A 57,767-nucleotide genomic window follows, 5' to 3' on the forward strand; every position below is an offset into this window, starting at 1 on the left:
CCCCCCCAAAATGGAGGAGCTTGTGAAAGCCCCAATTGACCCTTCCCAATTTACAAGTGGCGCCTCCAAGCAGACTCAAGTCCCGCCATAGTCCAGTAATAATGTGACTTGACCTCACACTAATTGCAACAGAAGCAAACTCAACTGATTTGTGTATCCTCAATATGTCCTGAATGAGGGAAAAAAAGTGTTAAGGAATTGCATGGGTGGAAAGTTTTGAAAAATGCATAAATATGATCCTACCAAAAAACCGATTTTTAGCCCTTTCTGCTAGATTTGACTATGCTGTATTTTTTTCCTTGAAGCAAAAAAAACACATACAGAGTATCAGTGATGAGAATTTATTGTGATCACATCATCACATAACTGATCAACTGTTGATCAAACGATTGAACCAATGAAATATGTGTACAGAATACATATAACACTACACAATGTCATCATCGTCGTCACAGGGCATCTGCATTGAGTTAGTGCAGCTGGATCCCCTGCAGTTTCCACATGCCGGAGTGCACTCGATATTGTTCTTTTTGCATGTGCATCTCAGGGTGCTGCAGTCAGCCTGGCAGTTGCACTTGATGATCCGCAGAAGCTTTTCAGGAGCAGGGGGTAGGGTTGTCTGAACTGGCACAAACCCCTCGACACACTTCTGCCATCCCCACTCTGTAGGACGAGGTCCATCTGTAAGATAAGACAGGGAATTTGGTTTTGTCACAGCAGCAATGATACAGAAGGTAGTGAAAATAATACACAAGATACACAGAACATCACAGTAATTGAACTTAATATATTAACTGAAATTAATATACTAAAATACAAGAATAAACATAGCAGCAATCAGGGCACACAGTAAAATGTAAATGTACCAGATGTAGATCCCTTCCATTCTTGTACTTGCAAGTAGACACGCAGGCTGTGAAACTTTGCTGCTCCTGATGTTGGTGGTAAGACCTGTGGCCGAACGTAAGTAGAGCTAGATGCCACCTTCTCACAGAACCGATGATATCGGAGGGAGTCCAGGGTGTCAGTTGATGTTCCATTGTAGAGAATCACCATCGCTTTCTCTCCTGCTTCTGCCACATCATCTGTAGAGGCTGAATGTGCATAGAACACCTCGGCCTGCTCTCGGAATATGTCGCTTTCTTTGAATTTCTTGAGGGAAGCTCCCTTCCCGATCCCGTGGAGGCGAGATGTAGTGTCACATCCAAGAACTGCATGTAAGAACAAGATGTGCTTACATATGTCTGGGCCAAGTAGTTGTTTTGTAGCCTTGATGTTCCAAATGCGAGGCTTCTTTGTTGTCTTCCTTGACTCAGAACAAAAGAACAGGTCATGGGAGTCCAGGCTTGCATGGTAGCAGAGAAGGACTAAGAGGTCTGTATCATCCCCCATTCGCACAGTATTGTTGGTGGTAGCACACTGCACAGCTTTCTGCACAATCAGCAGGTCAGCATCGCCTGAGGCATGGTATGTCTCACAGTTTGCCTTCTGCAGTTCTTCACTTAACATGGAAAGAAATTGCTGCTTGTTCTGCCTGTTGGCCAGGAACTGTTCCTTCTGCATTGTGACAATCATGTCGGCTGTAAATGTCACAGTGGCACCAATCTTCCCTTTTGACCGTCTGTGGTGTGTCATGTCCTTTGTGTTGTTACTTTCATACCCATCAAACACCACTACAGCCTTGCCATACTTCTTCGTTACATACTCCGTATACTGGTGGCATATGTCTTTATAAGTAGATCCATGGGACCATGGGATGCGTTGAAGAAGTGCTCCACCATCCAAGACATACTGGCAGCCATCAACTACATTATCTGCTGGAACATGAGGCCCGATAAGACCCCAGATGGCGTCGGCGAGGGCTGGCTTCTTTGCTTCTCGAAGCAGTAGAGTGGAATCAAATAGGGCTGGGGGATAGCTACATAGCTCATATTTGAGGGCTGACTCGAGTTCATCACTGTTCTGTGCCACTATGACCAGTCTCTGGAAGAGAAGCTGTGGATCAACTTGAATTTGATCTCCATCGATCCTTACAGAAGACTTCATGCCGAGAGTGACAGCTTGATCCTTCCTCTTGAAGGTGAACTCAGCAGGTGTTAGTCCATCCATGGACTTCAGTATCGCAGTGCCAACGGACTGTGCTATATCAACGTTGACGGTGGAAAGGGCATTCTCCCCAGTGGCAATATTCCGGAAACTAGGGTCATTGCTGAATGGATTGTGCTCCTGTAGATAACTGAGAACTGTCAGTGTGTCCTTCCAGTCACGGGATTGCCTTGCTTTGGTCATGTCTTTGTTCTGCTCTCCAGTGTTGTAGTTGACCCCCGTGAGTCCCTCCATTGCCTGGTTTACTTCTGCACAGGCGGGCATCGATAGCAGCCACAACAGACGCTGTTGCTCCGTCATCCCTCGCCCTCGTGTGAGCCCACCACTGGTTTTTAAACTTCTCATCAGAACCTGCTCAATGACCAGGTCAGGTGAGAGACCTGCCCATAGGCGATCGCTTCGCCGAATCACGTGGAACCCTTCCTCGAAACGTTGTTGGACTTCTGGGTGTTCAGTCTTGAGGTTGTGCATCTGCTGAAGGTACACCCTGGCAGATTTGGTGTAAAGATTGTGTCCTGATGCTGCCAGATAGGGTAGCATGTCCTGGATAGCCTGCAGATGTAAGGCCCAGTTTCCAGTGCGTTCTGCACTGATGTATTTTCGTAGGATGTCCAGCATGTCCATGTACTGAACCCAGAGAGCTGAAGTTCTAGAGGACTTCTTGGTGGACTCGATGTGCTTTTGAAGGCGGTCTTTGATTCTCACTAGAACTTCAGACTGACAAACTTCTTCAGCAGATATAGCCCCATTTATCAGCTTCTCATAGATCTTATAAGCTCCCTCCAGGTCCGCATCTCTGCTTCCATCTGTTATCTGATGATCCGGTGGCCTTGCAGCTGCAGCTGCTTCGGCTGACTCTGACTCTCCATCCTTACTGTTGTCTGGAGTTCCAAATTGCTGTGGTAGATGGAAATCGAACACGTTTGATAGCATCAGTGCATTGAGGGCTGCATCAACAATTGAGTGTGCACGAACTGCTCACGCAACAGCTTTGCCACACATCATGTGGATTACTGCATTTGGGGCATAGATCAACTCCAGCAGTTCTTGTAGCCCAGATGAGGCCATCAAGTGTCCGATGCAACCGAGGAAGCTCATTTCTGCATGGAAGCCACCCAAACGCAAGACTATTCGTCTCAGATCACTTTCCATTGGCTCAGAGTTGATAATCATGAGAGCCTTCCACCAGAGTGGCTGATCAAACGTGATTATTGGGGTGACATTGTGGCATCGTGCATGCTCACTAACAAATGTCAGGGTCGAGAATATGCATGTGCTATCACTGGGATTCAGATCGATCATCGGCAGAAGCATAACAGTTGCTTTGCCAGGGTGGTCACCATAATGCACGAACTGCATCATTCCTGACCATGCAGGTCTGGGAGACCCAAATAGGACGGATGCTTTCCACAGGACATCAAGATTTTCACAGCTGTTCTGGACCTGAAGGTTGACAAGCTTCTGGTAGGTCAGTGCCATCAAATTGTGCCTTTCGTCTTTGTGGTACCGTACTTGTACCCTTCCAACCATTGCCACATCCAAGGAAGTAGCCTTGATCCTGGGGATTGGCTGCCTTGATCTAATTCCAGGGGTTATGGCTGCAATCATTCCTATACCATGGAATGTACCAAGGCCATCAAGCGTGCGGATGTTATGGTCGACATTGTCAGCTACATATTGGACAAACTCTGTCGATAGGTCAGGAATGTTTGTTCCATGGAATTTGGCTGCATTTCGTTCAAACTGGTGCACCTCCTGGTATGCGCAACAAAACCCAAGGTGATGAAGAGTATCAATGAGGAACCGCGATGCAAAGTGGTGATATAGTTGCACGCCCACCCCCAAACTGAAGTGGTGCTAACATGACTGACTCTTGGTCTAGTTGCCTGCATCATTGCTTGTCCAATTGCCGCCACTTTGGCTTGAGTTTTGGTCCCGGCAAATAGTTCTTCCAGGAGCACGCGAAGAGTATCTGGAAGAAATCTGACGCCAGCCTCTTGCGATTCTATGTCATCAAGAGCTGGGTAAGACTCATAGGATAACCCGATGTCTTTGATATCTTGTTTGATGAGCTTTGCAGCTGCCTGCACAAGCTTGATCTTCTCTGGATCTTCTGTGTTTGTTTGTTTCTGCTGTGTCTCATAGTAGTCTTGCAGCACCACCCTGGCTGTTGTCCTGATGGTAACCACGTTTGGTTTCCCATTGATCTCGGTGTATATTATCTTCTCACCGAAGTGTTTTTGCAGACTCCTCTTCATATGGGTGTAACCGTATGGTTCATGTTCACTGTGTGCAAGCTTCTGCTGCATGAGGTCAATTAGATCATTTATGGTGATCTGCTCGTCATCATTTTCTTCTATATACTTCACAACCTCCAAGAATGCTGCTGTCCTCTCATCAACGACAGGCCGACCAGCCTTCCTCCTCTTGGAGTCTTCTGTGTTTGTCTGATACGCTACTGGTATCTGCTTGTATGTGCGAAAATTCACACTGCAAGTCTGGTGGTAGACTGCATCTGCTGCATGTAGGTCATGCACATGCAGAATCCGTGCCTTCACAGTCTCTGACGACATGTTGCCAAAAGCGTGTCCTTGAATTCAATTGTCCTGACTTGGAAAACACTGACTTCACTTGGCTTCTTTCTCTTTTTTCCAAACTGAGCTGGTGTGCCACAAAACAGGCAATCAGTACTGTAAGAGAACCTCCCTGTAGTCGATCTTAGTGTAGGACTCTCACTGCTTGTACTTGTTTCTGACTCTTGTTGCCTGGTGTCCTTGGCTATCTGTTGTGGATTAATGTATGTCCAGCGACAGTCTTTGTGTATCTTATCACCAGGTACAGCATGAATATTGTCTCCCCTTTTTTTACTGGCCTGGTTGATAGATGAACTTCCCTTCTCTCCAAGTGTTGATACTGACGACCCTCCTCCGTCCACAGACTGCTTGCAAATGACACACTGTTCATATGCCTCCATTTCCTGAAAGTGGAAAAAAAATATGCACGTTGAAAAATATGCACGCACGGTTTAAAACGTGCATGTTTGGAACTGGATCCTAGTCAGGGATGTGCAGAGGATGTTAGAAGGTTCATAACTCAGAAAAGAGCACTGTAGTTGTGGCGTGCGCGGCGTGTTTAAACTAGTTAGCAGAATATGTACAATGTAACATAATGTAATAAATAGCTAGCTAACTATTATAGCTGGAGGAAATTATGGAAAACCCACCTGATGAGGTTAGTATAGCGTACACCGCGATCGATGACACCGGCACAAATGCATGCTCAGGATTGTCCACTCAGTGGACGGCTTGCTGTCGCCTTCGAATGTCCAATCAGCGGACGGCTTGCTGTCGCCTTCGACTGTCCAATCAGCGGACGGCTTGCTGTCGCCTTCGACTGTCCAATCAGCGGACGCTATTATTATATAGATGTTTTTTTGCTTCAAGGAAAAAAATACAGCATAGTCAAATCTAGCAGAAAGGGCTAAAAATCGGTTTTTGGGTAGGATCATATTTATGCATTTTTCAAAACTTTCCACCCATGCAATTCCTTAACACTTTTTTTTCCTCATTCAGGACATATTGAGGATACACAAATCAGTTGAGTTTGCTTCTGTTGCAATTAGTGTGAGGTTGACCCTTTTTTTTGCGTAAAATGCCTGCACTACCATCCCGACAAGTACAACAAGGCGGCACAAGAGATGCTCAGTTCTACCCCTGAGGACCTGTCTAGAAGCGCATGGCTGGCGGCATCTTGGAAGCAGGTGTGGGAACGGCCGGGCCCACCCGCATCCACCGCTACATCTGGGACCCAGTAGGTGGTGTCGTAGGAGAAGACCTACCACGCCTGCTATGGACCTTGCTGAACCGTGTATGTACGGGGGTCGGCCGCTTCAAATCATCGCTGAAGATGTGGGGCCTGGCAGACAGCGCCGCCTACGAGTGCGGCGAGCCTGAGCAGACTGCCGAACACATAATTACCATCTGCCCCCTATACAGACCACCTTCAGAAGCCGGCCTCTTCGACGTAGGGCCATAGACGAGGGCATGGCTGCACGACACTGAGCTGGCCATCTGATGATACACGAAAGAAGAAGAAGACCCTTCCCTCCCCCACAAGATATCAATGCAGTACATCCCTCCCTCAGTCGTCCCCATTCCCCTTCTGGCTTCTACTTCTCGCAACAAGAGATGTGACGACAAACTGTTCCATCAGCAAAGCGGCGGATAGGTTCTTCTCGTCCTTTATTTATAGGCAGTCTCGGGCATTGTGCTCCAAACTCCTATTTACATAAGATCGGGTGTCACCCGTTGGGGTTTTGCGAGCGGTGTAAGGTTTCCGAAAATTTGAAACACATCGCACAATGTCTTCGGAACGTGGAAGCCAGATCGCGCCTTTTCCACACTGCCCGAGAAATGGAGATCACATGTTCAGGTGTACCGGATATACTTTGCCGACTGAGCCGAAACTACCCTCGACCACAGAACTCAAATAGACGTAGAAGAACTATGCAGGCCGCTGTGTGGCCCCTCCGCCGCAACGCGGCAGCCATTTTAGTTAGCGCAAGACACCTCCGCTTTCTGCGTACAGATAGGCCTATTGTTAACATGAGCAGTGTGAATGTTCAACAAATATCAGCAATATGCCTTCTTGTGCTGCAATAAACTGTACAAATCGACTTGTGAAAGGTTCTGGGAAAACATTCCACAGGTAAGTAATTTATTTTTCTTAATTATGAAGAGTTTACTCGCCAAACTCTAGTTAAACTTTCACGTTATGCACAGATGTAGTTTTTCGTTTATGTAGTCCCATCTGTTAGTTTGTGTGTGTTTGTGTGTGTGTGTGTGTGTGTTTGCGGATTTGTCAGTGCATTTTGACTTGAACCAAAGGCTGTGCCTTTGCTTGAACTTAAGGACTCTAGCTCTTAATCTCTTCTCTCCCAATTTTGTTGAGCCACACACAATTTTGGGCTGTTAGGAGATGCATAAACATGTTCAGTTATCAAGGATCTAGGTTAACATTTGTCGTCTAATTAGACTAATAGGGTTGTATTTTGTAATCGCTTTCTTTATCGTTAGTAATTGTTACTTTGTGGAAAATATTGGTGTGACGCGTGAGTGAGTGCAATCTGTGCCCATTTGCCCTAGTTAATCATAATGTAGGGTGAGAGCCAAGATAACATTACGAGTTTAACTGATAAAATAAATAAAGCTTGATAAAGTATTTCCCTTGCTGTGTGTACAATGTCGCCAAGCAAAAAATATTGGGGGCTAGAGTATGGTCTAGTGATTGAATTTTCGGACACTGTACCGTATATAGAGTGTAGAAAACATGTGGGGGGCAGGCGCGTAGGAAGCAGTTTTGGTTGGGGGGGGGGGCAAAGACCCAAGGGGGCTCACAAATTTTGTCTTTTCTTTTGAATATAGATTTCCCAAGGATGGTTCAACCCTTCAGAAAGAATGGCTCGTAAAGATGAGGAGGGACAAGTGGACACCCAGCAAGTATGCCAGCCTATGCTCGGATCATTTTGATGCTGAGTGCTTTGACCGTACTGGCCTGATAACCAGACTTCGCCAAGGTTCAATTCCAATCATTTTCAACTTCCCAAATCATCTCCAAAAGGTAAGTAAAATTCAGAATTCTTGCATTAGGCCGGTTTACTAACTAAAGAATAGAGGCCAAAATAAAATAAAATAAAATTTTCCTTCCAAACTTTCTGACAACCAAAAATATATATCATAATAAATGAATGAATGAAAAATACAAAATAAACATTTTTATCAATCTAAAGTTCCGATGAAGTTTAAGCTACCATTGAAATGCAGACAAATTGTCTGATCCATTCCAAAGGCAGTAACACATACATGTACTATACATATATAATTTGTGAATTTTGGGAAACTGAACTAGTCTAGTTATACATTTTCTTTTGTTTATTTTTATCTTTGTCACTTTTAGACTGTGAAACAGCGCAAACCACCTCGTCCAAGAACCAGCCAGAACGACTCTCCAACTTCGTCTTCAGAAACACCACAGTGCTTGGCGGGTTCATCCAGCAAGGCACTGCCTACATCTCCAATCAAGCAACATCATCATGACCACACTTACTTTGTTTCGGATAGTCCAAGGGGTGTGAAACGTAAGCTGGAAAAATGCAAGATATTGTCATCTCTCATCAAAAGCGACTCAAAAACACTCAACGTAAATCTCGTAGACTTCGGAAAAAAGTCGACACTCTAGAGACCGTGGTAAACACCCTGAAACAGAAAAATCTTATGTCAGAGCAAGGACTAGACATGCTTCAAGCATCCTGCAATGTCTCCGCAGAACTGATGAAGCGTCCCACCTCCCCCACCCATCTCCAACCTCTCATCTCATCTCTCCCACCTTCCCAATCCACCTCCAACGCTCCACATCACCTCTCGCACCTCCCTCACCCACCTCCAATCCTCTACCTCACCTAATCCACCTCCCTCCAACCCCTCAGCTGACCTCCCCCACCTCCCCTCCCCACCTCCAACCCACCTCACCTCTCCCACCTCCCTCACCCACCTCCAATCCTCTACCTCACCTCAGCCTCCTAAACTATGTCAAGATGCCAGGAAAATGCTTCGACAGAGATTTAAATTATGAATAGAATTCATAAAATAGTGTTTAAAAGCAACACAACACCGTCCAATATAAAAATTCACGTCCACTCATCCACTTCCACTAGGCCTAGCTAGCGCACACGTTCGCCTATTCAGTTCTTGCGCTAACTAAAATGGCGGCGTGAGCGCGCGAGCGGGGCCACCGCTGTGTGTGTGTCGTGAACGGGCATAGTTCTTCTACGTCTATTTGAGTTCTGTGCCCTCGACTCTATAAATCGGTTTACATTTTTAAAAAATAAATGGGGCCAACAATATAAAGTTCCCAGAATTTTTTTGGCCTCAGCCGAGGTGTTTAGATGCGTGGCGTATATAGAGCCTCGCGCCTGTGCAAACGCCATTAAACTCTTAAAGAAGAAGAAGACGCGTTTAGTGCGGTATGTATTGGCCATGGTGGTATAATACTGTTTGTCATGGTAATTTTGTCAAAGCGTATCATTTTAACCATAATAATTGCGTGAAGTGCGTTTTAAATAATCGTTTTGCTGATTATAGATAGTTTAGAACCCAATTAATCTGTTCTGTAAGGAGAAATTAGAATAATGCGTGAAGTCGCCGATATGGCTCCTGCATTGCCATTAGTAAATATGGCGCTATGTGTGATCGTCTCTGCGCTCGCTGTGGCTGCTGTGGCGGAAACAAAGGTGAGAAGAAAAACAAACGGAAATTCTTTTCGAACCGTCTGGATTATCAATTTATTAGTAAAGAGAAAAGTCATTCCTGTCTGTCAGTTTCACTTGGGATTCGGGAATCGTTACCTCAGGAAGTGATCTTGTTTATGTTTCCTACCTATTAATACGACTTCCTTCGTAACTGTTAAAATTCCTAACCGCCCTACTTGCTAGACTAGGCCGACTAGATTGATTCCGGGCCTAGCTAGACTAGTACTAGCTAGACTACCCCACCCCAGCCCTCTGCCTTCCACAGATCTCCCGATGTCCCTGCTCCTTACTGTTGTGCCTCCCTCTCTCTTCCCTCTTGTCTCCTGCTCTCTCTTTATTATATAGCCTATGTGTTAGCTCTTGTATGAGCCTCGATACGTCCTATGTGTTAGCTCTTGTATGAGCCTCGACACGTCCTATGTGTTAGCTCTTGTATGAGCCTCGATACGTCCTATGTGTTAGCTCTTGTATGAGCCTCGACACGTCCTATGTGTTAGCTCTTGTATGAGCCTCGATACGTCCTATGTGTTAGCTCTTGCATGAGCCTCGATACGTCCGATGTGTTAGCTCATATGAGCCTCGATACGTCCTATGTGTTAGCTCTTATATAGGTACGTGACAAAAATTTTTTAAAACAAGGAACTCCTTTGCAACTGGTACCATTGGAAAGAGCATGAAAATACCATTAAAATGATACCCAGATCATTGTCTTAGGTCTAATATTAAAGAGAGTTAAAGCAATTTGATATTTACCAATTACGAGCGATTTTGGTCCTTTGTAATCAATGGAAACAAAGGAAAAATCTGTGACCTTTTGTCCGCTTTGTCTTGAAAAATGCACATTAAAATGCTGTAACTTTTGTTTTTAGACATATTTCAATAAAATAAAAAGCATTTGAAAGCATACAAGGGCAACAAAAGTGATGTGAAATTAATTAAAATGTAATTAATTAATTCATAATTTAATTAATTATTAACTAATTAATAATTAATTACCATGTCAATATATACAGAACAATATGATATCTGTAGCTTCCTTTATTTGAACATTTGCATGTAAAAATGCACCCCACTTAAAGTAATTTTGGAATGATCCCTTAGAAAAGAATATTTTAAACCAAACACATCAATATTCACTTTATACATAATTATGACGAGGTTAGATCTCCACAGATGAGATCAGCTGCAAGAGCATATTTTGAAACATCGTAATCCTCAGCGTTGTCTTCATAGTTCTCTCCTTCAAGCCAATATCCCACACGGTATGTACTGACTGATGACAAACAATTAATTAACAACACAAACGTGTGATTGCATGCATGTCATGACATGCATGAGATGCAGGAGCTGTGAGCGCACGATGCACCGCTACGACATTTTTTGGAATTTCCATCCACGACACGTTTTATTATTATGGACAAACACAAGGTTTCGGTGCTCAAATTAACTAAACTAGGGCATGCCCGTACTATATATATATCTAAAAGTATATCCCCCCCCTCTATTTACATGAAATGGTTTGGTCCATTCGCAAAGCCAAAGCGAACGGCTTGCGAGTACGGTGACAATCCCCCCCCACCCCCCCCCCTACATTTACATGAAATGGTTTGGTCCAAAGCGAACGGCTTGCGAGTACGGTGACAATCCCCCCCCTCTATTTACATGAAATGGTTTGGTCCAAAGCGAACGGCTTGCGAGTACGGTGACAATCCCCCCCCTCTATTTACATGAAATGGTTTGGTCCAAAGCTAACGGCTTGCGGAGTTTGGTAAAGAAATCGCCATAGCGTGCACAAATGCGCAGGAAAGCGAAAGAATCGCAAATTAGTTTTAATTAGTTTTAAAACATAGTTTAACGCCCGAGCGAGTTTAACGCAATCGCAAATCGCATCGCAAAGCGAAAGAATCGCAAATTAGTTTTAATTAGTTTTAAAACATAGTTTAACGCCAACATAGCGCCAACATAGTTTGCCGACGGGAAATAAATGAATACGCTCTCAAATGTGCCATCCGAGGCAGAGTCTGTTCGCCACGTTCGGCACACGTGATAGCTCGCTGCTCTCTGATTGGTTGAATCGTTTTTTGGACATAGCTCGGTAACTACTTCTGCGATTAATTTAAAACCTTGAAAAGGCACATCCTCGGGTCCCCAGCAATATACCTGGCAAGTTTAAAGTATATCGGACCCGTGGTTGTCGAGAAACAGCGGTCACAGACAAACAAACAAACACACACACACACACAGACACACACACACACACACACACACACACACACACACACACACACACACACACACACACACACACACACACACACACACACACACACACACACACACACACACACACACACACACACACACACACACAGATTGCTGGAATTATAGATAGATATTACAACTGGATGTGGATACATATATAAACTAACACAATAAATTGGTTTCAGAACGATATAAACTTACCTTCGTCAAAATCGGTGAATAGTTTTGACAACTCAAACTTGCGGCAATAAATTCACCTACTTTTCGAAGTCGGAAAATAAAGGTTGGAAGACGAGGTCAAAGGGGAAATCTGAACTACGTCATAAGTATTTCCGGTTCATCCAAGAAAAACAAATATGATCTCTGCAGCGATAGTAATAGAGGGCTGTGCAGACAGCCGATATCACTGGCAGAACAGGTATTGGTGCCACGGCGACGCACTACTCAGCAGCCGATAGTCACGTACCTATCTTATATGAGCCTGACTTCCGGTTCCGGTCCGGTCTGCGAGAGGACGCTGGCGTTATTTGTTCGCCGCTTCTCCGACTGGATCATTGTATATAGTCTGCTTTTCTGGTGGTCGTGGCGGCTTTTTGGCCGTTGGGTCTGCTCTCTGCTCGGTCCCGGCTCTGCTCCCGACTTTGCCTGCCCGGCTCTTCCACCGTTGCCTCGGGCCCGCTCCCGGGGCGTCTTACGCCTCTTCTACCCTTTGCTGTCTTGTTTGCGGCTGCGGTTGCGCGTGGACGAGGGCGGTTTGCCGCTGGAACACCACGAGGCCGGGGTGAGCAAGACGCCCGGTTTGCTGCTGCGGCCTTTGCTGTCTTGGTTTGCGGCTGCGGTCGTTTGCCGCTGCGGCCTTTCCTGTCTTGGTTTGCCGCTGCGGCCTTTCCTGTCTTGGTTTGCCGCTGCGGCCTTTCCTGTCTTGGTTTGCCGCTGCGGCCTTTCCTGTCTTGGTTTGCCGCTGCGGTCGTTGAGCCCGGTCTGCACGTCCTTGGCCTTCACGTCCTGCACGTCCCGCACTGGCAAGGCCTGCTCGTCCTCCTCGGCCTCTGATAGGTTGTCCACCTCGTCCCCTTCGCTCCTGCCTGGCATGGCTCTAAGGTACTCCGCCGCAAGGCTTCTTCTGCTCAACACTCACTCCACCCCATCATGCATCTCTGCAATCAAATACCACGGACTCCTGCGACGACCCAGATACATTCATAGGGGCTCCGGTCGCAAGTTTGTTTACTTACAAACAGGTCACTCCATTCCCGTACTCTGGTCAGCTCAGCGCACTCCCACTCATCGACTACGTCACCACAGCAACGCACACGATCGCGCCTCCTGTTTGCAAACCCTGGCAAAATCACCTGAGTTCATCCCCACCGTACAAAGCAACATCAAGCTCACCCTGTTCAATACCCGGTCCCTCAACAACAAAAGCCACATCCTGAACGACTACATTCTGGACAATAAACTGGACTTTCTCTGTCTCACTGAAACCTGGCAACAACCTCTGGACTACTTCTCACTCAACCTCACTTCACCCAATGGATATTCATACATCAATAAACCACGCTCGGAGGGCCGAGGTGGTGGAATTGCCGTAATTCACTGACAGGACATCAAGACCAGCCTCATCTCCATCTCATCTGCTCCATCATTTGAACACCTGGCTTTTAAACTCTCTGGTCACACACAGTCAGTCATGGCAGTCGTCTACCGCCCTCCCAAACCACACCCAGCATTCCTGTCTGACTTCTCCTACTTTCTGACCCAGCTCTGTTCCTTCTCCCCCTCAATCCTCCTCCTCGGTGATTTCAATATCCACATGGACTCCACTGACTCCACAATAACCACTGACTTCACTGATTTACTCACCTGCTTTAACCTCACTCAACATGTCAACTTTCCTACCCATAACCGTGGTCACATTCTCGACCTTGTCTGCTCTACTGGACTAATTTTGCACCATCTCTCTAGCTCCGACCTCACCCTCTCTGACCACTTAGCCATCACTATGACAATCAACATCCCCACCCCAGCACCAAGGCATTATCGCATTATCAACTTCCGTAAGCTAAACTCTCTTTCACCTACCTCATTCTCATCCACCCTCTCTCAAAAAATGTCCACTTCTCCCTTCGTTGACCTCCACACCCCTTCTGACCTCACTGACTACTACAACCACACTCTCTCCTTCTGCCTCGACCAGCTTGCGCCTATAAAAACCAAAACAGTTTCTTTCACCCATTCTGCTCCCTGGTTTACCCCTGAACTCCGCCTGATGAAAACTCGTGCTCGCCAACTTGAAAGACTCCGAAATAAAACAGGTCTCGCAATTCACTCCCAAGCCTACAAGGTCCACCTGCAGCACTACAAAGATGCCCTCTCCCGCGCCCGCTCCGCCTACTACTCTCAAATTATCCACTCTGGCTCCGGAAACCCAAAAGCACTCTTCTCTACAATAAACAAACTCCTCAGCCCCCTGGACACCACCACCCAGTCATTCACAGTAGACAACTGCATCTCCTTCCTTTCATTCTTCCAAAGCAAAATTGACAACATCTACAACAGCTTAACCACCACCGCACCTGCTCCCCCTCAAACCACCTGTTCCCCCTTATCCTGCCAACCCCTGTCTCAGTTCTCCCCAGTCTCCTCTACTGACCTCTCTGAACTCCTCATAGGAATGAAAACTGCCACCTGCACTCTGGACCCCATCCCCTCCAGCTTTGTCAAGGCCTCCCTTCCTGCTCTCTCTCCACTTATCACTGCAACAATAAACTCCTCCCTGTCTACAGGCATCGTCCCACCATCCCTCAAAATTGCTGCTGTTACCCCCATTCTGAAAAAACCTGGACTCAACCCTGACACCCTAAATAACTTCAGACCCATATCCAACCTACCCTTTCTGTCAAAAGTTTTGGAACGCACTGTAGCCACTCAACTCAAACATCACCTCTCTGCCAATAACCTGTATGAAACATTCCAATCCAGATTCCGCTCCAACCACAGTACTGAAACTGCTCTCCTCAAAATCACCAACGACCTTCTCCTCTCCTCTGACGCCGGCAACCTCAACATTCTCATCCTCCTCAACCTCAGCGCCGCCTTTGACACCATCAATCACACCATCCTCCTCACCCGACTTGAAACCACCTTTAACATTACCGGCACTGCCCTCTCTTGGATCAAATCTTACCTCTCTGACAGACGCCAGTTCATCTCCACCAATAACTGCAAATCCCCCACTGCTCCCCTCCCCCAAAGTGTCCCCCAAGGTTCAGTTCTCGGCCCCCTCCTCTTCATCCTGTACCTGTCCCCCCTTGGTCACTTAATCCGCCGTCATGGTCTCCAATTCCACTGCTTCGCCGATGACATCCAGCTTTTCATCTCCACCAAGTCAATCTCCACCGCCACCCACTCTATCCTGACAAACTGCATCACTGAAATAAAATCCTGGCTTCAAATCAACTTCCTCAAACTTAACTATGATAAATCTGAAATAATCATCATTGGCCCAAAAACGCTCACCAAATCCACCCATAACTTCGCCCTCAACATTGACGGTTTCCCAGTATCCGCCTCCCCTCACATCCGGAATCTTGGCATCATCTTTGATCAAACCCTCTCCTTCGACAAATACACGAAACAAATCACAAAGACAGCCTTCTTTCACCTGAAAAACATCGCCCGTCTCCGTCAATCCCTCTCCTCCACGGCTGCAGAAACCCTCATCCACGCCTTCATCACCTCCCGTCTGGACTACTGCAACAGCCTCCTCTATGGTTCACCCTCAATAATCATCAATAAACTCCAATACATTCAGAACTCCGCTGCCCGTCTACTCACCCATTCCCGGACCCGTGACCACGTCACCCCCGTCCTTTATAAGCTTCACTGGCTCCCCATCCCCCAGAGAATCAAGTACAAAATCCTCCTCTTGACCTACAAAGCCCTCAATAACCTGGCCCCATCCTACCTGACTGACCTCCTCTCCAGACACACTCCCACCCGCAACCTCCGCTCTGCTGGCGCCAACCTCCTGTCCCCCCCCCCCCCCCCCCCCATCCAGACCAAATTCAGATCCTGGGGGGACAGGGCCTTCTCCATCGCTGCTCCCACCCTCTGGAACTCGCTACCTCACACCATCAGAGACTCCTCCTCACTCACCACATTCAAAACATCACTCAAGACCCACCTGTTCAATACTGCATTTAACATTTAACCCACAGCATTTAACCCCTGACTATCTCTTCTCCTTCTTCCTTTTGCTTTGATTATTTACCTCTTGATTTTTGTCTTTTTGCACTTGTTTTTTGTACTCTGTCAAAGCGTCTTTGGGCTTCTTGAAAAGCGCTATATAAAATAAATGTATTATTATTATTATTATTATTATATGTCCTATGTGTTAGCTCTTTTTGAGCCTCGACTTGCTATACAACAAAAGGACAGAGGGAAGTGCTTGTCAAATGATGTACAGTATTCTTTTCCCTTTGCAGAAGTCGGAAGATGCTCGTTGCAAGTGTATCTGTCCTCAGTACAAGAATGTCCCCGGGCAATTCTACACCAAGAAATTGCTGCAGAAGAACTGGTGGGATGTGGCAACGACGTCAAATGCAATTCGATCCTTTCTTTTCAATTTGTTGCGTATCCATGTTGAAGCCAAACTATTGTTGATGTGCTCACTCTCACCCTCATGACCCCTAGTGACTGCCTCCATGTGATAAATCCGATGCCTGTCCCGGAACATGATGTCGAGGCATACTGCCTGCTGTGTGAATGCAAATACGAGGAGCGGAGCACCGTCACCATAAAGGTACGTACGTGTTTCACCTTTTGCTTTTTTCCAAGTCCAGTGTTTTTTTTTAGGGTTTTTTTCTTAACTGACCTGGAAACGACTCTCATTGTTTTGTCATCTAAATTTGGAATTTTCACAATTTAAATGAGTATTGCCAATGATTGCACGAACAAGTTATCTTGCATCCGTATGCATGGTTGTCCAGGTTGGAGGCCACGGCCGGCGGAATACGTACACCTTTTGAACGTAGCACAGGCTGCTGTTTATGTTAAACTAGAGCTTCCAGGGAAGCAGAACTCAACTGAACTGGCTGGACACTTTAAAGTAGGTCAGTTGTCTGTACTAGATTTGACTTAAACTAGGGCATTGCCCGTACTATATCTATATCTAAAATTATATCCCCCCCCTCTATTTACATGAAATGGTTTGGTCCAAAGCGAACGGCTTGCGAGTACGGTGACAATCCCCCCCCTCTATTTACATGCAATGGTTTGGTCCAAAGCGAACGGCTTCCGGAGTTTGGTAAAGAAATCGCCATCGCGTGCACAAACGCGCAGGAAAGCGAATGAATCGCAAATTCGGTTTTATTAGTTTTAAAACATAGTTTAACGCCAACATAGTTTGCAAACGTGAAATAAATGAATACGCTCTCAAATGTGCCATCCGAGGCAGAGTGTGTCCTCCACGTTCGGCACACGCGATCGTTCGCTGCTCTCTGATTGGTTGAATCGTTTTTTGGACATAGCTCGGTAAGTAATTGTCCGATTAATATGAAACCTTGAAAAGGCACATCCTCGGGTCCCCAGCAATATACCTGGCAAGTTAAAAGTATATCGGACCCGTGGTTGTCGAGAAACAGCGGTCACAGACAAACAGACGTACAAACGTACAGAGATTACTGGAATTATAGATAGATGAAAAGCCAACAACCTTGTGTGATGACAGATCGGGTTGACATGCGATAGCAACCTACGTTGTGTGGTAAGAGTCTCACACACCAAGTTTGATCAAAATCCATAAATATTTGTGGATGTTAAAGTCTTAACGTCGTTTCGGAGCTGAAAACAATATGGCGGCCTATGGCGGCCATTTTGTGATGGATCGGGATTGGAATGCAATAGCAACCTACCTTGTGTGGTAAGGGTTAAACATTAAGTTTGATCAAAATCTGTTAATATTTGTGGACGCTAGAGTGTTAACGTCGTTTTCATGACCAAAAACAAAATGGTCGCCTAAGTCCGCCATTTTTCAACGGATCGGGCTGAAATGTAATACCAACCTGGTCCTTGGGGTAAGGATGCTGCATGTCAAGTTTGATCAGAATCGGTTGATATTTGTGGACGCTGGAGTGTTAACGTCGAAAAGTTAATGGACGACAGAGGACGGACGCCGGAGGGTTCAGTATGTGATGAACTCAACTGGACGGCAGTCCAGTTGAGTTAAAAAGGTAAGTAATTATAATTAACTGTGAATTGGTGCAGTGTTGTCACTGCTTTTTCTGATATAACGACAATATCCATTTGTATAGTTATGATATTGTACTTTTTATTTATGTTAAGTTAGAAGCAACAGATGCCAACAGACAGAATGCCAACAACAGAAGAGCCTACCTGTCGCTTCTCTGACAGACCAATTAGTCATATGTTATCCCCCCACCCCTCCCCCAACAACATAAGGTTGTATTTGTACCCTGGGTTTGTAACTTAAAAGATGTGGCTGTGCATTAAGGAACAAAGGCAGACAGACAGCCACAGAGAGACAATGGCGTGTATACTCGTGTGCATGTGTATATATGTATATGTATTTGTATATGTATACACTAGTATAAAGCCCGTCAAAAATGAACAGTTTATTTCACTGTGCAGCCGCATGTGCGTGCCAAAATCTGAAGACTGGGCCTTGTGTCAGGTGTGCTTATATCAACTTTATTTATTTGGGTGCTTCGGGTCTTTTGTGTCCTCTGGATCATTTGGGTCTTCGGGGTCTTTTCGGTCTTCTGGTTACTCAGGGTCTTTTGAGTCTTTTGGGTCCTCTTGTCTTTTGAGTCTTTTGGGTCTTCTGGATCTTTTTGGTCCTCTGGGTCTTTGGAGTATCTTTGGGGTTATTTTTTGGGTTTACTGGGTCCTCAGGGCTTGATGGAGCTGATTTGTTGATTTGTAATACTCAGTTCCAGAAATAGGATAATAAGCTTGTTACATACACGTCAGGTGGGTCGACGACAACCGTTGACTACCTGCTGGTGCGTAGGCGAGATAGGGGGCATCTCCGGGACACAAAGGTGATCCCGGGGGAGGAGGCTGTTTCACAGCACCACTTGGTTGTCTGCGACATAAGGGTGAAAGGTGCGAGGAGAGCTCGGCGGGTGAAGTACCAACCGAGAATGAAGGTGTGGAGGCTGAAAGAGGTGACAGTGAGGGAGGCACTAAAAGAGAGGCTGAGTAGGGTAGAGGATGATGTGCTTGAGATTGAAAGTGGTTGGATGTCAATGAAAGATAGTCTGTTGGGAGCCGTTGGTGAGGTATGTAGATGGACAAAAGGACCACCGAGGCACTCGGAAACATGGTGGTGGGATGATGAAGTTGGAAAGAAGATTGACGAGAAGAGAAACCTGAGTACCCTCGTCCCTCTATACAAGGGGAAAGGTGACCCTCTGGACTGTGGCTCGTATCGAGCGATAACGTTATTGGAGCATGGAATGAAGGTATTGGAAAGGGTGTTGGAGAGGAGGATAAGGAAGAAAGTGAAGATTGACGAAATGCAGTTTGGATTTATGCCAGGAAGAGGAACGACAGACGCGCTTTTTATTGTGAGGCAGTTGCAGGAGAAGTATATGGAGAAGAGGAAGAAGTTGTTTCTTGGGTTTGTTGATCTGGAGAAAGCATTCGATAGGGTTCCACGTGAAGTAGTGACATGGGCATTGAGAAAGTTAGGAGTGGAGGAATGGTTGATCAGAGTAGTGATGGCAATGTACAAAAGAGCGCGCATAGCTGTTAGGATGAAGGACGGGAACAGTGGTGAGTTTGAAGTGAAGGCCTGCTCCCAATTATCAGCAAAGTCATGGAATCCATCATTGCTTCGGATATAAAAATTTTCCTCTGCTCCAATGGCTTGATCTCTGATCATCAATTTGGTTTCAGACCAGGTCACTCTACTCTGGACATGCTGCTTCTGCTGTCTCAACAATGGATGGAGGTCCTCGATGCCAAACAGGAAATCAGAGCTGTCTCCCTTGACATATCACATGCCTTTGATACGGTCTGGCACCCAGCTCTGCTCACCAAACTCTCCTCCTATGGTATCCATGGAAATCTCCATGCATGACTTGCGGACCTCCTCTCTGGTCGTAGTGAACGTGTGGCCCTGAATGGATTTCTCTCATCTCCCCTTCCTGTTCAGGCTGGAGTTCCCCAAGGCAGTGTGCTGGGCCCTGTGCTTTTTCTGGTCTTTATCAATGATCTCTCCGACTCTCTGGAAAATCCTCTCTATCTCTTTGCTGATGACTCCACTCTCTGCCGCTCCATTCCTCTTCCCTCAGATCGGCAGTCTGCAGCCTCCTCACTCTCTGAAGACCTGGACAAAATCACAGACTGGTCAAACAAGTGGAACATGTCTTTCAATCCTGACAAATCTCACACTCTTACTATGTCTCTCCGAAAAGATCGACTGGACAACCCTCCCATCTACTTTCTCAACAATCCTCTCCAAGAAGTTCTGTCGCTCAAGCTTTTGGGTCTCACTATCTGCCATGATCTTTCTTGGGAAAACCACATTTCCAAGCTGGCCTCCAAAGCCAGTCGCCGACTGGGCATCCTCCGTCGTGCGAAGTCCTTCCTAGGCACACCTGAGCTCCTCACCACATACAAGGCTTTCATCCGCAGCTCAATGGAATACTGTTCTCCCCTATGGGCTGGTGCTCCTGCCTCACACCTAGCTCGGCTTCACGCTGTTGAAACCAAAGCTTTCAGAATCATGGAATCTCCCGCGATGAAGCTATCTCTGAGGGCCTTTCACTCACTCACCGCAGGCAGGTAGGTGGTCTTTCTGTCTTCTACCGACTCCTCTCCGGCCTTGCTCCCCCAGCTCTCTCTGTGCTCTGTCCTCCAAATATTCCTACAGGTCGCACAAGATCTGCCAGCAACCCTCTGATGGTTAAACTGCCGAAATCTCGGCTCTCTGCTCACCTTGACTCTTTCATTCCTCTTTTCTCCCGCCTCTGGAACAAACTCCCACACTCCCTTCAATCCCACTCCTCCCTCCAGGTCTTTAAAACAGCTGTTCACCACCATCTCCTATCTTCCCCCATCCAAAACCTTGATCTTTTCTACCCCCACTAATTCACCCCAGATCCACCTTGTTTGAAATTCCAACTTCTTTCCTGGAAGTCCTGGCAGCATCCATATGTTTTATACCTCTCCCACCCCCCCCCCCTTCCCATGCCTCCCCCCCAAAGCCCTCTCCCTCCCACAGATCTCTCGATGTCTCCATGTCTCTCGGTCCCTGCTCTCAAATGTTGTGTTTGTGTCCTTCCCCCTCTCTCCCCATCTTGTCTACCGCTCCCGATGTTATTTGTTTTATGTGCCGGTTTGTCTTTCTGTGTGATTAATGTTCGCTCTTTCACGAGCCTCGATCTTGTATGCAAACAAACAAACAAACAAACAAACAAAAAAATAAAAAATAAAAAAATAAAGGTGGGAGTGCATCAGGGGTCGGTACTAAGTCCACTACTATTTGTAGCTGTGATTGAGGTGCTGGCTCAGAAAGTAAAGGAGGGTTTACCGTGGGAGTTGTTGTATGCAGATGATCTGGTGTTGATTGCAGAAAGTATGGATGGACTGAAGGAGAAGATGAACAAGTGGAAGGAATGTATGGAGACAAAAGGTCTGAGGGTGAATATCGGAAAAACGAAGGTGATGGCAAGTGGTAAAGCATGTGGTGAGGTGGAAAGAACTGGGAAGTGGCCGTGTGCTGTGTGCAGGAAGGGTGTCGGAGTGAATTCCATTCAATGTACAATTTGCGCTGAGTGGGTTCATCAAAAATGTAGTGGTTTGAGAGGGTCATTAACCAGTGTGGCAGCTACATTCAAGTGTAAGGTGTGCACAGAGGGAGCTGCAGATGGAGGAAATGTTGAGTTGGATCTTGGAGATGGCTTGAAGCTGGAAGGTGTGAAAACATTTTGTTACCTAGGCGACATGCTGAATGGAGAAGGTGGATCAGACTCGCAACGGTTGCTCGAGTGAGATGTGCATGGAAGAAGTTTCGGGAACTGAGTGGCGTGCTGACGAGGAGGGGAGTGTCATTGAAGCTGAAGGGAAAGGTGTATGCTGCATGTGTGAGAAGTGTTGTGATTTATGGGAGTGAGACATGGGTAATGAACGTAGAGCAGCAACGAAGGCTGGAAAGGGTGGAAATGCGAATGGTTCAGTGGATGTGTGGAGTATCGTTGAGAGAGAGGAAGACAAATGATGAATTGCGAAAGATGATGGGAATAGAGCCTGTGATGGATGCTGTGAAGAGAAACAGGTTGAGATGGTTTGGTCATGTGTTGAGGAAGGATGAAAGTGACTGGTTGAAAAGAGTGATGGAAATGAATGTAGAAGGAAGTAGAGGACGGGGAAGACCGAGAAAGACTTGGCTGAAGATGGTGGAAGAAGAAATGCGGGCAAGGGGGTTAACAAGGAGAGATGCAGAAAATAGGGCAAAATGGAGAAGATTGTCATGGGGACCGCAAGGCTAACCCCCGCTCTTGCAGGGAAAATGGCCTTAAAATGCCTGTTGTTGTTGTTGTTGTTGTTGTTGTTGTTGTTGTTGTTGTTGTTGTACTCCGTCCTCAGGGCCTTTGGGTCTCTTTGGTGTTTTGGATTGTTTGGGTCTGTGGGGTCGTTAAGGGTCTTCGGAGTATTTTGGGTCTTCGAGGACTTTTCGGTCACAGGGTTTTTTTGTGTCTTTGGGGTCTTTAAGGGTCTTTGGGATATTTTGGCTCTCTGGGGTCTTTTCAGTCTTTTGGGTCTTCAGAGTCTTTGGGGTCTTCTGGGTTCTTGAGGTCTTCTTTTCTTGTTCACAAAAAGGCAATGCCAGGGCCTAGCAATAAGGCTTGTAGATCTGGCAAGCATACGGAAGTGTAAAATGAAGCAGTTTGTAGCTCGTATTAGATAGTTTTTGAATTGGTCTCATTTTCTGCAATGCTTCATTTGGGTTTATTTGACTTGGGATGTAATTCAGCACTGACGACTGAGAATATTGGAAAGGTAAGCAGCACTGACGATTGAATCAGAATAGCAGGAAAATAAACTTGCATAGTACATATGTATAACAAACATTTGATATCTTGATAATATTGTAACATTGGACTTCCGGGTGTTTAAGTGGTGAAATCTACCACCTGCACGATCCCGAATTTAGGCACAGACTGTCCAACGAGACTATACGCTGTCCGCCAGGAAAGCGGATTGGAGATTTGCCTCAGTTTTTGGTTTACAGAAAACTCTTAACGAGAATCTGTCGCTGCAAAAGTTTCCCCTTTTATTATGGGGCCAAGTAACCCTGGGGAAAGCTATCGCAGGTTTTATGTGACGACATAGAGGATTTGTTTTACTTGCGCCACAGAAACAATGCCAAATTAACAAACTGTGTGCCAGACCAAGGAAAGCAGCACTGATTGTGTACCAGACTAACGCACAGATTTTGAGAACAGTTTTGGTAAATAATGGACGAATGGGATAACAGGGACAGCGCATATCACAACCAAACAGCATTCGGCAGAGCAGTACCTCCGCCTGGCTGAATGGTTTACGTTTTGTATCCCACTGATGGGCCGGATCTGCATCCGGTCCTGAAGCAAAATGTAATCGGCTTGTTCTTCTCACCTAACCAGCTCATCCACCAAGTTTTGGCATAACTCATCCACAACCTTTTGAAATATCACGTTGTACATCGGTTTTGGCCCCATCTCTCAATGGTGAAGAATCCCTTTATATATATATTTAAAAGATTCTTGTATCTGGATTCGGATCTTCACCAAAATCGAATCGATTCATCCTTGTCCGAATCCGTCCACAACTTTTTGAGATATCGTGCTATATATCGTTTTTAGCCATATTCGAGGGTGAAGAATCCCTTAAAAACTCCTCGGATCCAGATCAGGATCTTCACCAAAATCAAATCAATTTGTCTTTGTCACATACCTAACCTGTCCATCAAGTTTCGTCCGAATACGTCCGTAACTTTTTGACATATCCTGCTCACAGACGGACAGAGGTGTGAAAACATAATCTCCATCCACCTTTGGTGGCAAAGGTAAATGTACACTGGATTATAAATTTCACCGTGCCCACGATAACTCGTTTGACTTATCTCGTTATCTTATCTCTTTCATGCAATAAATATTCGGACAGGCAGGGGGTCACAAGACATTAAATGAATCTTCTTCTTTCATGTGTCTTTTATTCTGAGATGTTCGTCTATGACATGAAGTTAGCTGTTTTCAGCCAGCCTCGGACTCTCCTCGTAACGAGCTGCAGTTTTTGCGATCCTTCCTCTAGGCGATGTATGGGGCAGTCTTGCACAAGATGATCTGCAGTCTGGGGGAGGCCACACTCCCAGTCGGAGGGGTCAGAAAGTTCCCAGGAGAACATGTGATGGAATCTGCCAACACCCGTTCGGAGCCGGATAAGGCAACACCATTCCTTCCTATGCAGATCACAACCAGGGGGCTTGGTGGAACAGGGAAGGCTGAAACGCAAATCCTATCCAGGTTCCTCCTGATTACTTCATCTTTGCTCTTTACTTCTTCGGGTTCCTTCTGATGATTCCAATGCAGTATTTGGTTTTCTGTTTGATTGTAGATTGCCGGTAGGTACGCTATAGCTTCATTTGCCATGTGTTTTTTCTCAGGCCATCGTCTGTCGTGATATTGGTTTGAGCTACTCTAGTAAAGGGCTTGCAGCTCTTCAAACTTTGGGGGCGGCAGGTAGATCTTCTCTTAGCTTGTTGTGCACGGGGTAGGTTGGGGTTTTGAGATTCATTGGGGGCTGCTTTCTAGTGATGGCTGCTCGTTTAATGGGACGGGGATGGATGCCCGTAAGGACTGGGAGGTGATGGGTGGTAGTCAGGCGAAGGCATTCACTGAAGTTGAGGTGCACATCTACCTTCTTAGTGTGTGGTTCCTTCCCCGTGCAGACGGGCAGTATTCTGCTGGAAGAATGCAACAGGGCAAGTGTTGAGGTGCATAAGGTAGTGAAATCGGCTCCCCAGTCATGGCCAGTTAGTCTGTGGATATAGCAGCTGTTTTCCCTGCTACCTTCTCTGCATGCTGCATGAAGGTCAGGTACCAGTCCATTTGCATGCCAAGGTAGGGAGGAGCATGTGTAAAGGGAAGCTGGATGTTATTGACCTGGAGTTCTAGCACTGTATGCATTACCGTTCTGAAGGTGGAAAACAGAGCAGACTTTTCTTTTTTTTTTTCTTTTTTTTTTGTATACAAGATCGAGGCTCGTGGCAGAGCGAACATTAATCACACAGAAAGACAAACCGACACATAAAACATATAACATCGGGAGCGGTAGACAAGATGGGGAAAGGGGGAAGGACACAAACACAACATTTGAGAGCAGGGACCGAGAGACATGGAGACATCGAGACATCGAGAGATCTGTGAGAAGGAGAGGGCTTTGGGGGGGGGCACAGGAAGGGGGGGCATGGCAAGGGGGGGGGGGTGGGAGAGGTATAAAACATATGGACCCTGCCAGGACTTCCAGGAAAGAAGTTGGAATTTCAAACAAGGTGGATCTGGGTTGAATTAGCGGGGGTAGAAAAGATCAAGGTTTTGGATGGGGGAAGATAAGAGATGGTGGTGAACAGCTGTTTTAAAGACCTGGAGGGAGGAGGTGGATTGAAGGGAGTGAGGGAGTTTGTTCCAGAGGCGGGAGAAAACAGGAATGAAAGAGTGAAGGTGAGCAGAGAGCCGAGATTTCGGCAGTTTAACCATCAGAGGGTTGCTGGCAGATCTTGTGCGACCTGTAGGAATATTTGGGGGACAGAGCACAGAAAGAGCTGGGGGGGGGGGGGGGCAAGGCCGGAGAGGAGTCGGAAGAAGACAGAAAGACCACCTACCTGCCTGCGGTGAGTGAGTGAAAGGCCCTCAGAGATAGCTTCATCGCGGGAGATTCCAATAATTCTGAAAGCTTTGGTTTCAACAGCGTGAAGCCGAGCTAGGTGTGAGGCAGGAGCACCGGCCCATAGGGGAGAACAGTAGTCCATTGAGCTGCGGATGAAAGCCTTGCATGTGGTGAGGAGCTCAGGTGTGCCGAGGAAGGACTTCGCACGACGGAGGATGCCCAGTCGGCGACTGGCTTTGGAGGCCAGCTTTGAAATGTGGTTTTCCCAAGAAAGATCATGGCAGATAGTGAGGCCCAAAAGCTTGAGCGACAGAACTTCTTGGAGAGGATTGTTGAGAAAGTAGATGGGAGGGTTGTCCAGTCGATCTTTTCGGAGAGACATAGTAAGAGTGTGAGATTTGTCAGGATTGAAAGACATGTTCCACTTGTTTGACCAGTCTGTGATTTTGTCCAAGTCTTCAGAGAGTGAGGAGGCTGCAGACTGCCGATCTGAGGGAATGGAGCGGCAGAGAGTGGAGTCATCAGCAAAGAGAAAGAGAGGATTTTCCAGAGAGCCGGAGAGATGATTGATAAAGACCAGAAAAAGCACAGGGCCCAGAACACTGCCTTGGGGAACTCCAGCCTGAACAAGAATGGGAGATGAGAGAAATCCATTCAGGGCCACACGTTGACTACGACCAGAGAGGAAGTCCGCAAGCCATGCATGGAGATTTCCATGGATACCATAGGAGGAGAGTTTGGTGAGCAGAGCTGGGTGCCAGACCGTATCGAAGGTACGTGATATGTCAAGGGAGACAGCTCTGATTTCCTGTTTGGCATTGAGGACCTCAATCCATTGTTGAGACAGCAGAAGCAGCATGTCCAGAGTAGAGTGACCTGGTCTGAAACCAAATTGATGATCAGAGATCAAGCCATTGGAGAAGAGGAAAGATTTCATATCTGAGGCAATGATGGATTCCATGACCTTGCTGATAATTGGGAGCAGGCTGATTGGTCTGTAGTTGCAAGGATCTGTTTTTGCACCTTTTTTGTGTAAAGCGGTAATGTTTGCTGATTTCCAGGATGCTGGCAGATGACCTTGAGCAAAAGAGGGTGAAAAGAACAGAGAGAGGGTGAGATAGAGCGGCAGAGCAGGATTTTAGGACCCGTGGGCTGATGCCGTCTGGTCCAGTTGCAGAATCAGAGTCGAGGTTAGACAAAAACTCCTCCACCTTGTCAGGAGAGAAGGACACAGAGTCCAGGAGCAGTTGGGTTCGACTGGGAAAGGTGGGAACAGAGAGAGATGGGTTTGGGACTAAAGATTTTGAGGCAAACACAGAGTTGAGGCATTCGGCTTTGTCACGTGCGATGTCAACTGTGTGGCCATTTGAGGTAAGGGAGGGGATGGAGGGGGAACAAACACCAGAAACGGATTTGACCAGACGCCACCAGGATTTGGAGGAAGGAGACAGGTTTGAGAGTTCATTCTTCAGTGTGGAGAGATAGTGCTTCCTGGCACTCCTGAGGGTAGACACACTTGTTCCAAGCTTGGTGGAAGGAACTGAGATTGCCTTCAGTTGGATTAGCCTTCCAAGAGGCAAAGGCAAGTTGTTTCAGGGCAACTGCCTCACCACAAGATTCAGTGTACCATGGACGGGAGGAAGGGTAAGACAACTGAAGACGAGATGGGATAAATCTGTGCATGAGAGAGAGACCAGTTTGCTTTGGAAGAATTCCCAGGAAGAATTGATGTCAGAGGCAGTGGAGTTGGGAGACCAATCCAGACGATTGATGGCTGCTTGACGACCGTCCCAGTCGGCCTGAGTGAAATGCCAGACTCGTCGACGCTGAGGAGGCTCTCTGAGAATGGCCAGAGATGTCCACTTTGACAAGCACATGATCAGAAGAACCGATTGGAGCAGAAGAAGAGCAGCAGACCTTAGCAGGGAAGTTTGTCATAATCAAGTCTAGAAGAGAAGATACTCCATTGGCTGAGATCCGGGTCGGGAAATTGACAGATTGTGTCAATCCCAGTGAGTCACAGAAGTCCTTTGCTGAGGTGCCATGACTGGTGAGAGAGGAACCCACACCCAACCAGCTGGCATGATGACAGTTGAAGTCACCACATATGAGGAAGAGCGAGTTGGGATGAGTGGATAGAAGTTGGTCCATGTTGTCAGACAGTGAAATGTAAATGGAGCCATCACTGTTTGGAGGACGGTACAGAACACATATGAACAAAAGGTGGGAGCGGAGAGGAAGCCGTAGCCAGAGGTACTCCTGGGAGTGAGGAGGAGAGATGGCAGTGCAAGGAGAGTGAGGAAGAGAGTTTTTGATAAAGATAGCCACCCCACCACCAGGACGAGGCTCAGGTCTATCATACCGGAGGAGGGAGTAACCAGGAAGAGATATTAAGGAATCAGAGACATCTTGAAGGAGGAAAGTCTCTGTTAAGCAGATCAAGTCTGGATTGTCAGAAGCAACCTGTATGGAGAGATCAGTCAGGTTTGAGCGAAGGCCCCGGATGTTTGAGGTCCATACCGTTAATGAAGAGAGAGGGGGAGCATCGGGTACAGGACAGGGGAGGGGAGGAGTAGGGTAAGATGAAGGATGAGAGGGGGAGGTAGGAAGAGCAGTTGATAGTGTGTCAGATTACAGAAGAGTTCCAAGAAAGGGAAGGATGAGGAGGATGAAAGGTTTGATGGTGAAGGGATGAGCCACAGTGAGGGGTTCTTTGAGGGGGGGCAGAGGAAAGTAGAAGGTTGGGGGGGGGGGGGGGGGTGAAGGTATGAGATAGAAGGGAGACGAAGTGGGGAGGAGGCAGCTTTGAGGAGGAGGAGGGGGGAGGAGGGAGAATTGGAGAGGAATGGTATGGGGGGAGATTTGAATGGGAGGGGTTGGGGGAGAGTTTTGAAGGGGAGGAGTGAGGGGGGAGTTTAGGAGGGGAGGGGCAAGGGGGGAGTTTAGGAGGGGAGGGGCAAGGGGGGAGTTTAGGAGTGGAGGGGCAAGGGGGGAGTTTAGGAGTGGAGGGGCAAGGGGGGGATTTGGAGGGGAGGGGCAGGGGGGGAGTTTAGGAGGGGAAGGGCAAGGAGGGAGTTCAGGAGTGGAGGGGCAAGGGGGGAGTTTAGGGGTGGAGGGGCAAGGGGGGAGTTTCGGAGTGTAGGGGCAAGGGGGGAGTTTCGGAGTGTAGGTGCAAGGGGGGGGATTTGGGGGGAGGGGCTAGAGGGGAGTTTCGAAAGTGGATGATTAATGAAAGACGAACATTGATAACAAATTGGGTTTGTTGTGATTTTCAAGTTAGCAATCCGATTCAGAACGATTGAGGAGGGGTGGAATGAATGTGAATTTATACCATGTAGTGAGGGAGACGTATAAGAGATTGAATTTATTTTTGTTGACGTGGAATGAGATGGAGAGGAATTTGAAAAAAGCCTTTTAAATAGGAAGAAAAACAGCGTGTTGTAATATACCATTGAATAAAACACTGAAGGGGAAAGGTTAAACATATTTAAATAATATTAAAACAGGACCGTAAACAATCTTATATGCACAAAGTACCAACGGGGGGAGAGCCGAGAGGGACCACCACGAGTCACGTGGACAGGGCAAAAGGTGGATGGCAAGGAGATAATGGGGGCGGGGCGAACAGCACACCTGAACAGAAAGTACAGGATGAGACAAAGCACACGTGGAGAAAGGAAAATAAAAGTTTTTGGTTTTTTTTTTGTTTTTTTTTTGGGGGGGTGGGGGTATTTTAAATAAATATTTAAAACGTTAGACAAAGAGTATTATGTTCGGGGTAGAAGGGAAAAAACTAAGAGCCAAGTAAAACACGATGTAGGGGAGTTAAGTAAACAAGCACCGATGGGGGTACAAGGCCGCACATGAGCAGAACACGATTAATTAATTACGAGTTACAGGAAATTCAAACCAAAACTAACTATAAACAAACAATAAGGCATGGACGATAAAATAGCGAGTTGAAATTTGACAAACACACGAATGAAAAAATAACCGCTTTGGATGCCCGGAGAGAACCAGGCCTCAAGGTCGGAAGCTTCAGCAACTAGGCCGCGTGGCGCGAAATACTGGACTATTTTTTACAGGTATGAAAGATTAACACCGATAATATAATCTTCCGAGGGACACGCAAAAGGTACACACACGTAAGATAAATACCGTTTCGACAAAAATACAAATGTGACAATTACTTAACTTCGAGCGTGCGTGAAGATCGTGGAACAGCTTCGAAAAACCGTGACCGCCCCGACAAGATCTCGCGAGATCTCGACTGACTTCTGGACATTGAGATGTAGGTGCCATTGGTGACATCGCATCCCTCATCCTTCAGGCAGCAACTTCTTCCCTCTTCAGACTGAGACAAAATCACGACCTGGTCAAACATTTGGAATGTGTTTTAATCCTGAGACCACACACCCTCATCGCCAAACCTTCTCAGAAGTTGTCACTCAAATTATTGGGTCTCATTCTCAACAGTGATCTTTCTCGGGCAAACCACACTGCTCTCCCCTCTGGGCTGGCACCCCTGCCTCACACCCAGCTCAGCTTGACACTGTGAAAATCAAGACCTTCGATATCATTGGAATTCCCCATGATGAAGGTGAGTGTATGGGCCTATCATTTTCCCATCTCCGACAGGTCGGTGGTCTCCTTTCTGGTCTTGCATCCTCTGCCCTCTCCGTGCTTGTCTTCATCCACTTCCCTCACCCTCACAGGTATCTACAGAGTGCACGCGGTCCACCAGCATCCCCCCTTCGAGTGAAACTCCCAAAATCCAGGCTTACTGCTCACCTCCACTCATTTGTTCCTCTTTTCTTTCGTCTATGGAAGCAACCTCCCCAGTGTGTCCCATTCTTCTTTTCTTACTTTTTTGGTATCCAAAGTCGAGGCTCATAGAGGAGCTAGAACATAGATTGGATCAGAACATAACAGAAACACTACCTCAGGTCATCCCCCATCTATACTCGTGATCTCTTGTACCCCATTCCAAGCACTTCTCGTTACCAAGTTAATGTGATGCTTCATGAGTACAGGTATTTTTACAAAGTTGAAAGTACAGGTATATTATATTACTTTTGAGAAACCTGCTTATGTCATTGTTCTTTCTTTCTTCCGTCTTGCAAGGTTACCGTTATAATCTACCTGAGTGTAGTTGGTGCATTGCTGCTTTACATGGGCTTCCTGATGGTCATCGACCCTCTCATCCGCAAGCAAGCGGTGGTCACCCAAGCACCAATTACAGAAGTAATGCAACCTGTGCTGCTCATTTTGATAATCCATATTGTGAGGTGTAAAATCTGTAGCTCGGATTAAATGGTTCAAATGAAATTTGGAGCATTGATTGTTTATAATTTTGTAAGTGTTTTTGTTATAAGTAGGAGATTACTCATGTCTAAAAGTGTTGATTCTTTTTCAATAAGTGCTTCTTTATTCGGCCCTATTGAATTAATTAATTTATCCAGTCTACTAGGACTCTTATGATGATCAAGCCTGTAAGACATCCTCGCCTTCGGAAGGTAAACCTCAAAAGTTCAAATGGAAATGCAAAGAGCAAAAAAGGCATTCTTTCTTTAATCTTTAATTGATTTTTGCTTCGTGTATGTCCAACATTCATGTTGTTTATTTTTGGAACAATTAAAAATTCTGTCGAACTTCTCCCACTGCAAGTATGATTAAATGTTATATGGTTATTTTACCTTGAATTGTAGGCTGGGTAACTCCTTCCTCAATATTGTTGAAGCCATTAAATTCATCCGGTTGCTGCGCTCAAATCCCAGTGAGCCTCGTAAAAGTGTGGTGGAAGATCGCGGTGGCCAACTGATTTTTGCCTTCCTGGGCCGGATTACAGGCCTGTCCGCCATGATACCGTGCCTAGTGGGATCACGGAGCCAGACGATACACAGTGTTGTGTTGCAACAGTCGGACCGAGCATTCTCTAGCCGTAGACACTGCCGTATTTTGGGTGCTAACCGTCCAAATCGGACGTGCACAATTGTAATAGTCATCAGAACCATCCAAATTCACTTCAGAGACCAAGGGGTCCTCGTGTATTTAAAGGGAAATACTGGGCTCCCTTCACAAAAGGAAGAAAAAAAAAGTAATAACTAGAATGGTACTCGGTGGAGCGCAAACCTCCACGAGGCTGAACCGTTTACATTTTGTATCCCACTCATAGGCCAGATTTGCATCCGGACATGAACCAAACTCTAATCGACTTGTTTTTGTCACTGAACCAACTCGTCCGCCTAGTTTTGTCATAACCTGTCAATAACGTTTTTAAATATCGTTTTTGGCCCTATCTCTCTCGAAAGGTGAAGAATTTAATTTTTTTTAATATTGTTTGATCAGGATCTTCACCAGTTTTTGGCCCAATCTCTCTCAATGGTGAATAATCATTAAAAAATATTGTTTGATCAGGATCTTCATCAAAATCAGATCAATTCGTCCTTTGCACACCCCCAACCTGTCCACCAAGTTTCGTCGGAATCCGTCTTTTTGAGATATCCTGCTCACAGATAGACAAACAGGGGTGAAAACAACGTCTGTCCACCTTGGGTGGCAGAGGAAATTAACTCCAAAATGCTATACGTACTTATGGCGCTTTTCCACCATGGTACCGTACCGTACCGTACTGTACCGCCGTACTGTAACCAAAATCGTTTTTTTCGTTTTTCCATTGCCAAGCGAACCGTACCTAAGTACCCGTGCTAAATCTGGTTCCTGCTATGGATAGTTACCAAGCGAGCCGAACCCGGACCTATGGGTGGAGCTAGCAATACTGCAGACCGTTGATTGGTCAATCGCAATCGGCACAGAACCGTCACGCTATGTTCATTCTTTGTTTGCACCGACGAACAAGGCCCAAATCTTCATAATTGTCTTGTCGGTCTTCATTATTGTCTGCAAAAGTTTTTCTCTTTTTAGCTGTCGTCTTTCTGGCGTCTTTCAGCTTCTTCTCAAACACTTCCTCTCTTTTGCATTTCGCTAAAAAATTCATGTTCAGATAAAAGCAAAACCCGACGAAGAAGTAAAACACAGCTTCAAGTTCCTCCATAGTTGCAGAGCTCTTTCCAGTTTAGTGTCACATGAGTAACTAGAACGGCACTCAGTAGAGAGCATACCTCCACCAGGTTGGCCATATCACTCAATAGTGAAGAATCACTTAAAAAATTATACTAGCCGGATCCGGATCCGAATCTTCAAGAAAATTGAATCAATTCTTCCTTGTCAGACACACAACCGGTCCACCAAGTTTTGTCCAAATTCGTCCATAACTTTTTGAGATATCCTGCAATGTATCATTTTTGGCCCCATCTCCCAATGGTGAAGAATCACTTACAAAATTAAATAATTCTTATATCCGAATCCATATTCAGATCTTCATCAAAATCGAATCTCTTTGTCCTTGTCAGACACCCAACCGGTCCACCAAGTGTCATCCAAATCCGTCCACAACTTTTTGAGATATCCTGCTATGTATCGTTTTTGGCCCTATCTCCCAATGATGAAGAATCACTTTAAAAATTCTAGTATCCGAATCCGGATCTTCACGAAAATCTAATAATTTCGTCCTTGTGACATACGCTACATCTCTGCCAAATTTCGACCAAATCCGTCCACAACGTTTTGAGATATTTTGTTCACAAACAAACGGGACAAACAGACAGGGGTGAAAACATAACCTCCATCCATCTTTGGGGGCGGAGGTAATTACGTCACCACAGCGGTTGTGGGTTTTTTTCGTCACTTCAGAAAACTACGCCTATTTTAACAGTTGTGTTGTGCGATGGAAAAACGACGCAGGAATTACCGTACCGTACCGTTCTGTGCAATGGAAAAGCGCCATTAGTCAACAAACGAACTTGGACTTGATTATCTAACCGCTTGATTGACGCCTCTTTCTTACCAAAGGAGATAGGCAAGATAACGAAAGACAGGTTGGAAATAACGCAAACTGTGTTCGGCTGGACGTCTCCCAGTTGAGACCCAGGCAGGCAAGGAACAGCTTGTGGCCGCAGACAGAAAACGGCATTAACGGGGAGAGTAGGTGTGACTTCCTGGTTGGGGGTGTGTGTGGAGGTTGCAGCAGCAAAGGCCCATTCTGGGGGAAAACCCCAAGGCAGCTTTCTCAGCTGGCTCCACGTGCATCATGTGGCCTGTCAGAATGCTTAAATCCCTTAAAATAACATAAAAAGGAGTTTTAAGTGATGGTGGTTTTAGACATAAACATTGACGACAGGTATATGGCGTCTCTTTATACATAAAATGATGCATAATCTTGTATCACATTTAAATTACCTCACGCTAACACATGCAACATGGAAGTTAACTACCAGATTCAGTGGTGTAATGGTTAGCGCGTCCGCTCCGAGTCTGGAAGGTCAGCAGTTCAAACCCCGGCTGAGTCATTCCACAGACTTTTAAAATGGTGCGTGCTGCTTCCTTGCTTTTGCGCTCAGCATTTACAAGGATATAGCTTGGACAATCCACATCGGTTGGCATCCATGGGGAGGAGGAAATTCCTCCTTGTAGTGTGGTCAGTTATGGCAAAATACCCAACGAATATTTACCTGCTGGACAAAAGCACCAAACTTGGCATGTGTCTTCTATATGTACCCAAGAATATTTTTTTATGAGACAATCGTGACCTTGACCGTGAAGGTCAAAAGGTCAAATTTGGTCGTTTTCAAAGAAACGTATTATTCATTAGCCACAAACCGGGTCTTTCAAAAAACGAAGGTCCTGACAAAATCTAATTAGTTATTGCTCATTTGTGAGCAGTTAAAGATGGCAATTTAATTGAAAAAACGTTACGTCACCGACGAAAAAGTCTACTTTTCTCGAAATGTTTCTCCAAAGCCATGAGTGGCTACAAGATGTTTCGTACACGACAATCGGTGTTCACCATGAAGTTTAACAGGCAATAAGGTGAAATTTGGCGAGTTTTACTGTACATACCACAAGACTGGATGCTTGAGGAATATTGCAATTATGCAATAGGACTCATTTTTGGCACGCACATTTGCAGAGACTGGTGCACTTCAAATTAGCACGGAAGCAGCGGCAGACTTTGCATGGCATAGCACAGGCACACTTGATGAACTCCCGACATGCCAAGGAGACCTCGGGCTGCGTCATCCACAGAGGCTGCCACCCGCCATCACACCTGACCCATCCGAATTCTGAGGGGCACGTTGTTGGTCCTGTTGGGGTTGTGCTCATTGTCCATTTACCTGTCTGATATACGGCACGTCTGGTGTGGTGTAGCAACGCGTTCTGAAAAGAGGCAATGAAGATAAGAAAGTCAGAAAGTGAAATGAAATTGAGAATGCACATGCGAAAAATTGAGGATTCATTACGCGTCTGTCTAGTCGCTGTCTTGATATTTTCAATCTTACCTGTGTTGGTGGCAGTTTGTTCAGTGGTCTTGGTTTGGTCTTGAACATCATCATCCTGGCTTCATTGATGGAAGTTGTACTGAGTTTGCTGTCGTACAATAAGACGACAAACCTTTCCAGGACGGCAAAGACCGGCGATTCCGTTGTCACATTCAGAAACGGTTCTCGTGCTATAGCCAGAAAAGCATCAGTCAATTCGGGTAGCATGTCCCATACGCGCCAGGCTTTCTTCTTACTCGACCAGTGAAATCCAGAAGTGGTGTTACATCCAGTAAAGGCATGGAAGGCTGTAAACGCTTCGGCACGATCTCCGAGAGTAGCAGAGAGCGATCCTATGTCCACACAAGTGTAGTGGGCACCCATGCCAAATGCTGCCCAGAGCTGAAGGTCATCGTGTTGAGACCGCAGTTTACTGTACACGCCAAGAAGAATCACAACCACATCCGTATCCACTGAGCGTACTTGAATAAGGCTGTGTCCACTTTGCAGGGCGTCCAGGATGTGAACCACAATGCGCGTATCGGCCTCTTCATGATCACATCTGGCTAAATCGCTTTCAGCATCTTGCCCCGAAATGAACACAGAAATGCAAAATTAGAAACGAGAACGCTTTCACAAAATGTAGTTGGTAGGAAATAGTCATATAATGGTTTCTCATCAGAATTCCTAACCTGTCATAACAAGTCGTTTTCCAGGTGGAAGCGCCATCTTCGTAGCTTCAGCCGTGAGGTAGGCAAATAGTTCCTCTTTGTTTTCTGAAACTTTTAGGAATTCCTCCCACTTGGCGGGAATCTTAGTCTGGTTACCAACTTTGAGTCGGGAGCCTGTACCGCGCTTCTCGTGAGTTGCCTCCTTCAGACTGTCTTGAAGAAATCTATCCCAAACGACGTCAAGGCGGTTGGATGTACGGAGTTGTTGACATAGATATGGGTTGAATATGTGCTGAGCGTAATCTTGGAATGTTGACGCCGATTTTCTGGGTAGCGAATGAATCATTACGGCTCCATCGATTATTTTGCAATCATAGACGCTCGGTGGTTCCTCAGTCATTTTTCGGTAGTAGGCATTCGAGAAGCTGGGATTTCGTGGTAAAAAAACATCTTACCCTGATCAGAAATCGAAGGAGAATAGGATTTGCTTTCATGCGAAAAAAATTCCGCCATGTCTCCTGATCGATTCTGGACTGACACGTACAACTGTCCAAACACAGAAATATCATCTTTCAGTTCTGCCATCTTTATTTTTGTCTTGGAAGTCACTTCTTTTTTTTTTTTTCTTTTTTTTTTTTGTATACAAGATCGAGGCTCGTGAAAGAGCGAACATTAATCACACAGAAAGACAAACCGACACATAAAACATATAACATAGGGAGCGGTAGACAAGATGGGGAGAGAGGGGGAAGGACACAAACACAACATTTGAGAGCAGGGACCGAGAGACATGGAGACATCGAGAGATCTGAGAGAGGGCGAGGGCTTTGGGGGGGGGGGGGGCGTGGGAAGGGGGCGGTGGGAGAGGTATAAAACATATGGACACTGCCAGGACTTCCAGGAAAGAAGTTGGAATTTCAAACAAGGTGGATCTGGGGTGAATTAGCGGGGGTAGAAAAGATCAAGGTTTTGGATGGGGGAAGATAAGAGCTGGTGGTGAACAGCTGTTTTAAAGACCTGGAGGGAGGAGTGGGATTGAAGGGAGTGAGGGAGTTTGTTCCAGAGGCGGGAGAAAAGAGGAATGAAAGAGTGAAGGTGAGCAGAGAGCCGAGATTTCGGCAGTTTAACCATCAGAGGGTTGCTGGCAGATCTTGTGCGACCTGTAGGAATATTTGGGGGACAGAGCACAGAGAGAGCTGGGGGTGCAAGGCCGGAGAGGAGTCGGTAGAAGACAGAAAGACCACCTACCTGCCTGCGGTGAGTGAGTGAAAGGCCCTCAGAGATAGCTTCATCGTGGGAGATTCCAATAATTCTGAAAGCTTTGGTTTCAACAGCGTGAAGCCGAGCTAGGTGTGAGTCACTTTCGGTGTAGGTTTGAAGAGCTGGATGTTATTCCTCTTGATGGTTTGATGAATAGATGTCGACTTTTCGGTGAGTACATCCTTGACGAAATACTGGAATTTCTCATTCCGATCTTTAGCGTCCGTAGGCAGTCAATGGCGGTCTCCGAGGCACATGTTCGATTCAGACTGATCAGCCCAGGGAAATGGTCCGAAAACGGATTCCCCATATCTGCAATAGCTCGGTACAGAAGCCGAACTTGTCTATGAAAAGTTTTCTGACTGGCGAATCCAGAATCGTAATTCTCATCTGATAAGTCCGTAGTCAGTCCCAGATCCGCTTCAAATTGCATTAATAAGCGTGACTGTTCCGGAGCACACAAGAGCCATTGTCTCAACATTGCCGGGTTCTGAAGGAGACCAATGGCACCGCCACATCCCTTCACGATTTTATTCATTTGTTTGTGCGCCTCGTCGATCGGGATTGTTGAAAATTTCTTAAAAGTCTTTGCAATCACCCATCCGCCATTCTGGAATTCCGTCGCTACTTCGTCCGGCAGCAGTTTCATGTCCTTCAGATACACGGGCAACCACCGCGCGTAGTTTGTCTGATTGAATGCGAAAGCGAATGGGATTACCTCCTCCAATACTCTCAGAAAGAGTTGAAAGTTACGCTCCCTGTGCGCCTTCACCATGGTCAAAACGAGTACCTCATATCGTCGGACCAAATCCCAGAAATAGTAGGTCGGGTGCTGCCTGCACATGAGTTTTCGCCAGGATTCCAATGTAATCGTGTCGTCGTCCGAAGCCCCGTCAGCGATAAAGGCGTCTTGTTCCAGCAGAGACAAGCAGATGACAGTAACCTGGTGTGCGTGTCTGTAAGTATAAAGATGAGGAAATTGATTGTGTTCATAATAATAGAAAAAATCGTTAAGATGGAAAAAATCGTCAGTGTCGTCACTTTACAAACTACATACTCAGAGCAAACTCACCTGGTTCTCTTCAGATGAGAGACATTCAAGAATGACTCGGCAGTACCGGACCCCGTGATGTTTGCCTTCGTCAGAGCGTCTGTCCACCCAGAATGGTCAAGGAGATTTCCTGCGATATTCCAGAGAGACATTTCTATGTGTATCCCTCCCAGCATGACGACGAAATGTTCCGCACCGTATTCCAGAGGCCATTTCCATTGTATTGACTTGGCAATGGCATAGAGTGGCTGATCGACTGTAAGAACCGTGACCTGTCCAGGGTTCAAGAAATTGATGGCCGTTTTAACGACGTCCATACCATGTTTGATCATCGACGGTGTTGCAGACTTTTCGTAGAACAGTGGAAGCATAGCTGATATCGTTGTACAATTTATGGAGTCTTGGAGAGTGGTGTGGAAGGCAGACCATGTTACCATATCTCCCTGAGAAATTTCGCATTCTCGCATTTTTTGGACGCAGTAATCTATCCACTTGCTGAGCTCTGGTGCGGTTTCGCCAACTGTTTCCGTTTCTGCGGGCGTCAAAGATGGCTGGGTAGCGGGAGGCATGTACTCACATTTTGTTATGTTTGTTGGCACTTCCAAGACATCATGATAGCTCTTGAGCATCAGCGGCTCGGTACCCTTTGGTGTTAATCCTATCAGTTCTCTAACTTCACCGGGATTGGTTTCTGAAATCTTCTGGAACAATGAAATACCAGTGCCGTGGAATGAAGATGTAGCGGATGTGGAGGATAAATTGTGGTCAATATTGTCCAGAGCCGCGACAGTAAAAATCTGTTTTCTGAGCTGAACTGGGCACACGACACCGTCCTCAATGAATCGCTCACTCAAAGACAGCCATTGCCGACTCTATTTCCAGGGCACGAGAATAAGAAATGCTGAGCCCTAACTTGAAGAGGGCCTGAATGAGTATTTTGTCTCGAAACTGTGCGTGAATTCTCAGGCCAATATAGATCGGCAGCGGTGGAGGATACGTGTGCCTGTGGCCGTGATCTGTGTCAGTTCCCTTTTTCTTAGCATTAAGAAGTATTGTTTGACACGCGGTCAAACACGCTTGTGACTCCACTTTAGTTTGGTTCTTCAAGTCCGACCCATTCAAGATCATTGCAATCATTGACAGAAGAGACGTGGGTATGGCTTCCTTTTGGCATCCCGGATGAAAATTTCCAGAAAAGGTGAATTTCTTGTGTTCGAACAGGTCTCTGCGAATGATATTGGCAGCTTTCATGCGTGTACGTGCTTCTTCATCATAGTCCCGTGACGTCATATGGTCCTTCAGCAAGTACGATAGCGAATCTCTGTAAACTATCAACAAATTGCGTCCTTCAGAAACTGTCGTTGCTTCCGGAAAGTATTCCAGTATTTCATTCTTTAGTCTGCTCCGGTTTGTCAGCTTGTCTATACCGAGGTCACTAAGGCGAGCTTGATACAAGTCATACAATTCACTGAGTTTGAACACAACTTGACCGTTCATAACAGAGTTTTCAACATACGTGAAAAGTTCAACACGAGCTCGCGACTGGGACATCATTTCCGACTCATCTGCCGATGTCTTTTGTTCGTTTCTTTTCAGCGACCGATGGCGATTCCGAAACTTCGTGAGGCAATCGAAATGATATTTTGCTTCGATTGAAATCAAATCAGAACCTCCAGTCAATCGAGCTAATAAATCGCCGTCCTGCAATTCTGTGGCCATTTGGCGAATTTTTTTATCAGCACCAAAAGTCATGCACTCGTGAAGATCAGTTCCAACTGTACCGTCCCTGCCACAGAACAAACATTGTCGCTTTGTGTCGTCCACAGACCCGTGACGTTTGCTACGTTTTGCAGTTGCGGCGGCGTCGTCGAAGTCCAGGCTGGCCCATTTCCGAATTCGTTCAAGCTTTTGATCATTGAATTTTGAGTAGCACGGTTTGTGCCACTTCGCGGTGTTTGAGATCAGCTTGCTAACGTCCTCCGGGATGAAGGGCACATTTACTGGCATAGCTTCAAGCTCTCGGAATATGCGAACGTTCTCCAGGAATTTAGTATACGCTTCCGACTTTTCATCCCTTCTGTTGAACGCATCCAGCGGGCATCTCAGATTTTCCTGAGTTATCTTCTGACAAATCAGGCACTTATTCCAGTCGGTAGGCCGGCTGGTCTTGGCCTCCGCGAGTAACTGAAAGAGACCAAAAGATACAATTAATATCTCAATACAGAATTGTATCCCAAAAAAATTTGTTTAATAAAATACTTGTTTTGTTTTGTGAAAATTCTGGAGCATGCCCCCGAACCCCAGCAGCTCGAGGCGCCCTGACCTACTCATCTAAAATATCTGCCACCCCTCATAATAAAAAGTTCCTATCCACCCATGAAAAGGTTTGAAGAATTGATAGAAATATGTAATTATGTAATTTAACTACTTCACTTGAAATAGCTAATTGCTATATAGAATATATCCATCAAAAAAGCAATTTCTGTCAGGTTTGCTGTCACAACAGGGTTTGAACATGTAATTCCTTGCCTAGGAGAAAGATGGGTGTTTTAAGCATTCAGTCTATTTTTCTTTGGGGATGGTATTTTTTTCAAAACCCCATTTGGAGAGTCGCGAGAGCAAAAAATAATGGTAGGATGACTTGCCTCACCCCCCCTCCCTTTTTTACATTCGGGCCCAAAATTTATCGTGGTGGGAGGGAGGTTAACAGAATAACTCCACATAGAGCACATAAATGGCATATTATAAAGCTGAAATGGCTCATGTGCAGACCCTTTTCGCCAAATTACTTCCCTGCTACCCACACCCGCTCGCTATGGGTGTAACAACATCGTTTCTTTTCGGAAATAACAGAAAAAAATCCAACCAAAAAAAACGTCTTGTTCGTCACATATTGTCCACAACAGATGTGTATTTAGGATTAAGACTCACAAATACTACGTAATACATCAGCTACATCAGCTAAACAGCTAGTTTTACTAAATCTGAACCTTCAAAATGTCTCAACTGCATCAATAAATACTCAAAACAATTCAAAATTATTCAAAATCGCACTTACCGCCGCCATTTTGCGAAGAAATGCTCTGCCTCCATCGGAAAATGAAGCACGAAAAGGGCGTTCCCGTCGGTTCCGCACTGCGGCGACGCCCATTTTCCCCTACCGTACATAGCGCCCTCTTGTGGGCGTATAGTAACCGATCTCGATTGTCTCCTCATTGAAATTGCTTGTAGGCATGATAGGGAACCCACACACAAAAAATGGTACTTTTGTCCAGCAGGTAAATATTGTTCCCTTATCTGACCACACTATTGGGAAATGCCCCGCTGAGTGTGGTGAGAGAAGCAGTGCTTCTTTGTTGTGACGTCACTGGTACCCAGAGTATCCCGGGAAGTGATGTCTCTTCCCTCAAGCTCAGTGGTTGTGTTAAGTGTTTGTCTCGTGTGTGTGTGTGTGTGTGTGTGTGTGTGTGTGTGTGTGTGTGTGTGTGTGTGTGTGTGTGTGTGTGTGTGTGTGTGTGTCTGTGTGTGTCAGAGGATCAGCATGACCCCAATTAGGGCATATGGGTGTTTATATTTACCGGTGGTCTTGGGAGGGGGGGAGAGGGCACAGGTTGTCTATTTTAATATGTATCGTGTAAGTGCCGCCTCTAGGTAGGAACAGGTATTCCAAGTCTCCACCCTTTACAGTGCAGTATTCCTGTCCCCACGTTTTCTTGTGCAGTGAGGTGTTTTGAATTATAAGCAGTCGGCATGTTTTTGCTTCATTCACGTAACCCAGGTTATTTATTTTTATTTTCGGGTGTGATTGAGGCATCTGTCAATTGCCTGTACACCACCCAATAAAGGTCTGTGTCAGAAGAACATGTTGAATGCTTGAAGCAAGATCACCCGTAGGGCGGGTACTCTGTTAGTTCGAAATAATAAAATTTTATTCAAAAAAACCCTAAAGTTAGCCCCTCCAAGTCATTCCTACAACGGATAATCGAAGAATCCAGTGAGATTTATTGGTCTCGTGGTTGCACCAACATTTTTGTGACGTGCGATTATTGAAACCTTGTATTATCGATGGTTAATAAAATGATTTATTTATTTTCAGTGGCTACTGAGCTGACAGGATGGTCTAGACGTAGCCATACTCGCCTCAAAACATGGAGCCTGTGTTTGAATACCGACCCAGCTATAAACTGTCATGCCGGTGCTTCACAGGCATAGTGATTCATCAATGTGTGCAACGTCCCTCGGATGGACGTGAAACGGGCATCCCGTCTGCTGCAGACATTCATTTGTGGACGTTAGAGATCCCGCGGTGTCCTTCACCAAGAGTAGGCAAGTTACCACCGACACCATGAACAAATTACAAATTCCTCCCTCAACTAGCATCCGTGATATGGGCGCCATCTTGGTAAAACCGAAAAACTTTGCACCTCTATATCTCCGAAAGAGCTGCATAGATAAAATTGAGACATGCCTCATCGTAATGAACTATCCATGTGGAGTAACATATTGTTAGGGTTTTGAGAACCCTGCACTTTGTAAATTGTTGTAAATATACCCCTTTGTGAATAATTCTTTTTGTAAATACCTCCATTCATTGTAAAGGTCAAAGGTCGTCCCCTAGTTAGTCCACATTGCAACACGTAGCGAACCATAGGCCCTTTTCATAGTTATTTCGTTATTATGTGTTCCAGGTAAGGCTGTGTTTCCAATAGTTGACTACATTGCATCAATCAAATAAGATAGGCCCCCTTCAACTTCCCCAATCGTCTCTTTAAAGTGCCAGTAAGGCGGCGTTCGCCGCCGTTGCATTGGGCTGTTTCGTTGGCATCACACCGCCAAAACTCCATTACGCACGAGGCCAAGAACGGAGAATAAGGGGGGAGGAGCCGCCGGATCACGGGCGTGGCACCAACTCGTCATCAAAGGTGGAGTCAGAGAGCCCTTACCAACCAACCAGCGCTGAGGTGAGCGACCTGGTAGGCGTGCCCTCGTAGCCCGCGGTTTGATTTCGGGGAGGGCAATAAAAGGAGGAGTGAGGGACTGCTTACGCAGATGAGTGAGGGAGCACGAACCGAGAAGTTGGGTGGAGTTGGAAGAGAGATGCGTAAGGAGGCTGGTGACCGAGGAGGAAGAACCAGCGCTGACGACCGGGTTTTCGCCGCTGAACCTAAGCGAGGGCGTGCACGCGAGACACCAACGGCGTGCCGCGATCCCCGGCCCTCCCTGCCCGCCCGCTCTGTGGACCGTCTGGCCCTCTCATTCTTCCAGCCATTCCTGCCTGCAATTCCCATTCGTGTACGTGAGTTTGTGCTGTCTGTATTGTCCTGGGGATAAGTTAAGCCTGTGTAGATAAGTTTGCTCTGTGTCTTCTTCTTCTTCTTCTGTATATTACTTTCGTCCCCCCTCTTCCTTTGGTTTGTTGTAAATAATTAATAAATATCTGTTCCTCCTTACTTTTGGTTTCATTCTTGTCCGATCGCTTTCGTGATTTCTTTCAATTGAGTATCTGTGGCGCGATTTTGGCCGAACCGCTTTTAATCGGGTTTAGTCCATTGCTAACGGCTTGGATTCCGGATTGCTAAACCGCTCGGCAAACTCCATCTTGTCCGGGATTCGAGCAGGGCCATCCACCTGCTTTGTGGAGGGATTGGCGGAGGTGTCCGGGAATCCCTTGACCAATCACCTTGGCCAATCCCATCCCACAAAGGAGCGGGTTAGTTCCAGGAACGGAGACGGCCAGCTTAACAAGACAAGGGGATTAACCCCCCCTTGCTAACGGGAGTGCCGTGCTCCGGTTGCGTAACAATTGGTGTCAGGAGTGGGATTGGACCTGAACCAAATTTTTAAATCCACCTTGAAAAATTTGGTCAAAATTTGGAGCGGCCGAAATTTTTATTAATACCCCAAATTGAAGTCGCACCATGGATAGTCAAGGTGATCGGATGCCGGTAGGGGAGTTAGAAGAGGAGTTAGAGGCAACCCAGGACTCCAAGGAGGAATTGGGAGAGAGAAAGGAGGAGAGGATGTGGTAGAGGGGGTGTCAGGCGCACAAGATGGCGGCGCTTCACACGAGGTTAGAGGCGCACAAAATGGCACCTCGCACGTGGCTGCGGCAGCCAAGCCCGCGGCACCAGAAGACTGGGGCCTATTGATGGTGCAGATGAGGGCCTTTATGGTCAAGACGGGCGAAGACCTGGAGAGGAACAGTGAGCGATTGGGAAGCCAAATTGGGGAATTGAGGAATGATATGGGAAGTCAATTTGGGGAATTGAGGAAAGAGATGGGAGACATGAGGGCCGATAGTGAGGGAATGGAAGATAGAATGGGTGGTCAATTGAAGGAAGTAGGGAGTAACATCAATAAATTAGAAAGCAAATTGGAGGGTTTAGACAACAAATTTGAGGGGTTAGACAACAGGTTGGAAGGGCTGGAAGGTAAATTGGGGGGCCAACTGGAGGACGTGGGTAACCAAATCAGGGAAATTAAGGATGGGTTAGCGGGGTTGGAAAATAGAATGGCCACCCAGGAGAACCAGATGGAAGGGGTGAAGAATGGGTTAACGGGGTTAGAAAACAATATGGAAGGCAAATTGAGGGAAATAGGGGAGCAATCCGCCCGGGCAGTTAAACAAATGGGGAACCAGATAGAAGAGGTAAAAAACGGGGTGGAAAGTAAATTGGATGCCCAAAGAAATGATTTGGAGCAGATGAGGGCGGCATCTACCAAAGAGATGGGAGAGATGGGGGCGGATATAAGGCGCGGAGTGGGCGAAGAGGTCGCGGGGGTACGCGAGGAGGTAAAGCGGGGTGAGGAGCGCATGGAGAAAGAGGTGAGGAACAGCACGGCTAGGCTACAGGGGGGCATAGAAGACCTGACGCGGGGAGTAGAGCAGCTGACAGTGGGACAAAAGGAGTTAGGGGAGCAGGTGGAAAAGAACACGGTGGTAATAGGGGGGTTGAAAGCGACGCAGAAGGAAATAAAGAAGGAATTAATGGCGACAAAGAAAGAATGTCAGATGGTACACGAGGGGTTGACAAAGAGGTTGGACGGGGTGACAGACGATGGAGACAAAAGAACGGGAAGTCAGGACGCACATAGAAACGACCAAGGTGGCCTTAGAGGGAGAAATTGAAGGGGGCACCGGGAAATAAAGGAGGTGAAACAAAAATTAGAGGAAGTGGAAGAGGGGGTAAGTGAAATGAAGAAGAGACGGAGGGAGACTAAGAAGGAGAAAAAGGAGGAGGTGATGGAATTGGTGCAAGGTCTGTGCTCACAGCATGATGATGTGCTTACTGACCAAATAAAGAGTTTGCAGGTGGCGGAGGAGGAGCGAAGGAGAAGAGGTGCCGAGGTGAGTGGCGATATGCTCTGGAATGTCTATGGTGTGAGGGGAGATTCAGCGAGCTTGGGTGTTGGTCTCGACCCGGGCATTCGTGAAAGGCCGCTGGTGAGGTGTGCGACTGGTGCAGAGTGCGTGGAAAGAGGAGGTGTGCGAGGATGTCCGACTATGGGGAGTGCGGAAGGTATTTGTGAGCCAGGGTGTGCGGCGGTGATCGGGTGTGTGCAAGAATGCACCGCCATGAGTGGTACGGAGTATGTACCGGGAGAGAGTGCGCGAGAAAGGTGTGGAACGGAGGTGTGTGTGAGGAAAAAGTGTGCGCCGAGGAGTGAGTGTGCTGTCGAGAGTGAGAAGGAATGCACGACAGAGTGTGGTGGTGAGAGTGACACAGAGAGTGAGTTGGTGGTGGCGCGGGTGCGGGAGGGCACATTGAAGCACGTGATGGGGTGTGCAAATGAGTGCACACCCATGGTTGTTACAGGGGATGTGACCGAGGAGTGGGCGCGAGGTGGTGTGTTGATGAAGTGTGCGAACGACGAGTGTGCGAGGAGGTGTGCGGAGGTCAGGTGTGTAACGAAGTCTGTGAGAAAATTGAGTGTCCCTGGGTGGTGTGTCAGAGAAGGTGCAATGACGGAGTGTATGGAGACATCTGGATGTGTGAATAAGGATCAGAACGCGTGGTGTGAGCATGCAAGTGAAGCATCGACGTTAAACGGAGCAGCGGTTAGACCGGCGTTTAGCCGACATGAGCCCTCGGTCCGTGCCGGCCTTTGGGTACTGCGGGAACCGGCGAGGGTCGTAATCACGGCGGTTCCAAAAGAACCGCCGTGCACGATCCGGGCCGGGCCTTGCCCTGCACGGTCGCGTCCGCGCTCTGCTAAGCGGAGCGGGCGGCCCGGTGCGAGGGAAGGTAGGAAGGGTCGGGACGGCGCCTCCTTGTGGTTGCGGCGTTACGGCCGGGCAAGATTGGGCCATTGGGCGGGAGACCGAAAGGCTCCGTGCCGAGGTGGACCTTGGAATCTCGGGCCGAGCAAACCTCCTCCCCTGAACCGAGTGCCGGACGGACCCAACCGCGGTAGACAAACCACCCGCATTCATCGATCGGCTTTGCGAAGCCGAGCTTTGAAAATCTAACGACGCACCGAGGCTCGAAGTTTAATGGACATTTGGTAGGGATAGGGAATTTGATTGGCAGTAAGGATTGGCAAATTTGATTGGAAAGAAATTGGATGGGCAAAATTGATAGTGAGAGATGTCCGATGTAGAGGGATAGCAAATCCACCATCCCTCCCATACCCGGGCACATGAGCTATAGATTATGGGGTTATGGCGGTGCAAACCAAGCCAGGGAGGGTTTGGATAATTGTTTTGGGAAATAGCTGACAATAGGTAACTGCAGAGTTAAGTAGCGACATGTACCTGTAGAGGGGACGTAGAATAGCCTAGTTGGATTATAACGACGAGGGAGCGCAATAGTATAAGGGGTGACTGGGAAGCGCGAGTTTCAGAAGGGGGGTAGTCAGCTCAGATGATGCAGTGTGGTTGTGGTGTGGTTTATTGAATGAGGAATTGGTATGAGAGTCTTGCTGGTGAGCATATTGAAATGAGGAATTGAGAGGCAATGCTCGGGAAAGATGTGTGTGTGAGCGGGGGAAAATCTGAGTGCCTGAGGCAATGGTTTGGAGAATTGAAAGTGATGGAGCAGCGTATGGTGAAAAGTGCGATTGTGAGTTGTATTGAGCGAATGGTCCTGGAGGAAGGAGGGTGCAGGGAGCACCAGGTGTGACGGAACAGGTGTGCAAGTGAACAGGTGTGCAAGTGAACAGGTGTATGGAGAATGGTTGTGTGAAATAGCTAGTATGGAATGGATGGTGTGGAGTGAGTAGTGTGGAAAACGTGGAGTGGAGTGGTTGGTGCGAAGGGAGTGGATGGGGAAGATGGACCCCCTTCACGAATACCCAGGGAGGGTAGTTTAAGAGTAGGTAGAGGGTATCGGTAAATTGTGGTGGATATTGGCATCTGTGGTGCGTGTGGTAGAATGGTGTTTGGATGGGTGCATTAGTGACGTGGAAATGGCTGGGCGTGTGGCCTGTTAGTGTGTATGGTTAAATGGGCACTCCGCCACTGTGAGGATGTCGGCCAGGTGAGGCCGCAGGTGGGCTCTGGGAGCCGGTAGAGTTGTGAATGGGGCCCGAGGATCCGGAGGACGGACCCGGGTAGCCCAGTGCCAGAGAGGGCACCGAGTGGGGAGAGCGCCAGAGGGCCTTCCCCAAGTAGATAGGTTAGGGTAAGGAGCAGGTAAGCTCGGAGGCAACTCCAGTGGCGGGGGTGTGCAGGTGAGCGGACCTGCTGGGAGCGCCACACGACCCAGTCCTGAAATTGTGCAAATGCACAGGGAGTTGAATCGGGGGAGTGAGACCCCAAATTGACGAGCACCACAGTTTGGTCAATGGGAGTTCGGTTTTTAGAACCGCATAGAGTAAAGTGGCCAATGGTTTTGCAGGGAAAGACCCCGGGTAGTGTAAAGAACGTTAGTCATTTAGAGGATAGTTAGGATTGAATTCTCCTCGCACCATCTGCAGCCACTCACCTGAGGTGGTAACAGAACTCCACACCATGGTTTGTTTATTTTTGTTGCAAATGTTTTGGGATGTAAGACGCATCATGACATGGGTGTGACATTGTGCTGGTATTCCATCTCTTCCTCATTAGGAGGAATTGATGAGGAATTTGAATTGATGGCAAATTTGGTTAGAAATTGGGATTGTAACGAATTTGGTATTAGGGGAGATATGGGGAAGACGAGACGTTGTGACAAATTTGTAATTGTAAATTGTTGTGTAAATATGGGGTAGCAGGCAAGGGTAGATTAGGTGACGGGACGGGAGGGACGGGTGGGGGAGGGGGGTGATGTACCGTTAGGAACGGGCTTTCTCCGCTTGCTCTCCATGCGCACCTCACCTCTGCATTGCCTTGTGTTGATGTGTACCCTTGCACCCTTACCCATCGCTGACTCTGCTTTGTCTTCCTCCCCACCCATGGACACTGAGGGGAAGCCGCATCTGTGTGCCCGAGCCGCCGCTGCCAGCTGCCTGGACCGATGCACCACTTTAGGAACCGCACGACATGCGGCCTAGCACCACCTTATGGACCTCACGACTTGCGGCCTAGCACACCCATATGGACCCCACGTGTTGGGGCCTGGCCCCTCTGCTGGGACCGGCCATGATGGCCAGATAAAAGTTTGCTTGCGGACCACGGGGAGGTGGCCCCCTTTGCCATACAGGTGGACCACCCTTAGTTGGCCCCTGTTGGCCATAAATAAAAACAGTGGACACGTTTTGTGCTTTTTAAAATTATTATCCTCAAATCGGCCGCAAGCAACCAAGAGTCAACATCAAGAGAGAACATCCGGAAAAAACATCGGCCAGCAGAGGGAGCAGAAGAAAGAAGAACCGTGCAACAGTTGTTTTTTTATTGAAATGTATGACTGTGCACTGGATGGTGCTTGCTATGGTGTTCTTGGTGCTTGCATGCTCGGGGATGCATTGCAATATCAATTCTGCATCCCCGGGCATGTGAAGGTGGTGTATCAGTGCAGTGCATGCTTTTCCTCTCTCCCACAGGGTTCTTTTTGTTTCCCAAAAATGACAGGTCCTGGGTTGCAATGTAAATACAAATAGTGTCTTGTAAATAATGCTCCCTACCGTAAATGTGTAGTTTGCGAATAATTCTGCAATTCGGTTATTCTGTGGGTGTGAATCTGTTAGGCAGGATGCAACGTGGCAGGGGGACATACTTAATTGTGTATAAAATTGTCGCACTCAGGGTAAGGTTAATAGTAGAGGGGTATTACACCTGAGTGTCACATTAAGTTAAAGTTTTTTCGGCCCGGGACGTGCCTCGAGGAATGAGGGTGCTGTGTTAGGGTTTTGAGAACCCTGCACTTTGTAAATTGCTGTAAATATACCCCTTTGTAAATAATTATTTTTGTAAATACCTCCATTCATTGTAAAGGTCAAAGGTCGTCCCCTAGTTAGTCCACATTGCAACACGTAGCGAACCATAGGCCCTTTTCATAGTTATTTCGTTATTATGTGTTCCAGGTAAGGCTGTGTTTCCAATAGTTGACTCTACGTTGCATCAATCAAATAAGATAGGCCCCCTTCAACTTCCCCAATCGTCTCTTTAAAGTGCCAGTAAGGCGGCGTTCGCCGCCGTTGCATCGGGCTGTTTCGTTGGCATCACACCGCCAAAACTCCATTACGCACGAGGCCAAGAACGGAGAATAAGGGGGGAGGGGCCGCCGGATCACGGGCGTGGCACCAACTCGTCATCAAAGGTGGAGTCAGAGAGCCCTTACCAACCAACCAGCGCCGAGGTGAGCGACCCGGTAGGCGTGCCCTCGTAGCCCGCGGTTTGATTTCGGGGAGGGCAATAAAAGGAGGAGTGAGGGACTGCTTATGCAGATGAGTGAGGGAGCACGAACCGAGAAGTTGGGTGGAGTTGGAAGAGAGACGCGTAAGGAGGCTGATGACTGAGGAGGAAGAACCAGCGCTGACGACCGGTTTTTCGCCGCTGAACCTAAGCGAGGGCGTGCACGCGAGACACCAACGGCGTGCTGTGATCCCCGGACCTCCCTGTCCGCCCGCTCTATGGACCGTCTGGCCCTCTCATTCTTCCAGCCATTCCTGCCTGCAATTCCCATTCGTGTATGTGTTTGTGCTGTCTGTATTGTCCTGGGGATAAGTTAAGCCTGTGCAGATAAGTTTGCTCTGTGTCTTCTTCTTCTTCTGTATATTACTTTCGTTCCCCCTCTTCCTTTGGTTTGTTGTAAATAATTAATAAATACCTGTTCCTCCTTACTTTTGGTTTCATTCTCATCCGATCGCTTTCGTGATTTCTTTCAATTGAGTATCTGTGGTGCGATTTTGGCCGAACCGCTTTTAATCGGGTTTAGTCCATTGCTAACGGCTCGGATTCCGGATTGCTAAACCGCTCAGCAAACTCCATCTTGTCCGGGATTTGAGCGGGGCCATCCACCTGCTTTGTGGAGGGATTGGCGGAGGTGTCTGGGAATCCCTTGACCAATCACCTTGGCCAATCCCATCCCACAAAGGAGCGGGGTAGTTCCACGAACGGAGACAGCCAGCTTAACAAGACAAGGGGATTAACCCCCCCTTGCTAACGGGAGTGCCGTGCTCCGGTTGCGTAACAATATTGTCGCGTTCACCGGGGGGGGGGGGGGGGGGATTAAGATCCGCCAAGGTGACGGGTGGCCGATCGAGCTTTAACTCCGAGACGTTCACTCAAACAATGGCGGCTCTTCTTTACACGTGCGAGATGGGAGGTTAGCGAAGCTCTTACCTGCACGGATTCCACTGGAGCGTCCTCAAACCGCAACAATTAAACAAGACAGGCACGGAATTAAAATTCACCAAATAAACAGGTTTAATAAAAATAATGCCAGGGAACAAGAAATGTGCAGTACTAAAATTCCTATTTGGAGCGCCCCCACAAGGACTCGTAAAACAGCACAAGGGGATAAATAACTGAAAAATAAATGTGTTTGTGTGTACTCAGCTTTGAGCGACCCTCAAACTCCGTCGGCCCTCGAACGGGTCTCCGAGTCAGTGCGTGGGAAAACAGGCCTTGGCGCGCAGTCCGTTCCCGCCGCTTCTGCTGAACGTGAAGCGAGCAGGCCTTCGTTTCATCCTCATACCACGCTCCATAAAGCACCAAGGTCTCTCGGGTGCACACAGCAGTCACAAAGTCAGCACCAACGAATCGGGGAAAGGATACGTCCGCTCCTCCATGCAGCCAGGAACAGAGTCAGCGCGCGAATGCCACTGCCAAAAGCGAGCCCGGAATACTACCGCACACGAGGAGTACCCAGCGCAAGAGGGAGTAAATGGCCGTCTTCAGCCTTTTTGTTCCCCGGTCTTGAACGTCATCTTATGACGTCCGCGTGCGCTCCAATCAGAGTCCATCTCATCGCTCCATCTCATCGTGCCTAATCATCACCCCTCGGGGCGGGGCCTCACGCCCCTCCTGTGCCCTTGTGATGACTCGGTTGGCAGCGTCAGTGGCATTGTTCATATGTCTGAATCCACTCAGTTTATTTAATGTTTATAAATACGCACCGTTCGCTTGGCTGCTAGTGTGTGTAGTGTTGTGCCATAAGGAACAAGGGAAAAATCAGAGGTCATTTACATACAGGGGATTTACCCTTAACCCCTAAGTTACATAGCACAAGAGCCACCCTCATTATGGCCACACTTAATCCGAACACACGGAGCTGACTTGTTACAGGTTTCTTCTTCTTCTTCATGACAGTCGGAACACACTACCTATACAAATCCTACCTGGCCGAAGGTATTTCATTGCCTACCCCCATAAAAGTAACAATATGTTAATGATGATGTCATAGGTGCCTCCATTATGACGTCATAATTCGACAAGTACAAAACTTCGTCCGATGAAGATGAAATTTATTGTGTCATCCAGGGATAAATTGGTGGAGAAAAAAATAATGATGACGTCATATGTCACGTGGTTCGGCCGCCATATTTGTTTTAACACAAAAGCCTTAAAACCCACTGAAAACACGTCCTGGCGAGGGTCTGCAATGTCTGATTGCTCTTTCTAGTTTGTGATTGCATTGTATGCTTTTACCATACCAGCATATAGGGCCTCTTCAGCTTATAATCCCATCACATGGTAGCCTTACATCTGATTTTGCAAAGCAATAAATCAATCATTTGATTCTCAAGTCATTTGAAATGTATATATTGGATACGGTGTCGGATTGACCAGAGAACCCCTTGTTGGCTTCGTTTCAGCCGGTGCCTGGATTTGGCTACGACCGCATGGGCGTTGGACGAGCGCACACGGTCTTGGAGAGGGTGGAGGGAGCGCAGGAGAGATGGAAACGTCAGGTTCAAGAACAGCGAAGGACCGTATTTGATCGTCACCATCTCCTCAGCTAGAATGTTGGCTCGTCTTTCGATTGCTTTGGCAGTGAAATTTCGGAAGTCCTTGGAACACCACTGTCCCTTCTGCACTCCCCCGCACAAAGTCCCAATTTGCATTTTATCGTTCTGCCTCAAGTGTCAGTCTTACTTGTTGCATGACATTCCCTCCCTACTCATTCCCTCCCCCATTAAAATGTGACTCCATTTTGTGGATTGACTTTCATGGCATGGATGATGCCCTTGTGGCTAATCTTTTCCCCGTTTGCCATTTCTAGCTCTCATTCCATCATAATCATGTGACTGATCCAAAAGATATCGGCCTTGTCTTGAATAAGTACAGATATATGTAAATGTGTAATGAAATTTTAGGTTGTCTTCGTTTATTTAAGATGTATGATGATTGAACAGTTAAAATAAAGAAAAGTCATGATTTCATTTTCCTGCTTTTTATTTGGGAAAGGGGAAGTCAAAGTAAATTTATTGCAAGTTGCACTGCAGTTTCAATCACTTCCACTGTTTTCAATTTTATCATTATTGACCATGTAGTTATTGAAGATAAATGTTAGAGGAATTGCGTAAATATTTGATTCCAAAAAGAAACGTTTGGTAAGGAAGCGTGTATGCGAATAAATGGCAGGGGGATGGCATGAAGATCCTGGGAGTTGATAAGATTGGTGTATTCAGGAAAATATATCACAAGGTTAGAATCGAAATCGAATTATTAATCGAAGATGAAGGTTAATCGAATCGAAGGTTAATCGAAGATTTTTTTTCAAGTACATTGGTCGGTTGTGTTTGTTATTCTGTCTGTCACCGGCCTCCAGGTCACAATTCGAAACAGGTCGTGAAACTTCACCAAGTTGTAAAGGTCGTCACAATTGAGAAGCCCATCGATCTTGAGGTCAAAGGTCAGCTGGAGGTCAAATTTCTAAAATCGCCATTTTTCATACGATTGACTTGAAAATAGAACCGCATTTGCATATTGTTACTAAATGGGAAACCAACTATTTTTGAAGTCAAATGGTCAAAGGTCAACTCAAGGTCAAACTTCCAAAATCATCGATTAGCATCTGGAAAAATTGTCAATTTTCAGCCAATTGACTTGAAAATTGAACAGCATTTGCAGTCAATAAATTGGAAAACAAACCTTTTTGAGGGAAAACGGTCAAAGGTCAACTCAAGGTCAAACTTCCAAAATCAATTTTCATGTGAGTGACTTGAAATTCCAACAGCATTTGCATAGTGCCTCACTGAATTGGGAAAGCAACTTTTTTTGGGGAGGAAGGGTGGATTTTGCAAGTATCTTGCTCTGTACGACATCTCTTTTCTTGTTTAATCAATGAGTATGCTTTTAAACTTGATAAAAAGTCTAAAATTAAGAACATTTACGTAATTAAACTTTTTTTTCACATATCTAAACAATAATACTTTCCTGCCGTCTGTCTGTCTGTCCGTCCATTCAGGGAGGGGCTTCAAAATCAAATCTCCACCATTTTGCTCTATACAGGTCTGAGATCTCATAAGGCTTTTGTGTAAGGCTCGTCCTTTGACTTTCTCACGGTGAATCTTAACTCTAATTCTATATGTTTTCATTTTTCATAGTCGCTAGGAAAATCCAACAAAAATTGGTGTTTTTAGACAAAAATGCATTTTTGAAAATAGGCCTATTTTCACTCAGGCTTGCAATGTAAAGTCCATCCTCTGCCATTTTGTTCACTGTGTCAGTTCCCAGGCTTCTGGTGTACATTTGAAGACTGAACAGTGTGTCTTCTATCATCAAATTAAGGTACCGTTTTTAGGAAACAGTTACATTTGATTACATCTCATGCAGAGGAAACCAGGTAATGGATGTTTTGTTTGCAGCAATCATGGCAGAGGTCTATTATCCACTGCCCAATCGCCATTTTTCTCAGAGATGGCTGAACGGATCTTCGTCAAACTTTCAGAGGTTCATCAGTGAGTGATTGGGAGTGTTTGAGGCAAAAAAAACAAAAATATTTGAAAAACAAAAGTTCGTTTTTTAGGATTTAATAAAAAATAGCTCTATAGTGCCTAAACCTTTTGATTAATGACAGTTATATACAAGTACACATTTACATAAATAAATACAAAACAATCACCAGACATTTGAAAACAAATAATATAACAAATCATCAACTTTATTTACATCTTATTTTTACATAAACTCTTCCTGGGAATTCTTCCAAAGTAAACTGTTCTCTCTCATGCACAGATTTATCCCATCTCGTCTTCAGTTGTCATACCCTTCCTCCCGTCCATGGTACACTGAAGCTTGTGGTGAGGCAGTTGCCATGAAGCAACTTGTCTTCACCTCATGGAAGGCTAATCCAACTGAAGGTAATCGGTTCCTTTCACAAAGCTCGGAACAGGTGTGTCTACCCTTAGAAGAGCCAGGAAACAATATCTCTATTCTCAAGACTGAACTCTCAAACCTGTCTCCCTCCTCCAAATCCTGGTGGCGTCTGGTCAAATCTGTTTCTGGTGTTTGTTCCCCCTCCATCCCCTCCCTCACCTCAAATGGCTACACAGTTGACACCGCACGTGACAAAGCTGAATGCCTCAACTCTGTGTTTGCCTCAAAATCTTGTGTCCCGAACCCATCTCTCTCTCTACCCACCTTTCCCAGTCGAACCCAGCTGCTCCTGGACTCTGTGTCTTTCTCTCCTGACAAGGTGAAGTTTTTATCAAACCTCGACCCTGATTCTGTAACTGGACCAGACGGCATCAGCCCACGGGTCCTAAAATCCTGCTCTGCTGCTCTATCTCACCCTCTCTCTGTTCTCTTTTGCTCAAGGTCATCTGCCATCTGCTTGGAAATCAGCCAACATTACCGCTTTACACAAAAAAGGTGCAAAAACAGATCCTTGCAACTGCAGACCAATCAGCCTGCTCCCAATAATCAGCAAGGTCATGGAATCAATCATCGCTTCTGACATCAAATCCTTCCTCTTCTCCAATGGCTTGATCTCGGATCATCAATTTGGATTCAGACCAGGTCATTCTACTCTGGACATGCTGCTTCTGTTCTCAACAATGGATGGAGGTCCTTAATGCCAAACAGGAAATCAGAGCCATCTCCCTCGACATATCACGTGCCTTCGATACGGTCTGGCAACCCGCTCTGCTCACCAAACTCTCCTCCTATGGTATCCATGGAAATCTCCACGCATGGCTTGCGGACTTCCTCTCTGGTCGTAGTCAACGTGTGGCCCTGAATGGGTTTCTCTCATCTCCCCTTCCCGTTCTGGCTGGAGTTCCCCAAGGGCAGTGTTCTGGGCCGTGTGCTTTTTCTGGTCTTCATCAATGATTTCTCCGACTCTCTTGAAAATCCTCTCTATCTCTTTGCTGACGACTCCATTCTTTGCCGCTCCATACCTCATGCCTCAGATCGGCAGTCTGCAGCCTCCTCGCTCTCTGCAGACCTGGACAAAATCACAGACTGGTCAAACAAGTGGAACATGTCTTTCACTCCTGACAAATCTCACACTCTCACTATGTCTCTCCGAAAAGACCATCTGGACAACCATCCCATCCACTTTCTCAACAATCCTCTCCAAGAAGTTCTGTCACTCAAGCTCTTGGGTCTCACTGTCTGCCATGATCTTTCCTGGGAAAACCACATTTCCAAGCTGGCCTCCAAAGCCAGTCGCCGACTGGACATCCTCCGTCGTGTGAAGTCCTTCCTTGGCACACCTGAGCTCCTCAACCCATACAAGGCTTTCATCCACAGCTCAATGGAATACTGCTCTTCCCTCTGAGCTGGTGCTCCTGCCTCACACCCAGCTCGGCTTCACGCTGTTGAAACCAAAGCTTTCAGAATCATTGGAATCTCCCCACGATGAAGCTAACTCCGATGGCCTCTCACTCACTCACCGCAGGCAGGTTGGTGGTCTTTCTGTCTTCTACTGACTCCTCTCCGGCCTAACTCCGCCAGCTCTGTCCCCCAAATATTCCAGGAGGTCACACAAGATCTGCCAGCAACCCTCTTCTGGTTAAACTGCCAAAATCAAGACTCTCTGCTCACCTTTACTCTTTTATTCCTCTTTTCTCCCATGTCTGGAACAAACTCCCTCGCTCTCTTCAATCCCACTCCTCCCTCCAGGTCTTTAAAACAGCTGTTCACCACCATCTCTTATCTTCCCACATCCAAAACCTTGATCTTTTCTACCCCCGTTAATTCACCCCAGATCCACGTTTTTGAAATACCGACTTCTTTCCTGGAAGTCCTCGCAGTGTCCATGTGTTTTATACCTCCCCCCCCCCCTTCCCATGCCCCCCCCCCCAAGTCCTCTCCCTCTCACAGATCTCTCTGCTCTCAAATGTTGTACTTGTGTGCTTCCCCCTCTCTTCCCATCTTGTCTCCCGCTCCCTTTATTATATGTTTTATGTGTCCGTTTGTTTTTTTTGTGATTAATGTTAGATCTTACACGAGCCTCGATCTTGTATACACACACAAAAAAAAAAGTCATCACTTCACTTGTATACTTCATCACTTGTATACACAAAGTCACTTCATTGTGACGTCATAATTCGACAAGTACGACGCTTGATCCGATCAGTATGAATTTTTTTTCTCTGCAACTGTTGGTCTGATGGACACAAAATTTTCACCATAGGAGAAACCTCCTCCTGTAGAATATTTTAATGATAATTATATTTTAATTAAAAAACCCCTTCAAAAACAGAAGAGTTGGCTCGCACCAAGTTGACTGCGCAGCGTGGATAACATGTGGCTCTCAACGGAATCCTTTCATCTCCTCTCTGTGAAGAATGGAGTGCTCCAAGGCAGTGTCCTGGCACAGTCCTGTTCCTGATCATCATCAATGATCTCTCTGACTCTTTGGAAAATCCCCTTTATTTATTTGCTGATGACTCCACACTCTGCCGGGACATCCCTCACACTTCCGACAGGCAGCATGCAGCCTCTTCCCTCTCTTCAGATGTTAAAAAAAAAAAATCAGAAAATGGTCAAACACTTGGAACATGTCTTGCCATGCTAACGCATGTCACACTCATTCCAAAAGGACCATCTGGCACAACCCACCACCACAACTTTCTTAACAATCCTTTTGAGGAAGTTCAACCATTCAAACTCCTGAGTCGCACTATCAGCCCACCGCTCAGGTTTCTGCAGGACACATGGTCCACCATCAACACCCTTCTGGTGAAACACCCAAAATCCAGGATCACTACTCACCTCCACACTTTTCTTCCTATTTTTCCCACCTGTGGAACCACGTTGTCTTCAATATCATACTTCCCTGACACCATGATCCTTTCTACCATCGTTAACCCTCCCACCCCAATCTCTCCTTCTACATTTCCAGTTTTTCCCTCTATCTCTTTTTTGTTCCATCGTCACTGCATGGGAGAGGCATCCCCAATAGTTGTAACCGATCTGTTGAAAGTGCCCCTGTCCCTGACCCCGGCATCCGAACTGGGCCGGCCCACGATAATGGCAGAAGAGAGTGTGGTCGCGGAAGGAGGACACTGGGACGATGACC

The 57,767-nt window shown here is 46.7% G+C and overlaps 4 protein-coding genes across 4 annotated transcripts; 2 read left to right on the forward strand and 2 right to left on the reverse strand.

The window, feature by feature from the left end:
* Window positions 1-327: 327 nt before the first annotated feature.
* LOC144888567 (uncharacterized) lies at window positions 328-3,039 on the reverse strand. Its single transcript, XM_078766988.1, has 2 exons — window positions 867-3,039; window positions 328-681 (listed from the first exon to the last, which is right to left on the reverse strand). The coding sequence occupies exons 1-2, from the start codon at window positions 3,037-3,039 to the stop codon at window positions 428-430; spliced, it is 2,427 nt and encodes an 808-aa protein (XP_078623114.1). The 3' UTR covers window positions 328-427.
* Window positions 3,040-3,776: 737 nt separating this feature from the next.
* LOC144888568 (uncharacterized) lies at window positions 3,777-5,922 on the reverse strand. Its single transcript, XM_078766989.1, has 2 exons — window positions 5,330-5,922; window positions 3,777-5,083 (listed from the first exon to the last, which is right to left on the reverse strand). The coding sequence occupies exon 2, from the start codon at window positions 4,677-4,679 to the stop codon at window positions 3,777-3,779; it is 903 nt and encodes a 300-aa protein (XP_078623115.1). The 5' UTR covers window positions 4,680-5,083; window positions 5,330-5,922.
* A 391-nt stretch (window positions 5,923-6,313) lies between these two features.
* Window positions 6,314-8,421, forward strand: LOC137438644 (THAP domain-containing protein 1-like). The gene is made up of 3 exons (XM_068133867.2): window positions 6,314-6,813; window positions 7,530-7,725; window positions 8,062-8,421. The coding sequence occupies exons 1-3, from the start codon at window positions 6,746-6,748 to the stop codon at window positions 8,341-8,343; spliced, it is 546 nt and encodes a 181-aa protein (XP_067989968.1). The 5' UTR covers window positions 6,314-6,745; the 3' UTR covers window positions 8,344-8,421.
* Window positions 8,422-9,115: 694 nt separating this feature from the next.
* On the forward strand, window positions 9,116-52,677 carry TMEM9 (transmembrane protein 9). The gene is made up of 5 exons (XM_068133868.2): window positions 9,116-9,394; window positions 16,162-16,253; window positions 16,370-16,478; window positions 30,698-30,817; window positions 52,111-52,677. The coding sequence occupies exons 1-5, from the start codon at window positions 9,293-9,295 to the stop codon at window positions 52,255-52,257; spliced, it is 570 nt and encodes a 189-aa protein (XP_067989969.1). The 5' UTR covers window positions 9,116-9,292; the 3' UTR covers window positions 52,258-52,677.
* The last annotated feature ends 5,090 nt before the right edge of the window (window positions 52,678-57,767 follow it).

This window comes from Myxine glutinosa, chromosome 13, assembly GCF_964187855.1.
Source record: "Myxine glutinosa chromosome 13, kmMyxGlut1.1, whole genome shotgun sequence".
In the NCBI taxonomy this organism is placed as follows: domain Eukaryota; kingdom Metazoa; phylum Chordata; class Myxini; order Myxiniformes; family Myxinidae; genus Myxine; species Myxine glutinosa.

Coding starts and splice junctions, on each gene's coding strand:
- LOC144888567 (XM_078766988.1), bottom strand. CDS start 3,039: ATGCTATCAAACGTGTTCGATTTCCATCTACCACAGCAATTTGGAACT. Junction 682..866: donor ATGGAAGGGATCTACATCTG/GTACATTTACAT, acceptor CTTATCTTACAG/ATGGACCTCGTCCTACAGAG.
- LOC144888568 (XM_078766989.1), bottom strand. CDS start 4,679: ATGTCGTCAGAGACTGTGAAGGCACGGATTCTGCATGTGCATGACCTA.
- LOC137438644 (XM_068133867.2), top strand. CDS start 6,746: ATGCCTTCTTGTGCTGCAATAAACTGTACAAATCGACTTGTGAAAGGT. Junction 6,814..7,529: donor TCTGGGAAAACATTCCACAG/GTAAGTAATTTA, acceptor TTTTGAATATAG/ATTTCCCAAGGATGGTTCAA. Junction 7,726..8,061: donor TCCCAAATCATCTCCAAAAG/GTAAGTAAAATT, acceptor TGTCACTTTTAG/ACTGTGAAACAGCGCAAACC.
- TMEM9 (XM_068133868.2), top strand. CDS start 9,293: ATGCGTGAAGTCGCCGATATGGCTCCTGCATTGCCATTAGTAAATATG. Junction 16,254..16,369: donor AAATTGCTGCAGAAGAACTG/GTGGGATGTGGC, acceptor CATGACCCCTAG/TGACTGCCTCCATGTGATAA. Junction 30,818..52,110: donor CCCAAGCACCAATTACAGAA/GTAATGCAACCT, acceptor GCTTCGTTTCAG/CCGGTGCCTGGATTTGGCTA.